We start from the raw sequence: 50979 nt of genomic DNA, 5'->3' as shown, positions 1-50979 counted from the left end.
AATAGATAATCAACAGTATTAAGAAGTCAATTTCACAAACTCATGACACTACATACCTTTTTTGCCAGACATTAAGCCCATTCCGAGAGAGTCCGAGGGAATTAGAACAATTCCACAGTAACATCGCTTTCGTTTATCCAAAACATTTATGGTGCACCGGTGTGGGTAGGTGCATTGACCTAATGACCTATTCGTTCGTAACTGTACATTGTGCTGCATGCTGGACACCAGACACAATGAAGTGGAGCTACGTAGGAGAGTGTAGGCTGGGGTGTGAGGAGGGGTGAACAAATTAGATTTCTTTCCTGCCCTCCAATGGCAATTAGAAACAACTAGCTTGGCTAACTTGGCATGTCTTGCATATATCCACATTATTCAACTCAATTTGCCAGCCTCAACCTATCCCCCTTCCAAACCCTACCGAATTAACCCCTCCCCACTTTGCTTTTAGGTCACTAACTACTGGAATAACTAAACAGTTGGCAACTATCTGTTAAAACAAAGTTGTGCTATCACCTTCCAGCAGCATATACAGTATGACACCTGTTTGCCTTTTGACCTTGTTCATATACTGAATGGAGGACATGTAAGTTATAACTACAAACTCCTTAACCAGGCTGTAAGGATCTAAACACAACTATACTGACTGTCAGGAATCATGCACATCACTCTTTCCTGTGTGTGTGTGTGGGCACACATGGACATTGCAGTACAGAGTTGTATGAAATTTGAAACATGCATTTCGCAAGAGATCTTTGAGCTGGTTTAGACCTGTTCATTAAAAGTGGGCTGGTTTAGACCTGTTCAATAAGCCTGTCAGGAGAAGGTCACAGGCATGCATGCTTTTAGGGTTTCACTGGATTTCTTGGAAAGTTGCGTAACTAAGGAATTCCATATATAAAGCTGATGAGCTGATTCAGTACAGTAGTCATACATGTGTAGAGACGGAAGGTGGATTGCTTCAGGAATGACACACATAATGCATGGAGTATAAATCAATGCTGATTGGACAGACAGACTTTGGAAAATTTAAAAAGTATTTAGGAGACAGATTTGGCAGCCAATCACAAGTACTGTACTATTAACGTTGATGGATTGTTTCTCAGTGGTGTTGCTAGTGTTTGGTTCATATACATACTGTACCGTACGGTAGAGAGATTGTGTGTGTCAAGTTCAGTATTTCATGGACAGGATAATTCAGACCGAGATGAAGATTTTTCTTGATAAATTTGCCAATAGTCACGCACATTTTGCAAGGAAAGGAAATGAAACGGTATTGACTTAAATCGTTACCTTGTTTTGGGATCTGTGGTTCTTCTTTCTTTTATCTGTTTCTCTTGTTTTTTGCTCTTTATTTCCTTTGCACCTATTTTTTTTTCTTTTTCCTTTTCCTTCGTATTTTATATTCTTCTTTTTCTCCTCACTCTGTTTCTTTTTTCCATCATATTTCTTGCCTTTCTCTCTCTACTCTCTTTTCTTCTGTCTTCTGACGTTTATTTCTTTACTAAAATATGGGAATACTATATTACTGCATGATTTAAATAGTGCTCAGTGAGCGCTTAATGCATCTATAGATCTAAGACAAGATATCGTTCTTTACAATAGGCCCTTGTTCATATTTTGCATGTATGTGTCAACTTAAATAAGAGGTACCTGTAGTACTATAAAGTTAGTCACCTTGAAAGTAACCTACTGTACAAGTCTTTTTTGTTGTGTTGGGCTGTACAGTAAGTTAGTAAGGCGGCTTTGAACAAGTCAACATACAATAATTGTCTCAGATAATTGGATATATTTATCAGAGAAAGTTATAAGAACAAGCCATGGCCTGTAAAAATCTACTGTACTGTATATACCATTTTTTGTTGTGTGGACATTTTTTGATCCCAACCATTTCAACATATATACAGTACAGTATATTGTAAAGTATTCTTGATAAATTTGTAACACTTTGAAGTTGATGGCTAGTTTGATGTTCCTGGTGTGATTTGGTTGGATAGGGGACAAAGTTACAATATATAGGTTGCCCAGTCTATTCAGTTATATATACTGTAGTACGTGGCAGTGGTACCATCAGATTTTACATGTAGGAAATTCATTGCCAGCAACAACACCAAAAATCTGAGGGCATTCATAAGATAATTTATATATCTCTTTGCTACTTTTATCAAAAATAATCATGAACTATTATTTGTGGATTTGCATCACTCCTCTCTTACCTATCTCCAGTGCATACAGTATATCCTGTATGCACTCCTTTCTACCTAGCTTAAAACAATTGGTAACATTGTTGCTCTGCAGACCCCCCCCTCCTCTCCCTCCACTGCCCCCACCCAGACCTGTTGGGCCAGTGTCCTCTTCCTTCGGAAGCTTCTAATCCGAAGTTGGGTTGTATACAGTAGTCTATAAAATGAAATCAATTAGATCTTATCCCCTCCCTGCAATAACATCAAATTACTACGAAACCTTCAGTTAGTGATTGTCTACTACTCCGCACGATTGAAGACTGCGATTTGTTTTACAGAAAAAAGTAGCCGTGAGACCTAAAAGTGTGTTTCCTTTTGTCAAATGGTGCTCCACAATTTCTACCGATGTCATCATTGCATCACAATTTTAGAATTATTAATTGTAATTTATTACATTTAAACATCAGTAAGCAGTGAAGTATTAAAAATCACCTTCATAACAATTCCACATTATTCTCAATCCCAGCAGATACTCTGTGTAAAACCCGGCCCCCATTATAGGCTGTAGAAACTAAAAAACCACGGAATTGTTGTGGCTTAAATTCATTCTTAAAATTAAGGGTATTGATTGCATTCTTTTCTAGTTTCTCTGACCATGAGGTATGCATGTATACAAACTTCCTACACCCACCACCATGGGTGTGACAATGATGTGGGCAAGAAGTAGCAGTGTATAGTGTTGTTTGTATTTCTTACTGGATGTTGCTATGTTAACATACTTATCTGTGCATACTTAATTTGTAACAGTGATATGTGGAGCCAAACATGTTAAACAAGAGCAGTGCCTACTGTAAAACTTAACAGATTTTATTGGAGTAATTTCCAGCCATTCGTTAAACTGTACAGTGTTTGAAAAGACAAAAAAATAAGACATTTAGGCATAACTGGCAATAATATTAATTAAATATTTATAATCCTCGAACCGAGGCGTGAAAGATTTTCATAAAAACCACTTCTTCCTGGCAGTGTTTTCTACTTTTTTTGAAGAACTTTAGGAATTAGTATTATAGGGATTATGGATCATTTTCTTGTTTCAGTATCAATAACAGTACAGTACTCACGTAGCAGAAGTTTCACAGTGGTCAACTGAAAATGCTACATTCAAAGGTTTGTGAACAGCTAAATTTTTTCTTGGCTGATGAATGAATTAAAACTTGACAATAAAGGAAACTTCATAAACAATACATTATATATTTGACCTTCTACTGTACTGTAGGTCATATATGTTAACACATGTATGGATCATGAGAGATGCTGGTGACCTTTGACTCTTATGGTTCCTCCTCCCCCCCCTTACTCTCCCCACTCAACCCCCTTGTGTTTTCCAGCTGGTTTATTAACCATCTATTATTCTCTTTCCTCCCGGGCTTCCAACCATGACATGGAGGCATTGTGCACATGTGCATCAGAACATATGTTTCCATCAGTAAGATCTGCACCATGCAATCATTACATAATAATGAAAGGTCAATGCCCAGGCACAATGCTTATACCAATATTGATTATAACGGGATGTATCTTCTCCATGCATCACTGAATCCATCCTCTGTGTCTGTGAGTGAAAGGAACAGTTGTCTGGCTGGCCTCCTCTTGTTCAATAATGTCACCGAATTCCCTTCTGAGAATCTGTAGCTAAGCAGGTAGTGGTGTTTTTGTCTTGTTATCTATATATCTGACATGCTGTAAGTACTACAGTTAGTAGTATATATTGGGTGCGTTTGTATGTAGTCTCTGACAATTGCACAGTGTGTCTGATACATATATTTATATAATAATTTATTTAAATAATTTTTAAAGCGTAAAATCCACAAAATGTGTAACAGTCAACAAAAAATATGACACATGATATGTAGTAAAATTGCAGAATAAAATACAATATAGATGAGTATGGAAAATAAAAAGCATGCACGTTTGACTGTGTTGGAGTACTGCTCATGAATAGAGTTGAAAGCTGATATATATGTAGTCGCCATTTTGGTTTGGCAGCATACTGAGATGACTCTGCCTGAGTTCATCTACCCCGAGATAACACGCAGCTAACAACGCCCTGCAAACCTGTCTTGGCATTCTTCCAGCTTCTCTTAGGAGGAATTTTCCTCTTTTTTTTCACTAGACTGTCTGGAATATTCTGATAAAGACTGTTAATTATATTCCTCTGTGTGCATGCAAAAGGCCTCCTACTGTAACTGCCTGGGATATACTGTATATTCTTGCATGCATGCCAAGATTTCTCGTGCTGCATCAAGAAATGCTCACCCACAGTACAAACAGTGCCAGTACTGTATTGTACAGAACACACTTTAGTATTATAACCTAACTGAAATCTATAGTATGGATATACTATATACTGTAACCAACAGGCTATAAGGCTACTGTACATACAGCCCAGTCGTTCTGACCTCTTGAGAGTTGGATAAGAGAGGAACGTGCCAATGTTGGAAAATGTGAAAACATTCTTGGAATGCAGTCATTTTGGCAACTTTTCAAGATATTGTCTCTTTCATGTGGAATATTTTGTGTAAAAAAACATGGTGGGAATCAATTGCTGGTAAAGTCATATATCTTTATTGCTGTTATTAAAAGGAAAGTCATTCTAGGACTTGATTACGGTATAAGTTTGGCAATCCTCTTGCTTCTAGTGTAAAGATTGAATCAAGTCATCTTTCAACTGTTCTAATAGTTTTACTAAATTACTGTATATCTAATGCATGCATTGCTTGCACTCTAGCTCAGAGATTTAAACAACTACATCTCTTCCTGCATCGTCGTGGTGTCATGCTCTTGCATCACTTCTTTGCTCCGTAGTCTCTCAGCCGTCGTAAAAAATCTACAATACTTGACGTTTCTTTTTTCCGTCAACCACTCACTACAATTTCAGACGCTCTCCTTGTATTTCAACATTATAAGGTTGTGAGACTCGGTGAGTGGGAGGAATGAGAGAAAAGGAAGGGAAAAAAAAAAACTGCTGCTCGGAGCTTTAGACAAACAGCACTGTAGTACGCTGGCTGGCAAATCTCCAGTTCTCGTCATCTTGCCAAATTTATCCTTCTTTCATTTGCTGTCTGCACGCCTGGCTGTGAGCAGCTTCCATTAAAACAGTGGCCGTCGGTAAATCTGCTGTGAAACGTTTGTCGTCGTAGTCGTAGTACAGTGTGAGGGAGCTACTGTACAGTGGTCTAGCTAGGGCAGTATGTTTGAAAGATTTGTTTCTTAATTATCGGGGAAGGATGTTTCTAATTGCAAACCTCATCTGTCAGCTTGAGAGGCATTATAACCCACTAATGACAGCTGTTCATGTACAGCCTAGCGCTCAGCAGGTGAGTAATTATGAAATCGTTAAAAAAATGCCAATTATGCCACCCAGCACGGTGAAAGGTCCCAGATTGTCTTGTGTGCCTGCTTGATATGTGTACAGAATTATACGTACAGTACTGTATGTGCTCACTGCAGTTAAATTGTCGACATTATTAAGTTCTATTAGTTGTAATATTTTAGTAAATAAAAGTTTCTGTTAAAAGCTACATTCAATGTTTTTGCTGTATATGTATGCCAACCTTGGATGTTCACATCACATTCGGTTTTTTTTTATTTACTTATTTTTTTAAATTTTTTTTTTATATCTTTGAAAGGTATTACTTGAACATTGTTCAGTAATCCACCCAGTTGGCCTGAACAACCAAAATCATGCCAGCAGTAAATAGTGGAGTTTTAGGCATTGAAAGCTTTGTAGGGTTTTACTAATGAAAATTATATTAGTTAAAACATTTAAGGCTTTCTTAAATGTAAACACTAAATTTGTGTGTCAGAAAATGTCTGTACTGTGAATGAATCAATAACATGGTTAATTTTTAACTTTGACTAGCTATAATTACGAGTACAGTGTTGTAGTAGGAAAAGTACAAATTATGATGATATAATTAATAGTATGTATTATACACTGATGACTGTTGCCACAATGAGCTAGATGTTGGTAGGGGGGGGGGGGGGGTAGGGAGTATTCAATAACATGTAAACAAATTATACAAGACATGCTGTAAATGGTGCAGTTTTTTTACAAAGGGCAAAATATCCACAAAAAAAATTTTTTTTTTTAATCTTTGAAAGGTATTACTTGAAGATTATATACAGTAATCCACCCATTAAGCCTGAACAACCAAAAATTATTAAAATTTAAATGAAATCACTTCAGTTTTGAGTTTGAGTTTTCTACAGCCAGACGTTCTTGAGACTCTGTGCAGACAATACCATATGACGCCACAGAGTTTAATTATGCGTTCGTGCAAAGTCCCAATCTTTTCTCAGGAATGTATGCTAAGTGTATATGTAGCATTTAATTGGGTTTTTTAAAGAATTGATAGAGAAATTTATAACCAGGGTATCTCCATGAACTTGTGTACATTGGAGAAGTTGCACCTGCATGGGAAACTGTAGAATAATATACAGGCCTCGAGGAATGAAAACACGTTCGGTACGCGGAGGGATTTATTTGTGAATCACGGCATAATTGTGTAGCACGTTTGTGTAGAGATCATGTACATGTAACAGATGCTGTGTTTTACATGTTACTACATATACAGTATATGCATACCCTTCATGTGCAATGGATATACGGTATATATAGCCACCTAGTCACACCTGCGTGATTTCTGTAGAATTAAAAGAAGCCCTGAGGATGGAATAAAAACATGCACAATGGATCTAAATTACATGTGAATTAATGGAATGTATACTGCGCCCATAGTGTACTGCGGTTTTATGATTAGTTTACATGTACTAAAGGACATGAAGTTGTGTGAATAGCAGACTATATGTTGTAACAGTAACAGATGGTATGCCATGTATACCCACAACAGCATGAATAATACAGAAAGATAAATGCTCTGAGGTATGCTAACATTTAGGAGAAATTTGAACTTAGACACATGGAGGTAATATAGTATGATTAAAGTACACTTCCATGATATAACAAGCATAAAATATTTTGTATGGTAGCTATAGTATACAATACAGATGTGGTAGCTATAGTATACAATATAGGTGTGGTAGCTATAGTATACAATACAGGTGTGGTAGCTATAGTATGCAATACAGGTGTGGTAGCTATAGTATACAATACAGGTGTGGTAGCTATATAGAATACAAACAGGTGCTGTAGCTACATAGTATATTATACAGGTGCGGTAGCTATATATAGTATACAATACAGGTGTGGTAGCTACGAAGTACAGGTGTGGTAGCTAGTTTACAATACAGATGTGGTAGCTATATAGTATATTATACAGGTGCGGTAGCTATAGTATACAATACTGGTGTGGTAGAGCTGGTATACAATACAGGTGTGGTAGCTATAGTATACAATATAGGTGTAGCTATATAGTATGCAATACAGGTGTGGTAGCTACATAGTATACAATATAGTTGTGGTAGCTATATAGTATACAATACAGGTGCGGTAGCTACATAGTATACAATGCAGCTGTGGTAGCTATATATAATACAATACAAGTGTGGTAGCTATATAGAATACAAAACAGGTGTTGTACTGTAGCTATATAGTATACAATACAGGTGTTGTAGCTATATAGTATACAATACAGGTGTTGTAGCTATATAGTATACAATACAGGTGTTGTAGCTATATAGTATACAATGCAGCTGTGGTAGCTATATATAATACAATACAAGTGTGGTAGCTATATAGAATACAAAACAGGTGTTGTAGCTATATAGTATACAATACAGGTGTTGTAGCTATATAGTATACAATACAGGTGTTGTAGCTATATAGTATACAATACAGCTGTGGTAGCTATATAGTATACAATACAGCTGTGGTAGCTATATAGTATACAATACAGGTGTGGTAGCTATATAGTATACAATACAGGTGTTGTAGCTATATAGTATACAAAACAGGTGTTGTAGCTATAGTATACCATTGATACAGCTGTTGTAGCTATATAGTTTCAATACAGGTGTGGTAGCTTTAGTATACAATACAGCTGTGGTAGCTATATAGTATACAATACAGGTGTGGTAGCTTTAGTATACAATTCAGGTGTCATAGCTATAGAATATAATACAAGTGTGGTAGCTATATAGAATACAAAACAGGTGTGGTAGCTGTAGTATACAATTGATACAGCTGTGGTAGCTATACAATACAGGAATGGTAGCTATATAGTATTTACTTCGTTCCTCGCTTACCTGTCTCCCCACAACCTTTGCATCTCATTCTACCATGTCTAGTATGCCCTGGTAATCTTTTAACACTGTGCACCCTCAGCGACCGGCTCCTCCGGTCGTTGCCCTTCCTTCTCATTCTACCATCCAAAGTGTTTACTCATGCGTTTTCGTAGTGGATTCAAATCTTACGGAAATTTTATGATATACAATACAGGTGCGGTAGCTACATAAACAGGTGTGGTAGCTATATAGTATACAATATGTGATAGCTACATAGTGTACAATACAGTTCATGTTTCTTGCCAGTAAAGAAAAATCGTGCAGATCCATTTCAATGTGCTAACTCTAAACAACTATTAAAGTTTGTCCCAGTATCCACTAGTTTTTACAGCCTGCAACGTCAATTCTGTAATTCTATAGTCACTGTTGTTAACCTTCACACTACAATATTAAGTTCTTAATTCAAGATCTTCAACGTCATTGAACAGAATCCAGTTTGATTATTCCATGTGAGTAATGTGATATTGCATCTCATGACTTGACAAACATCAAGATTTTGGTCTAGTTTATACATGTATGCACTATGTATCACTTAATTAGCCAAACATCATTTCCGTCTCTCTATCTCATTATTGCGCGATATCCTGTGCTGTGATGCTGAGTTGGCCTAAATCCAGTACATTTTTATATATGTATATCAAATCGTTCCGCAACAAGCGTTACCAAGAAGAAACAGCTCTCAATTTTCATATCTGGGACTTAAAAAGAAATAAACTTGGTCATGCCATTTCTTGGGAAATCCTAAAGCGCTCTAATACACATAAGCGCAGCTCCGACCAGTGTAATCTCTGTATTGAAGAAAAAGTACTTCATGTTAAGAAGCAGAGCTGACAAAAGCTACAACGCAAACAACAAGTGTAATCCTCCAGCTGGGACAAATATGGCCGTGTTATCTGCTTCTTTTTAACTCTCATTCAATGACATTTGGGATAATGTTGCCATATTAAAGTAACTTGTATCTCATATCATACAATTGATATACATTAGTACAGTACTGTGTGTATGCCTGCACTGTGAATTCAGCAGAATTATCACAACACGTGGAACATGAGCTCTGTGACCGACTACGTTCATTGGAAGTCATATCTATTTATATACACGTGTACAATTAAATGTAATGCATTCTACTGTATAAACGGAAGTTGAAGATATGTTTGCAGATCTGTGTGTTCATTCAGGACACCGGTGCGTCGGTGAGCATTCACACCTGAATAAACATGCATGCCGCACTTCTACGTAGGCTTGTCAATTACCGATCATTACGTACGTAGGACACAAACTATAAAGTCTGAACTCCGATCTGTATTGTGCAAGATATCTAGACCGTAGTCAACTTTCACTTTGTATCCTTTCAATGTGATTTTGTTGACTTTGTTGTTAATTTTATAAATAAGTTTCAGTATCCGGTGTCAGCGTTTTGAAACAGTAATGAGGACATGCAGCTGCTTGCAAGGTGTGTGTAGAAAACCGGAAATGCGATTGTGTCAATATAAAACTGACAGAAACAAACATACATACTGTACTGTACATACATACATACTATACATACATACATGCACACATACGTACAGTATACAATTTTAAAGCTCACAAGTGCAATATTATTATCTGGATGAATAATTTGTATAACGATGTCAGAGTTTGCACTTACTTCACTCAATGTCGGATTTGCAATTCCCTACTTCACACAAGCCTGTTATATACAGTACATGTATGTATACATATATATATATATACTGTTCTGTATGACAAGTAGTACTGTACTGTGCGTACACAGTGATCAATATCCTACCTACTGTACAGTGATTACAAATGCTTTTAATAAATTACATACACACCCACGCACATTTCAAGCCAATAGCACATTGGAGCAGCTCTCTCCTGCAGTACATATTCAAGTTGCATACAGTACTGCAGTACTATTAACTCCAAAAGTTGTGCACACGCATCATCTTATGAATGAACAGTACATAGTCCATTGTCAATACTGTGAGTGTCGAGCATATTATAAGCGCTGTGCCATATTATGGATCTGTACAGCTCTACCTCTGCCTAGTGCACTGATGATTAAAATGTGAATTAGTTGTGTATGGCTTCGATTCTATATTTAGAACTGTCATAAGGTACTACTAATGTACATGATGCCTGTTTGAAACGCTCATTGTGTGTGTAGCATGTGTTCTTTACATTACATCAATGGTAAAGACTACATCCATCCATGTGTGTGTGGCAATTCACGGCAAAACATCCTGTTCAGAAATTAAAATGAGTTAAGAATATATACATATTCGTGCCCCGAACGCAACCGTCATTGAGAGCCTGTTCACAAGTTTATTACGGTGATGTCAGTGGGCAACACATGCTAAATCCAATCGCTGTAGCTATTTTTAGATTCGGTCAATAAAGACATTTCTTTTGCACCGTTGATCTGATGCACTTTTGTTCTTGCGCAGGCCTAGTGACGTATTAGGAAACGAGAGTTTATTACTTTAGAGTGTAAGTAGTGATCTTTCGTGGTGGAAATTCACATCCTGTGCGATATATATGTGTATTGTGCTAGCAATGTTTTTGTTTAGTTTTTGTGTCTCTTTCACAATTGACAAATTGTCTTGTGGTTTTCAAACAGGTATATGAAAGTAATCAATAGGATAAATGAAGGGGGTTTTATTTAACGTAAGGAAATAAAATAAGGTTTGGTGAATGAGTTGTAGTATATAAGGTATGTGTCAGGCGTAGTATATTTCACTTCTGAGTAGAGGGAAGTTTCGAACAAGAGTCACTGTTAGGAGTGCTAGCCATAGAGACATGAATGGGATCTGTATGGTGAGAGCACACTGCATGCATGGTCATAATCAGCTGGGTTGCAATATTATTATTTAATTTTTGTTTTATTTTGTTTTATTTTATTTTATTAGAATTTTTATTTTATTTTATTTATTTTAAATTTATTATTTACTTCGCTCCTCGCTTACCTGTCTCCTCACAACCTTAGCACCTCATTCTACCGTGCCTATAAAGTCCTGGTAAAATAATAACACTGTGCGCCCTCTATGACCGAACCCCCCCCTCGGTCACTCCTCACTACTCATTCTACCATTAAAAGTGTCTTCACGTGAATTTCTTGTGGATATATTTCCCTTGGATTTCGTCTTGGTTTTCTTTAGCGATCTTTGGAAGTTTCTTTCCTCGGATTCTTAGGAGTATTGCAGTCCTTTCCAGCCCGATAAGTATCCTTTTTTGTTGAAAGGGAGGGTTTTGGGGACTGTTTTTATTCCTAGTGCGTTTCCGCCCTTAGGTTTTTTGCGGGGGTAGCAGTTCCGCGAACTGCCTAGGTTTCCCGCCATTTTCCCTTCCCCACGCTATAGGCGTGTCGTTGTATTTTCATGTTCATAGCATGTCTACATTGTATTTCTATTCACGATTTCTTCTTCTATATTTCGTTCTCTCATGTTCTTTTTCAGCTTGTGTTGATTTTGTTAGGCCACTTCGTAGCGTTTTTCGTATTCTGCCGTTGCTAGGTTACGCTACGTACCTCTACTCACCGTTATGTACCTCCCGTTATCTCCCGTTCTCATGTTAGTTTGCTTTTTTCCGTAAGCTTAAGAGTTAGTCTTTCCTTAATTCGAGCGTTTTAGTTTGTCTCGTAACCAGCTAAAGCTTTTTAACTACTCGATGTTTCGGCCAGGCAGAACCTGGTTCGAACACGACTTGTGTCCTAAGTGTAGAACCTACACCAGACGGGACCCACGCCTGGTCTGCATAAATTTTTCGCCAGCCCAGTGGCACTAGATAGACCAGCGGCTTACGAGTCTAAGAAGCAAGCTTTAGGGCAGGCTGGACTTGATTCCTTAGGCCATCGGTGCCCCAAAAAAAGATATAGGAGAGACAAGAGAGAGAGAGAGAGGAGGAGGGAGAAGTGGTGAGAGAGGTGGAGGAAAGTGGCCAGGAGAGGGCCGAAGGAGAGGTGGAGAGAGAGAGAGAAAGAGTACCCCTAACGGTCCCGGCGACGTCCGGTTGAGTACGGCCAGAGGGAAGGGCAGGAGCAAGGCTCCTGCCAAGAAAAGACCTCTTGAGAAGAGGCACGGCTCGGCCGGGCTAGAGGCAACGTCTCAGTCCGGGTCGCAGCAAAGAGTACCCCTAACGGTCCCGGCGACGTCCGGTTGATTACGGCCAGAGGGAAGGGCAGGAGCAAGGCTCCCGCCAAGAAAAGACCTCTTGAGAAGAGGCACGGCTCGGCCGGGCTAGAGGCAACGTCTCAGTCCGGGTCGCAGCAAGAGAGACCCATGGAGCGCGGGCTACAAGCCACGGAGAGCTCGGGTCCGAGAGAGAGAGTACGACCGAGGGGTCGCTGAAACGGAGCCGGTCCCATAGCAGGCTCCGGGAGCCCGGGTCCGGCGAGAAAAAAAAAAAAAAAAAAAAAAAAAATCCCACCGGAAAGGACAGAATGTCCGGGTCGAGGAGTACCGGCGTGGTGGTACCCAGCGTGGTACGCACACAGAGACGGGCTCCGGGAGCCTGGGTCCGGCGAGGCCCCGGGTCCGGCGAGACCCCGGGCCCGGCGAGACTCGAAGGGAAGGCAGAACCGAGGTTTCACTCCAGATCCGAGACCGCCCCCGGAGCCGGGAACCAGAGCTATACAATCGACTGCTGGGTCCTCAGAGATTGGCTCCGGAGGGCCCGGGCCCGACGAGAACGGGGGCGCAGGGGCAGAAGCCTGGTCCGCAGATCTCCAAACGGGATCCAAAACTGGTCCCGAAGTCGGGAGCCTACGAGAGTAACAACTACAACAACATTTACAACGAGATTAACAACTGCTAGGCCCCCAGAACGGGGTAGCAGGTGCAGAAGCCCGGCCCGCAGACCCCCTAACCGGAGCCGCGGCCGGTCCTGAGGCCGGGAACCGATGAGATTACCAATGCCGGGCCCCCAGAACGGGGTAGCAGGGGCAAGCGCCCAATCCGAAAAGAGAACCAGCCCCGAGCCAGGTTCCCACGACCTGGTTTGCAGAGCGTCGGGCAACCTGTCCGGCCTAGACGACGAGGTCGACCCCTAGATTTCGGGGTTACAGAGGACGGTTACTCCCGCTTCCCAGAATAGGGTGAGTGTCCCCCCCCCCCCCCCCGGAACTAGCAGCTTGAGCGGCGACGACACGTTCGAATCATTTGCGGGAAAACACCGCTACCACTACACATCCCAAATGTGTGTTTATTTATCGAGTACCAGCAGACACTCAGGGGTCATATTCTCCTCGCTAATTATACTCCTCTCTAATCATAATTCATCGCCATTTGCCTAGGTTAAAATCTTACTTGTGTTTAAAAACACTGTCGTTTAAAACACGGGTGAACCCACTTCCAGAACATGTTAAAATGCGTAAGACTGAGGGGTTTCAAATCGGTTCTCATGACGTACAGTATTCCGTTTACTTTAAAACCTTGGCAAACTGCTAGGAAGAGAACTTTCTCGAGACTTGGCAAAGTGCCAGGAAACATATCGCTCATAGATCCTTGGCAAACTGCCAGAAAAAAAAGGTACAACGTGGCACATTTGTTAAGAGAGGAGGGGGGGCCAAGCAGCCACCTGGCTTGACACGTGTAAGCTCAACTTTTACCGCAACGCGCTATCGACTACGTGAGCGATCCTATGGAATAAGCCTTTCTTCCTATTTCTTTGGTGAATTACCAAGACAAACGCGTTAATAAGTTGAAAAAGGGGTAGGATACAACCCCAGCAAGTTACAAGCGCTAACACGCTCCGAACATACAGCATGCGCTTCATGAGCAATGTTCGATGTTCCGACATCTTAAGCAGAGTTGCATTTCGTAGCACCTGATGGCCTAGTCTTGACTAGCCTAGGCGCTAGGTGGTTTCAATAGGAAGCTGGAAACCTTTACTGCACTACGAAATGGACACATCTCGACAGGAAGAGATTTGAGAAGTAACGGGTACGTTATCATAACATTCAATACGTGTTTATCACGTTAAATGTGGTGTTGATAAAACGTTGACATAAGATGTCTATGAGATATTACGTTATATTAATGTTATATTAATGTCTTAACGGAAATTGTTTTGAAATAATAGCCCCTAAAGGGTTTCGGTAACATATTTCTTACACCTCTAATAACGCTATCATAGCAAAAGACTAAACATTTAGTAACGCCTTTGTGTTTGCTGAGTAACTCCCTGGACTCCGTTAAACAGCCAGGATTTATGAGGTGGAATTTCTACAAACCCACCCTACACATCCCCTGTTGGGAGTTTGTTCCTGGTGAGTAGGGCTGTAGCTTAGTTAGCTCAGTGGTTAAACCTGGTGCCTTCCAATCAAAAGGCCCCCGGTTCAAGTCACCCCAAGATTAATGTATGTTGTCCAGTTACAGAGCTGTTGACAATTCATAGTCATGGACATTAAATATGAATGTACGAGACTGACTTTGGTCAGCTTGCGGCTTTGATAAGCCAATGAGGCTTCTTCACAAGTTCCTACTTGCAGGACGATCTAAATTACATACACAAATACATACATATACTGTAGTTGTAAAAGCCACATAGCAGCTGTAGCATTGATTAAGACTCTGATGAAGCAAACTATCCATTCAGTACTCAATTTTTGGAGAGAACTGTGGTCAAGCGGTGTAGGCAGTGTACTGGTGATCTAAGGCTTGCAGGTTTTAGTCCTGGCCAGATCATTCTGTTGTTTCCTTGGGCAAGGCACTTTATCTCCATTGCGTCTTTCCATCCAGGAGGGATTTCTCTCTGTTTAACAGGTTATTTTTGAGAAGGGTAATATTGCTAGCGCCTCTGGCTTCGTTATCGATAGATAGGCCGGCGCAGTTCAACCCTCAGTATTATTATTAATATTATTTTTCATGGAAAGAACCTCCATGAAACCTCCCTACAGGGTACAGCTTAGGTCTACATCATCAAGGCAGTACTCTTCTTCAGAGGTTTTCTGATTGCAACTGGTTGATAACTAAAGGGGTCATCAGCGGTACTGTGGTACTGCAAGCAGTACTGCGAGTGCTGCTGTATTGCAGGCGCTAACAAGGTCATCATACAGGCCACTGTCCTTGACTTCTTTAGCAGCATATACAGAGAAACCACTTTCCTGCACCACAGTGGCGTCAGCAGGGCAAAGGATCGGCCCCAACACCCTATTTGCAAAGATAACCAGGTTTCATGTACTTCCGCCTCGCTCTCAGGACTGTGGGGTTGGGGCTCTCTGGAGCCCTCCCAAGCCCAAGTACAGGGCACTTTGATCACCATCCCCTCAGACAACACGATGGTGGTGGCATACTGTACAGTAGCTACATCAATAGACAGGGTGGCACCAGGGCAGAGGGACTGTGCCGTCTGGCATGGGAGACCCTCACCACAGCTGCAGAATCTGGCACGGCCCTATGGGTCTCCCATATAGCCAGAAAGGAGAGTGTGAGGGCCGATGCTCTGCCCAGGGGACAACTCGACCCCGACAAGTGAACCCTTCGCAAGGAATATGCGGTAGGTTTTTCCACATGTTCGGCATACCTCTGATAGACCTGCTTACGACAAAGGGCAACAATGGGCTGCCCATCTTTTGTAACAGGCGGTCCCACCTGCAGCCTTCCACATAGCGCCAGGTCCCTGCCTTGAGACGGACCAGAGGTTTAAATTCTCCCCCCCCCTTTGGCAGGATCAGCCAGATACTGAGGAAGATTCGCAGCTCCAAGGGTAAATTCATCCTAGTGGCTCCCTCCGGACCCCGGGTCCCAGGCCGCAGGTCCCACACGCAGGCCCCAGACGGGGACGTCTGGTTTTCCAGACGGCTCCACGCTGGGCATTAGCCCAGACATTGACCAGCTCACCAAAGGCATGGCTAATCGCCGTCCACGAGTCAGACAGTTAGCCCCCTCTGCGGGGCTCTCAGCAGTGCTGCATGCCCTGGCAGGGCCGCTGTACGAATCAACGGGGAACGCTCCCCTGGCTGCTCTTACAAAGAAAACACTCTTCGTCATTGCGGTAGCGTCAGCGTGAAGGAGTTACCTTCAAGCCCTAACAACCAAACAGAACCACATCAGATTCGAGGGCCATGGGGCGAGGACGGTTCCAGACCCGTCCCTTATTGCCAAGAACCGGGCCTTGACTTTCTTGCCCGGGGACATTTTCTTTCCGGAAATCAAAACCCTTTCATCAGTGGCTGAGGACAAGCGATGGTGCCCAGTCAGGGCACTGAAGTGGTACTTGAACAGGACAGAGAAGTTGAGACAAACAACCTCCCTTTTCATCCTGCCACGACCACCTTAAACAGCAGCCGCCAAGGATACCCTATCCCGATGGCTAGTAGAGATGATCCACCCGTTCACGATGGGGGGATACCCGGCCAAGAGATCACAACATCAGTGGGGCCTCGGCTTCCACAGCTCTCTGCCGGTATCCCGATACAGGACATCCTCAAGGTGGCAGCGTGGAAAACACCAACTACGTTCGTCGTCTGTTACTTACCTGACACTCTACACGCCGAGGCAGCTTTTGGTAGCTCGGCGATGCGAGGTCCGGTTGGTACTTGGTCCCACCCCTCGGGCCTCCCACCATCGGGCAGTGCCACTCGGTGCTAAGGTTGTGAGGAGACAGGTAAGCGAGGAGCGAAGTAAATATTCCAAAACTTACTGGTTTGGATATTTACGAGTGACGAGCTTACCTGTCTCCATTCCCGCCTCCCTCCCCCGAGGGGGTGGGACACAGCCGGACGGGGGAGCAGTCGTTCGACTAGGCTCACGACTCCAAGCACAACACCAGATAGACAGAGCCAACAACTACTAAGAGTCACCGGCCAGGTCTATCGGTGAGGGTAACTTTGCACCCTGTGTTTTTCATATGCGTACTCACCTAAGTTGTCTTAGGGTTAGCAAGTGTTGGGCCTTTACAGGATGAGGCTCCTTGTTAGGAAAAAGGGGTAGTTTCGCCTGCAGGGCTCAGGAGAGTGTCCCCCCCCTTACCCGCTGCGGCGGGGAGGATTACACTCTCCCTGCTAGGAAGGCATCAGTGCCTTTTGTTAAGGGCTCACCTTTGAGAAGTTTAGTCGACGGGAGTCCTTGGGGGTGGCCAGAGGATTCTGGCCACCCCTATTTCGGTGACCGTGAGGCCACTTTTAAGGAGTGGTCTCATGAGTAGTGAGGAGTGACCGAGGGGGGGGTTCGGTCATAGAGGGCGCACAGTGTTATTATTTTACCAGGACTTTATAGGCACGGTAGAATGAGGTGCTAAGGTTGTGAGGAGACAGGTAAGCTCGTCACTCGTAAATATCCAAACCAGTAAGTTTTGGAATTTATGTTATTTTTTTTTTTTTTTTTTTTTTTTTTCAGTCAGTGAAATCTAGTTATTTTATTTCCCATTATTATTATGTTTTTTGTACTTTTCAGTCAGTGAGTCAAAGTATCTAGCGCAGTTCAAAACTGTTCAGTACTGGGCTTTATTCTGATCCAGACATTCATGTTACTAATGGTTTCCAGAACTACTAGTGTAACCAGAGATCCATCACTGGGATATTGAAAGCTAATACTTAGTTACTAGTATAGATTCATAGAGCACACATGACATGTTTAGTTATACCCCCCATGACCTAACGTACATCCCTGTTGCACTCCTGATGTACTGTATGTAGCCAAACTGGTACGTTCTGTTTCCGAACTTCTATGGCTTGTGTGTGTGACCTTAACTGGTATTGACCACTACGCGTTGATTCCAATGTTCCAATGTTTGTGATATGACATCATACGTAGATGTGACACAGACTGTTGAGTTGCTTTTAGTAATCACTGAACTGGTTCTAGGTCTACAGTATCTAGAGGATGATATGACAAATTAACGGTATCAAGCTACAAGGTTTCTGACATCTGCTCTTGGAGAGGCCGTATGGTCGTGTCATTTCTTGATATCTTAAGATATAAGCGCTATAAAGATGTTCAAGTCTCGCGATGTTGACATAGTGAACCTTCTCATCTTATGGACAACGATATCACGGTATTATATCTATCAAAGAAACGGTCTCTAACTGTTAACTATATGTACAGTAGCTTCTTATGGACAACTTTACCATTGTAAATTGTATCTGTCAATGTAGCGATCTCTTACTGTTAACTATGTAGCTTCTTATGGACAACTTTACCATTGTAAATTGTATCTGTCAATATAGCGATCTCTTACTGTTAACTATGTAGCTTCTTATGGACAACTTTACCATTGTAAATTGTATCTGTCAATATAGCGATCTCTTACTGTTAACTATGTAGCTTCTTATGGACAACTTTACCATTGTAAATTGTATCTGTCAATGTAGCGATCTCTTACTGTTAACTATGTAGCTTCTTATGGACAACTTTACCATTGTAAATTGTATCTGTCAATGTAGCGATCTCTTACTGTTAACTATGTAGCTTCTTATGGACAACTTTACCATTGTAAATTGTATCTGTCAATGTAGCGATCTCTTACAGTTAACATGTAGCTTCTTATGGACAACTTTACCATTGTAAATTGTATCTGTCAATATAGCGATCTCTTACAGTTAACATGTAGCTTCTTATGGACAACTTTACCATTGTAAATTGTATCTGTCAATGTAGCGATCTCTTACTGTTAACTATGTAGCTTCTTATGGACAACTTTAACATTGTAAATTGTATCTGTCAATGTAGCGATCTCTTACTGTTAACTATGTAGCTTCTTATGGACAGCTTTACTGTTGTAAATTGTATCTGTCAAAGAAGCGATCTCTTACAGTTAACTATGTAGCTTCTTATGGACAACTTTACCATTGTATTGTATCTGTCAATGAAGCTATGGTACTGTTACTTAAGTCTGTAGCTGTAACAATTTTGAGATATTAGCCTTAACCTACAGCAGTGTAATCATCATCACCATTAATGGATACTTATACAGATATTTCTCGAGATGGGGACTTGCAGCCTGGATGGGAGAGGGTGGCAATGGAGGGGGTGAGTGATGTGGGAGAAGGTGCATGGGCCAGAGGAAGGGGTGGGGTATTGAGTAGGAGGAGGATTTTGAAGTCAACATTCTTTGTCGTGACCTTCCGTTTTGAAACTTTATTTTTGTGTTGTTTTTTTTTTGCAGATGAATGAAGGTCTAACCACCAGGGATTATATGGAAGACTATTGCATCTATAGAATCCGCAAGGAGGTACCACTACCAAATTATGACCACGTAAGAGACGATCCAGTGAATGCCGTAGCAGCTAGAATACGAGAAATAGGTGATCTATTTGACAAGTTTTGTAGTTACAAGTATTTCAGCACTTTAGAACAGTACGACTTGAGCATAATCTTTCGACCTCCAATTGTGATGAGTCCCCAACAAAAAAAGTTTCTTTTGTTCTTTCAGGCTGAGTTTCATGTTATTATTGTTTTAGAAAACTGTCTCGATATTTATGTATTATTTTTATTTATACATCAATCGCAACCAAGGATGAAGTTATGCATATACTCAGTTTTGGAAAATTTGTGCATTTTTACTTTTTGGACCTCAAAAGCCTTGCTTGATAACTGAAGAATAACTGGTCTATGCAGATAGTAAAGTATAGATCATGTAGTCCAAAAAATTGATTGATAAGCTGCTTAATAGATAAAGTCAGGTTGTTGATAGGTAGCATGCACAGGTGGTAAGTACAGTAGTAATTGTAATCATGATAGTTTTTGTGACCCAGTTCAACAGCCAGTGGTAGTCTGCAACCTGTAGAGACCAAAGACTGTTTTTTGCTAGTGATTACTGAAAACTTGTCAAGGAATTAAGGGCTTCTTCTTCTACACTCAGCTGTTGTTTTTATTTGATTTATTAATTGCACGCATGCTTTATTTTGTTTTGATCCAACAAACCGTCCTATCATCAGAAATTCAACTTGAGCTGATCATTATTTGCAAACGCGTATTAAATAACCTCAAGGAAAAACAGATCCAATTATGGCTGAGAAGAAAATCAAACTGCAGAACCACAGAATTTTTTTGTTAAATACAGGTCCAGATAATAATTTAATGCAGTTCTTCTAAGTCACCCAACCCAGCTCCCGTACCAAACATACTTTCAAAAACTTCAGTTTTTTCCTTCCTATCTCATGTGGCACTGCAGGTACCCAAATAGAGACTAAGAACCCTGACTTTTTCGCACGAGTGTGTGACCAGCTGAATGTTAATGCTACTACTGCCTACGCCCAGTTCAAGGACCTTGCCGATGAATTATTCAGAGACCAACAAAATGGCCATCAAGGTAAGAAATATATGTTTACAGACAAAAAAAAAATTGAGATGGACTTTGTTACTTTCAAATGTCAAGAAGGATCTTGGTCAGATGCTGAGAGAGACGAATATACTTCCTTCTCCACATCACTGCGGTGCAATTTTCAGCAGGAAGTTGTTTCAAAACCATTTGAAGAAAATAATATAACCCGATGAATGGAAGATGTTGCTCAAAAGCTTGAGTTCCCTATTGTGATCTTGTTGATTAATCCGTGCAATGTGATACCGTCGTTCGGGACGATTGCTTCGATGGTAATTGGCTCTGTATTCACAATTTCATGAGGATGTAACTTTTTAGTAGTAATAATAATTTCCTATGTGAAAAGTTTGATTTATACATTATGCAGTACTGCAAACGTAAGAGGAGTCATTTTACTGTTTGACAAGCAACTACAACTTGACTCATTCTAAGATCCTGTCGAGAACATTTTCCGAGGTCTGCAGGGTATATATGGATTAAATTGCTTTCACGACGAACCAGAGTAATGTGGAGATGGCTGTTAAAAATATATCTTTAGTGAGGTTTGCCTGTGGTATGGAAATTTATATAGCCCGGATAGAGGGAGCTCTCTAAGAAAACATCATTCATGTTCCGTTGCAAAAATTGTCTACGATCTAGCTATCTGTCATGGCTTGCAGTAAAATGTTTGATTTACTTCACTCCTCAGTTACCCTGTAAACGTCCATCACAATTTGGAAGTTCAAGTGGCCAATTAGCTGGTTTAGTTCATGATATGAATATGGGAAAACACTTTCTCCAGTCAGCAGTTATGCAAGTGGACAGTTAAAAACTGGTGGTTGACCTTTGAAAACAACATCTGTTCTGTTGGTGGAAAACCAAAAAGATCAAAGCTGTTGCAAATTTTGCAGTGGAATTGACCACATTGTTGGAAGTGGTCATGGAGAGGGGAGTTTCCAAGTGATGGGGAGATACGTATAGTAACATGGAGTGAAAGGTGACCAAATGATCATATATGGGATTGTTTATGTTGGTACCAGTTGTCTCGGCAATCCATGTCGTTCAGTTTTTGCCGTGGCATACAATACCCATAAACGTTGGTTTGGAACTTTGTGCCTCAAGTGATTTGAATCTTTGTGAATGAAATTTCTTTCTGTGTGCATTCCAGGAATTTACATTGCTCCTCGCTTACCTGTCTCCTCACAACCTTAGCACCCATTCTACACCCATTCTACCGCGCATATTATGTCCATGGTTTAACCCTTTAACACTGTGCCCCTCCATGACCAGCCCCCCGGTCATTGCCCCTCCTTCTCATTCTACCATTTTAAATGCCTACACGCGTTTTTCGATCAGAATTTTTCTTTCGGATGTAGTCCTTACGATTCCAGCAATCAATGAGTTCATTGAAAGGAAGAAATAAGTCTCCATACTCCTATATTTCTTGTGTTATTCCTTTGTAGGTGTGTCATGGGGACGAATCGCTGCACTCATCGCCTTTAGTGGTAGGCTGGCACTCCACTGTGCAACACATGATATGGAGAACATGGTACCTAGTGTCATAGGGTGGACGGAGAGGTACCTGGATGGTAACCTTAATATCTGGATGCAGGAACATGATCAGTGGGTAAGTACAGCGTCGTCAGTAGGTTAGAGGATGTATACTGTTAAATGAGAGCTAGAGTAGATGAGGGGGGCATCAAGGGATGTTGGAGATGGCTTCACCCACAATATGATACGGAACTTTGTGTCTTGAGGTGATTAGCAGTCCAAAATACTTTTGCGGTGAACATCAATGACCACGATGCAATTCATGTCTTAGAATTGCATAACCTTTCGTAACACTATAAAGAGCAAACTGCTTCAGCCCAGAGAAACCTTGGCTGTTAAAATGGTGATAAATTTTTCAAAGTAGTTTCTCAATCAGTTTTCTACTGTTCAACTGTTATGACTGTTGACTGAGAGAAGCTCAGATTGGGGAACATATGTCATTGGAGTCATTATGCTTGCTTATAGGGGTTACGGTGGGGTGCAGATCTATGCAAAATCAGTCGCCAAATTAATTTTCGAAGTGCTTAAATGGGATTGCACAAGCGTTTCATTGCATTCTTCAGTCCTCATCAGTAGTTTTGTTTCTTCAGTTTGTTTACTTAGAGGATGCTCTGGTGTTTCAATAAATTGCAAAGATATTTTTGTCAGTTCGTGGAGCTCAGAAACTGCAGTCCAAGGGTTCTCTTACATATTCTACCAGCCATATATATTCTATATAGCCAGTACACATAGTTCTTTTCTTTCTTTCTCTGTGAAAAGTATTCTTTCAAAATATTATAAATAGAATCCTGGTTGTAAACAAGCTTAAAAATAAACCAAATGCCTTTTGCTGTATGCTTCTTGGTTGGTTTCGTTTCTCCATTATTTCATACATTCTTTGTGGTTTTTTGGTGTTGGTTTTTTTGTTGTTGCTATATTCTTGTTTTGTTATGTTTTTTGTGTTTATATAGTTACTCTAATACACTGTAACTTGAAGGAAGAAAATAACCCTTCAGTAACAAAATCCATCTGTTCCCCAAGCACAGACAGCTTGGTAATCCTTTACATTGAATTTTTCATAGGGGGCCTATACACTTTTAAAAGTTTTTTCATATAAAACCTGTGTTAACAGAGTTAAAATTATCCTTTGTGCACAACCAGACTGTACCACCTAGTTAGTTTGTAATCAATATATAGTGAGAAACATTTGTTTCTGGAAGATGAACACCTTATCCAACCATCTCGCTGGACAAAATATTGACCATCTTATACAGTATGTTGGGCTACTGGACAGAAATTTCCTGCTACCTAGCATTGTAGAGCTTAATATGACATGAACTTACAGCCACAGACAATCAGTCACAAGAGCCACCACATCAGCAACCTGTTGGTTACTACTTGTAAAGAATTAACAAGATTTGGATGAACGACAGAAACAGGTCTTGGTATCTTATCGCGAGTGAAGTGTCCCCCCCCCCCTCCACTTAATGTGGAACAGTTCTGCCTGTTCCTATGTACTATAGTCAAGCAACATAATATAAAGATATGCCCAGGGGAGAGGGGGTTTGGAAGTAGCCATCTTCGGTCTTTTAGTGGCCTGTAAAGATCTACAATGATGAATTATCTGTGTTGTTGTTGTTTTCTTTGCCTTTTGTTTTCGGTTATGAAAGTTTCAGTAAGTGTGTACAGTATATGAGCTCTTTCAGGGGCATGTGTTGTGTCCTTGATTGAACTGCAAGGTACTGAGTATTATTACCTAAAGTCAAATTGCAATTCTCTCAATACTACCAAAGCTTCCATTTAAGTCATTTTGTATTTCCTCAATTCTTTAGGTTTGTAAGAATTGCAATTTTAGTTTAGGCAATACTCAGTATGTTTAGTAGCATGGTGTATCTGATTAATGTGCATATATTTAATTATATACTTAAATATACTTAGGTTTGTAAGTATGGAGGAAATGCCGAATCACTTAATAGGTAGCTTTGGTAGTATTGATAGAATTGCAATTTTAGTTTAGATAATTTCCTCAATATGTTTAATAGCAGAGTGAAGTCAATTTCATTATGCTCAGTAGGTTTGTGAGTATTATTAAGGAAACTGCATATCAGTTATTTACTAATTTTGATACTATACTGTAGGTAGTATTGAGGACATTGTCAAGCAAGTGCAGAGAAAAATGTATTTTACTCTGGCATGTTTTGTGTTTAGCCTTCACCTCAGTTACTGAATGTTTAAGATAATCTTTCCAGATTTACAAGTTTCAGGTCTTGTTTCCAATGGTCATCAGAATTATATTGGAAATGTGAATCACAGAGCAATACTCAGTTAATAATAGAGGTTGTGTTTATGTAAGCAATAAATAAGACTCAATTTGACTTTACTTGGAACTAACTGTACCAGCATTTACAGGGTATTGCACTTCAAAGAAATAGTTCTTGACATTTATACACAATTGGCTTCATCCACTCCATTACAGTATTTCATACAGTAAACTACTTAACAATTCTAGTCATCTTGACACCCTATTGCCCGATGCACAGATTTGGAGAAAGAGCACATGTTTTTAGTCATTTACTGCTATTTTTCGAAACATTGCAACAAAATCATTTCATTAACAAACGTGTGGCGCTTGTATATCTGAATTTCAAAGCAAAGCAACAAATTTGGTGCAAAAAGTTGAAACTATTTTAAAGATTTTTTAATTAACTTATTAGAAAATGCGAAAATTTTCAGCCGCTTTTTGTTTTGTTCTGTTTGTATGTTTTTTCTTTAATATTAAAACATTCTGTTTTGTATATATTTGGTTCGGATATATATTTTGTGTGTCGATGAATATCCAAGTTAAAAAAGAGTTGTTTGGGTGTCAAACGCTGTACCTCTCCTTTCCTCTACACCAGGACGGGTTCATGGACTTTTTTGACAAGGATAAAGCGAGGGAACGGGTGCAGGACACGGTATCATCATTAGTTACCTCTGTCTGTAAATACGCTGCCTTCGGCGCTGGTTTGGCAGCCATTGCATGTTTGTTAAGGAGGTAGAACTGACTGCACCGTCATCTAACAACAGCTTTGCCAGAGTTGCAGAAGACCCCACCCATCTTCGATCAACTGTCTTGCCAATTATGGACTAAGAGCATTCTAAGTTTAAAGTTTCGTGGTGAAGATGACAACATTTTCAGGCGACCCATGCACACTGTACTAGCTGATGGACATGATGAAACCCTTTGTGTGATCGTGAAAGTAAGATTGCAGGAATCGCAGGAAAGTTTGCTGAAACCCTCTCAACTTCTTTGATGATATCCAGATACATTCCTACAGTGAGAATATAAATACAGTAAATGGCTACAAAATGAGATTTGACTGCTAAAGAACCTTCCTTGTACCAAAAGTTTCAAAGTGAAAACTGTGTCACTTTCGATCAATTCTCTGCCATGTATGCCGAAACGCACAAACAAACATTGACGGTAGCAGATGGAAACCTTCAGAATGGTGACGAAAGTGTGAGCAGCTTTAGATATTTTGCAGCATTCCATGTTCTTTCTTTCACATTGATGTAAAAGAGGGATAAGGGAATAATAATCTGTAACCGCTATATAGTATTAGGGGAAAAGTTCAAGTGTATTATTCAAAAGCAAGCAGTAAGATCCTTTTCTTAATTGGTATTAAGGTGTGTTCAGCTTTCGTGGCTGCTTAAAGTTTGCATTCAAAGTAGACATTTGCCTACAGTAAGTTAAAGTTGTGGTAAACCATCCATATTTATTTAATGGCCATTCACAATATCACAACAATTGAGGTTAAGAGTGTATAAGCATCATTTTACATTGGTTAAAGCAAATAACAATGTTCAATGCACTGTTTTATAGGTCTGGTGCAATGGATGTGTAGTGGACAGGCTCAGCGAAGAATGAGTACTGCACAGTTTACGGAAAGATATGTTTATGTAGAATGTACTGAATGCATGACAACTTTCTGATGTGGTGCCCGATGTGAGTCTTAAGAATTCTTACTCTGTTACCTGCATCTTATTTCACCATTCATGAGCTGATGTCAATGTAAGATAGAAACACTGCATAAATTAACTCAAAGTTTGTATTTAATGTCAAGTGAATGTTGATTTTTTTTAATAACACCCATAGGAGCAGTTTATTTCATGTATTTTTGTTTGAATGATGTTACAATGTAAACGGCATTTAATCAACGTTTGGCCATAGTCTTGTTCTCTATGATACAGTAGGTTGCTGTCTAACCATAGACTTACTATAGAAAATGAAGACAGTTTATTCTGTATAATTATTGATAGCTACAAGCACTAGCGTTGACAGGTGGAGGTACTCCTATATCATCTTCAGTGATACAAGCAACTATTCTGGTTGTTAAGGAGTCAGTCCTTGTTTTCCTTGGAAACAAGGAACAGAAAATCATTTTACTAGAAAGAGATGTTGGTATTTTATTTTATTTTTTGTCTTCTTTCTTTTTGTTTCTGGAGGTTGCATATTTTATACCTGTCCATGATATACTTTGTTTTAAGAGCATTCCAAGAATGATATAAACCAGAAAGTACCGTAGATCATTTCACCAGAATAACATGTCAGGTAAATATTCTTGTAAGTCTTTGTTTCTCATGAAATTTTTAGCAAAACACAGGATAAACACGAGCTGTGAAAAGTTTGTTCAAGATAAAAACCAAATTAAAGCATGGTTTGAGGAGAGTTTATTTGTGGTGAATATATGGCCAGGTAGAAGTCATTTAAATATTAAATATTAAAAAAGCATCATTTAATTTGTGATCATAGTTGTGTTTAGTTTACAAATTTTACAGTTGGGGTGAAGTAGAGTATATCTGAGATGTGTAACCAGCTACATTTAAGCATACAAAATCCAGATGTGGAGCAAAACTTGGATGAAGCAGTGGTGTGTTGTTAAAACTAGCAATATTTTAGTGTTAAAAACGTTGTAGAACTCTCTAGGTCAATGCACATTGGCAAATTGTGAAGTTTCTGTTGGACATAATTACCTCAAGGGCTGGAAGATGCAGTGTTAGTGTGCTGGAAGAAAACTTTGCAAAGGTGTGAAGATTCTTTGCAAGTTTAGCTTTTAATTTCCAATATCCCTAGAAACTTTTTGGATGTTTTTGTTTTGTTTAAGATGGCATTTGTTATATTGCCTAGGAGTACGAAAGTCAGCATATATGATGACTAGTGTTAATTTGCAATCTGAAAAGATTGTCAGTTTAAAGAGTATTGGAGAATTCATAGGGAAAATTGTCAATAACAGAGTCAGTTTAGTGGAAAGTGAAGATGGACAAGAATTTGTTCTTGTGGGGCAGTTATGTGGTTGTAGAATTGGAGTTTCCGAAAGGTATATGACAAAAGAGTGGTGAAAAAGACATTTTTGAAGGAATTGTTTTTACAGCGATCAGTTTTGTAGCATCATTGATTGTTTGGTCTTTTTTCGCATTATTGTCTTTATAGAGTTAACTTTTTTAAGGAGGTTGTATAATTCTTGCAAGGAAATCTTGCTTTGCTATATTTTTTTTCCATATTCTTTATTAAAAGTTCTGCTAAATGTCATTTTAGGTGATGATGTTTGTCTTCACCTGGGAAACTTGGTATAACGGTAGAATCATCATCATTATTGAGGTAGTCATTATAGAAGAATTGAATATTTAAGTAATAAAGAGAACATTTACATGTTACAGGTAAAACAGATTGAGAGTAGTCTAATTGCATGAGGAGAAGCTCATGTCAATAGTTAAATATGGAATAGTGGAGTTTATAACTGACTGTAAGACCTGATAAAACAGTAGAATCAAACATCAAAAGAGAGGTGGACCTAGTACAAGGATACAATCAAATGACAACATAGTTGTGGACCTGATACAAGAACAGAATCAACTGATACAAGAGATGTGTACCTAGAACAAGGGTAGAATCAATTGACACCATAATTGTGGACCTGATACAAGAATAGGATCAACTGATACAAGAGAGCTGGACCTAGTACAAGGGTTGAATCAAATTACATCATACTGTAGTTGTGGACCTGATACAAGAACAGAATCAACTGATACAAGAGATGTGGACCTAGAACAAGGGTAGAATCAATTGACACCATAATTGTGGACCTGATACAAGAACAGGATCAACTGATACAAGAGAGCTGGACCTAGTACAAGGGTAGAACCAAATTACATCATACTGTAGTTGTGGACCTGATACAAGAACAGGATCAACTGATACAAGAGATGTGGACCGAGAACAAGGGTAGAGTCAATTGACACCATACTGTAGTTGTGGACCTGATACAAGAACAGAATCAACTGATACAAGAGAGGTGGACCTATTACAAGGGTAGAATCAAATGACAACATACTGTAGTTGTGGACCTGATACAAGAATAGAATCAACTGATACAAGAGATGTGGACCTATTACAAGGGTAGAATCAACTGACATTTATTGTAGTTGTGGACCTTGTACAAGAATAGAATCAACTGATACAAGAGAGCTGGACCTAGTACAAGGGTAGAATCAAATTACATCATACTGTAGTTGTGGACCTGATACAAGAACAGAATCAACTGATACAAGAGAGGTGGACCTTTTACAAGGATAGAATCAAATGACAACATACTGTAGTTGTGGACCTGGTACAAGAGTAGAATCAACTGATACAAGAGAGGTGGACCTAGTACAAGGGTAGAATCAAATGACAACATACTGTAGTTGTGGACCTGATACAAGAGTAGAATCAACTGATACAAGAGAGGTGGACCTAGTACAAGGGTAAAATCAAGTGACAACATACTGTAGTTGTGGACCTGATACAAGAATAGAATCAACTGATACAAGAGAGGTGGACCTAGTACAAGGGTAGAATCAAATGACAACATACTGTAGTTGTGGACCTGGTACAAGAGTAGAATCAACTGATACAAGAGAGCTGGACCTAGTACAAGGGTAGAATCAAATTAAATCATACTGTAGTTGTGGACCTGATACAAGAACAGAATCAACTGATACAAGAGAGGTGGACCTATTACAAGGGTAGAATCAACTGACATTTATTGTAGTTGTGGACCTGGTACAAGAATAGAATCAACTGATACAAGAGAGCTGGACCTAGTACAAGGGTAGAATCAAATTACATCATACTGTAGTTGTGGACCTGATACAAGAACAGAATCAACTGATACAAGAGAGGTGGACCTACTACAAGGGTAGAATCAAGTGACAACATACTGTAGTTGTGGACCTGGTACAAGAATAGAATCAACTGATACAAGAGATGTGGACCTATTACAAGGGTAGAATCAAATGACAACATACTGTAGTTGTGGACCTGATACAAGAATAGAATCAACTGATACAAGAGAGGTGGACCTAGTACAAGGGTAGAACCATTGACACCATAGTTTGGACCTGATACAAGAGTGAAATCAACTGATACAAGAGAGGTGCACCTATTACAAGGGTAAAATCAAATGACAACATACTGTAGTTGTGGACCTGGTACAAGAAAAGAATCAACTTTTACAAGAGATGTGGACCTAGTACAAGGGTAGAATCAAATGACACAATAGTTGTAGACCTCATACAAGAAGAGAATCAACTGATACAAGAGCTCTAGGTGGACCTACTGTAGTACAAGGATACAATCAAATGACACCATAGTTGTGGACCTGATACAAGAGTAGAATCAACTGATTCAAGATATGTGGACCTAGTGCAAGGGTAGAATCAAATGACACAGGAACTGAGGACTATATCTATACAAGTGAATCAATTGACTATGTAGTTCTGAACCTGCTACAAAATAGAATGGCACATTCTTTGTTAAACTTCACCCAGAACGGTACTCTAAGCCCAATACAGGCTATATAGCATTCATTCTTCCTAACCATTTGTGTATGCTGGTCCAAATATTATTGTGTGTGTTTGTTGTTTTCATTTATTTGTTTCTACTTATTGCAATTACTGTGTACTAAGTGATGTTCAGCTTGAATACCAAGTCTGTTGGTCAGTGAAAACTGAAGAAAGAGGTATATTCAGACAATATTCAGAGGACAATCTTAAGTTCAACCTGTTTTGAGGGTACTATGAGAGCATTATGATCATTGATACTTTAAGATACAGCTGATAGGCTGAGATATTGCAATGCTTAAAACACATGAACAGCACTTGGAAGACTTGATTTGTCATGAAGTGGAAAGGAAAGTAAATATTGAAGAGAAGATATATTACTTGTGCAGCTTAATGTAAAGCTGTTTGGACAGAAACTGGGTATGCTTCGGCATTGAAATATGCATGAAGGTATGAATGATTGTATTATAACCAGCATACAGTAATAACATTTTATTCTGTGCAGAAGAATAGAGTTGAGTTGAATTGAGTTGCTCGCACATTTATTTTAAGTCAAAGCAGTATTTAACCTGGAGAACATTAAGATAGTACATTTATAGGCTAAAGTAGACTTTGGAGGTTGAGGTAGAGGTTGAGGGAGAGGTTGAAGGAGGTTGAGGTAGACTTTGGAGGATGAGGAGGAACTCAAAGTAGCTCAGGTGAGCTTATAAGGATGAGCCCTCCCTTACTACATAAGTGGGAGATAGAAAAAAAGACTGCAGTATCAATGGGAAAAGAAATACAAAACAACACAGGTAGCTGATAGTACGGCTTGTGTAAAGCTGTCATGGACTGATTTGGAAATATATCAACAAATCACCATGTACCTGTACCAAACAAGTGTACCCTCAGCTATGCAAAGGAGAGGTAGCTGATAGTACTGCTTGTTTAAAGCTGTCATAGACTGATGTGGAAATATTTCAAAGAATCACCATGTACCGAGGTGTACCGTCAGCTATCCAGAATGAAGCGCAGATCTGTTACCAGTACATAGAATTCATATCAAACACGCTAGATAAGAAGGTGTGAACCGGTCTTTCTCTGTAGTGAGCATTTACGCAATTATACAGTTCAGAACCTAACATCACTTAGAGAAAGCATTCAACTTTGCGAATTGGATGTTAAATGCAGGATTGAGGGTGCAGGCAAAGAAATTATAGGCAGAGAAAGTAAGAAGAAAGAAAACTACTTAAGGCTATCAATTTACTATTAACAGACTCCCAGCTATATACTTCCCCCAATTATTCTCATCAAATTGAGGTCTGTTACATTGTAAGATAACAAGATTTGTCAGAGAGGTCAAAGGGTCATTCCAAATGGGGATAAAATGGTTATTAAAGTTTGAACATGGGTGGTCATTTAACATTTTAGCCCTATTTGTGGCCAAAACTGATTCTCTTGATATTGATTGATAGAGAAGACCAATGATACTGAGATTTAATAGTCATTGAGTATACAGTGGAGCCAGTATTGCTAACAAAACTAGCAGTGTGATTCTACCACAAATAAGCAAAAACACATTTTTGAAAGTTTTGATTTCCTTTCGCAAAGTGATTGTTTGGAATTGTAGTGAGGCTATCAGGTGTTGTATGCAGATTATTCAATTATGCACTCCCAAATTGATGAGGGTGTCATTATTGACTGCCATCCTAAGTACGCATAATATGGTTTAAAACTCATCCTCGTTTTCACTTCCCTCCAAATGTGGCCTAGAAATGTAGTAAAAACTGTGCAAAACATCACATAAACAAGTTTCAAATCTTAAGAACATTTTTCCCTACCATACAAGATTTTTCATTGAAATTTCAGTTCAGTTTTACCAATAGTTTCTGTCATGTGGGCATACCGCATGTCCTTTTTTCCCCCTTTTTCTGACAACATATGTCGCAGGCTTTATGCCAGTGGTAGGTAATGAAACTGAAACACACCCCATCCAGGGAAGTCCAAATTAGAATTGCTGGTTCCAAGGCTTGCATTTCTGTAAATTTAACTGTCTGGTTCATAGGGAAGGACTAGTATAAGGCCTAATACTCAATTATCTTTAGTTGCTGGTAGTGAAAAAGAATATGAATTATAACAAAAGTGACTTTATACTGTCATCCAAACTTGTAACATACCATATGTCAGTTTAATTTGGATCTTTCTGGAGTGACTTAATACAGTAGGTGGTGTGTTAAAATGGGAAGCCACTATTAAAACCAGGGTTCTTCTAAAGTTGAATGTTAGCAGCTGTTGAGGTTTGAGAAATTCATGTTGAAAATGTTATTAAACTATATTGAGAATGTAAAGAAATGTGACATCATCCAAGATGATATTACAATTGAACTCAACATTGCACCTGGTATCATGATACTAAACTAGGTACTTTATGATACTTGGTATTAATTATGATAACCTTGCATGATACATTGTACTTTGAATGTACATGGTATGATATACTGTACAGTAGTTGAATTGGCTGCATTGCAACATACTACATTGAATAAGTCAAGGTATTTAAATTTTACATGGTGCCATATAGCTGTGCTGGACTTGTCTTGTGCTGGTACCTTTAAATACTAAGATGAACTAAGCACATCACCACACATTGCTACATATTGGCTGTTTCTTAATAACAGTACAGTATATATATCATAATACTGAATGAGGTTGGTGATATGATCTGTACGTATGTATAGCTTAAACTGGGTTAGAATTACAGGACATATGAGTCATCTCATTACTGATGGTCTGTAACATAGTTAATTAATTTGTTTACAAATTCTCTTGACCATTGTGTTAATTGGTGTGTTAAGTGCTCAGTGCAAGAGAAACAACATTACTCCTTGCCTGATCAACTGATCTTTCATGAAGTATTTTCACTATGAACACAGTTGCAAATATACCAGGTACTGTAGTTTGAGACAATTTCCTAGTGCTTATGCTAATACCACTCTATACTGTACTCACATGTCAGGCTTCCAAACAATCATACTGTCAGTATGAACAGTCCCTAGGTAACCTTTTATCTGACAGACACCAGATATTCATATGTACAGTAAGTGCTCCTAGCGTCATTACAAATTCTTTAAAGCATGAAATGAACTTAAAGTTTATAAAAAATAATCCCAACTGGGTGCATTGTACAAGTTGCATCCATCTACTTTAATGGTCTAAAAAAACCGACTGTTTATTCAGCACCAGATACAATGTTCTTTTTTTTTTTTTTAAACTTTTAAATAAAAATAATTCTGGTGATAAGGACCCCTCCAATCTTTTTCTTGCATTATACAGTATCTGTTCGTTTCTCCAACTGATGACTTCGAAACCGTCTTTTCACTAAAATGATTTATTGACTTGCCATTCGGTGATGTTTGATTGTTTAGCCTTGTTTTATAAGTTTGTTTTGTTAAGTACCACTTGCTTTCATTCCATTCCGCCAAAAAAATGACAAAAAGTGAGCTTTTAAGACTGAGATGTTTTTATCACTTTTCGTTAAATATCTCTTTACATAAATGGATGTACAGTATGCAACGCTTTGTGGTCACCTCACAGTTGCATCTAACATAGAAAGATTAGACCAGCTTTTTTTGTATTTACAATGGTATGGGATATTGAAATGTTCTTTTGCTTAGATTAGTTGAAAACTTGGAATGCTGTACATAAAAACAAATCTGCTCGCATCTATCGAAAGTTTGTACTCAGAAACTTTGCTGTATTTCTATTTGGTTTCATGTCATATACTGTTCCTGTTTTTGGTTTAAATGGCAGTTTCTAATTAAAATTTGGGACAAATGTGCAATAATTTATGAAGGAAGGATATCTTTGTGTTTCTCTGTGGTATTAAAACTTATTTGGGAAATGTCAAAAGCGCCTTTCTGCGAGGGAGGCTTGTACTTACTTTACTGTAAATAGTTATGTTAGGATATTTTAGCTGACCGGAATAAGAAGTAGTTTTTGGTCGGCAGTGAGCAAAAGAGAGATAGATAGATAGAGAGAGGAGGTATTTTACATATACTGCAGTGTAGTATATTGTATCATTAAATGTGTAAAAGTTCCTGATGTTCTTCAATAAATTGTAGTCAAAGAGCTCTGTAAAGGGCTCCAAAGAGGAGATTGAATAGTAATTATTAACTTGGTTGGTACAGTAGGTAAACGTTGGCCCCTCCAAATAGCATAGAGTAATGCAATAGAGGTGATATGTACAACAGTGCTAAAAGGTTACCTGCTTAGATCATTTCATAGCTGATAAGGAGGGCACTTGTGTTAAAATTGAGAGTTTGGCTGGTAATGCAAAGTTTTAAAACGTGGTTAATTTCCATGGGAGATTGAGTTATGCAAGGCTAGTAGGACATGGCTGATGGTTATATGTTAACCATATAACAAAGTACAAAGCAGTTTAGAACACTGCATTGGTACAGGTCACATACATGTGACAAAAAAGAAAATATTATGTTACTAATCTCAATATGATCATCATCAGCTTTTGTAAACTCTCGACAAAAACTGTAGCTACATCTCAAGTTGAAAATCCTGTCCAAGTTCAATACGGTAGAAGTCTTTTCGAGGGGGACAAAAAGAGCCAGCATCCTGAACAATTATGTTCAGGATGCTGGGCCACATAAGTGGATGTATTTTAGCTTAAATAGTTTTACCGCTTGCATTTTTGGAAAAGATTGAAGAGTACAGGTTTAAATTAAGTAATAATTTCAACCATCGCTTCCTATCTATAAAATCGAACCATTTAGTAGACTTTAGAACATCGTTGAATTAAACATGTTTGAAAGACATGAAAGCATGTTAAAATGTATAGTAAGGTTTAGTAGTTCTTTAACGGAGGTGGCAGCTCCCCCATAAAATGTTGAGCATTTCCAAATATTGAGGAGAGTCGAATTAGATGATTAAATGCTTCAAGAGATAAGTCAAAACTTTTGATAGTTATCGATCTGTGTACAGTAATCTGGCCAAGGGTAGGGTGTGGACAAGGGAAGGAGATGGGGATTTGGTTGAGGGGAAGGGTGTGGAGAGGCGGTGGTAAGGAAACAGGGAGAAAATCATCAACATAGTTTTCTCCCTGCTGTAATATTGTTGTGGTTATGTCACATGAATTAAAGAATGAACTGACTAATTAAGAGTTTGTCACCAAAGTAGGTACAAACAATTCTTTTCTTCAAAGTTTCATATTCCATAACAGTTTACAACTGGTTGGGAGACATTGATCACAGGGGGGAGTCCAGATAGTACAAAGAGTTTTTCTGTTTTAAAAGGTTTCACATCAATTTTTGTAAAATTATTATTAAGGCATATTTGTCTGATCTCATCTGTACATAATAAGAAATTATTTTTAAATGTTACACAGCTACGTCAATGCAGACAGAAGTCTCTTACAGCTAATGTGATTGTCTTTTTAAGTAAAAATAAACAAGAAGTGGCTATCTTGTGTTTGTTTATATTAATTAGCGTGTGCTCATCATAATTAATATCCATTAACAGTGAACATTACATAATTAACCATCTATTTATAATGTAACTGAATGTTAACTTACTAACAATAATCTAAGCTATCACGATGAATATACATGACCAAACAAAAAGCTGGTGTTTTGCAAATGCTTATTAATATACACTGTAGAAAAACTTTTCTTATTATTAAAAATTGCATTATATGGTATTCAAAATTCCAGATTTCATTCATGCACTTATAAGTTGAAATAAACGGATGCTGAAATTTCTAAATGAAAAAGAAAAAAAGACAGATGTTTAGGTTGTAGTCATACCGTATGTGGTAGTGTTACATATTAGAAAGGGAAAGCAAATTAAAGAAAGTAAGAAATGGTTTGTTTGATTTTCCATTTGTCTTGTAAAGAAATGAATGGATATATAAATAAAATATTGTTTGAAGCAAGTTCTTTCTAACAGCCTCTGTGTTTAAGTTTTGTTTTTCTTGTATGTCTAAACCCTGTCAAGTTTTTCAATGACATTTGTTTAGTCCATGTTAAAAGCTTGATTTGTCAACTTTATGTAGTCAACACAGAACAAGCAAAACAACAAAGCTTGATAATATGTCATCAAACACAGTTTTAAATGGTCAGCCATTAATATCACACAGCCATGATTACCTTTGACACCATCAGAAGGATCCTGTCGGGCTATGCTGACTGCTTTGGTTTTTATATCAATTTCATAGTTTATATTTTCGTTATTCAAAAGACTATCGATAGAATTACATACTGTACACTCTATCTTGCTCCATTTAAAAACAAGCTGCACTTGAAAGGAGGTTTAAATTACTCAAGTTTACACACAACAAATATGATTCCAGCTTCCACTTACCTGGAAAATTACCTTCTATCTAGACTAAGGATATCGTAGTCTCCCACTTAGGAACATGATGTATTTTGATCTGCTGAAATAAACTACGGTATAACGATAACTTTATAAACTGTAACTACTGTAAGTGATGAGCGACCAGTGTTGACTCATTTCATTTGTTAGTTTGATGTTATGAGTGAGTATAAATCTGCTCTTCTGATGTTAGTCTATTCACTGCATCTTATGAAGATGCATAAACCTGGATAGAATAAGTCCATAATGCAGTATCAAATACAAAACAAAGTAGACATTTGTGAATTCATATTCAAATGGTCTATCGAAAAGTGTCCCTTACTATTCTCTCCTTTGTTGAAAGTGCGGACAAAGGTAATGTTGAAACTCTGAAAAAAAAAACATCTCAAAGCCCATGTCAACTTTCAAGATATGAATACATTTCAAATGGAGGTGATAAACAAACACATAAATCAACGATCATTTGAGTTGTGACAGGTGATTATCTTTTATCATCAGTGGGAATAAATAACAAAGGGGTTCCTTGTTGCTTTTTTTTCTTTTCTTTGCCATGACTAGTTGAAATTCACATGTTTGAACTAAGGTTTGAATTCTCTTATAAACTGATATGGTATTTTACAATTAATATCAACAGAAAATACTCAATTGATGCTGCAATGATTGTGATATTAAGCAACCACCCTTAATGTAGCTTAGATTTTCTTGCTGGTACACTTTTGATTAGTAATCTGCCTGGTATCTTAATAATTGAAACAATTTCATTTGTAATATCTGTCTCCAACCTGTTGAAAAACAACAATATCCGCAGAATGAAGCGAAGTTTATAATTGTTTTGTTTTTCTATCGTTGGAGCTGACATAACAAAAGTGTTGATAAAAAAATCATAAGATAACTTTTTATCTCCCATCAATAATTCAGAATATGTTGAGCCTACAGGTGTGATACCATTTAATCCCAAGAAAGATATCCGATACAGAAATAAGAATTTCTGTCAGACGAGAGATATTATATCTGCTGTATCTTCTTTGCACAACAAGTCTAGCTCTATTAAAAGCTTTGGTATGAATTTACAAATCCCGATTGATATTCAACTTAAATAGTTAAATTGAAAATCCATGCAATCGTATAAAGTGGCTGGTGCAAGAGAGATTAACCTCCAGCATAATTTCTTAAACGTTACAATCCAATTTTGATGTTAGTAATATCTGGGCGTTAGGTTCAGCATGTCAAAACAAGTGACATAAATTGCATGTGTATTCAAGGATCATCTGTTAAAATTTGTGAGATGATGTTCATTTGTGTTATTCTCCCTAACTGGTTCTCTTTCTTTCCATATGTGTGATCTATATGAGATGAACTTTCCTGTTAATGTAGGAATTATTTACCTGTTTTTGCTTAGTGCCTTGCCTAATGTACTTGCCTGTACCCTATTGTAGATGCACCACATTTGTTGTACTGCAAGAAATTTCTAAACCTTGAAAAGTTGTTGTGCAAACTTAAAACTGCTGAATGTTTCCATTGTAACACATTGAAATGTGAAATGCTAGCATACAGTAACTATCATATGAAACTGTTAACGTTATAGACAATCTCATTTTGGATGTCTACGTATACACACATACAGTGTAGCAACATGGTGCAGTTGTGAAATGGTGACCTGATAACAGGGCATCTAGGACCCTGGGAGATAATATATCAGTTACCATATGTCATTGTCATAATGGCTGTAATTTATACCTTTATACCTTTCCAATGTGCCAGATTCTTCTAGATAAAGCCATATAACATCTCGAAGAGCTTTGGCTATGTTTTGCAGCCCAACAAACAGTCAACAACTGCGAGTATAATCTGAATAAAATGGACCAACTGAAAACCTTTAGCATCTAAATTTAGCTTGGGATCAAAATACACTTGGCTGTATATAGGTTACCACGAACCCTAAACTCATTAGAGTACTTAACATCATCAGATCAAGCATCTTCATCTAAACCCAGACTTCAGCATTAACATAAATTCATGGTTCTAAGAAAGAAACAACACGAGTCAGGTCGCCGAAATCTTGTTTACTAGAAATAGAACCGAAGAAAAAAATGATGCAACAAGTTGTGACTTGTCAGGAAGTATCCGTTAACATGTTTGTTTCCTACGTCATTCAATGTTTCCCAAGTTCTTCATCTGTTGCATCCAAAGTGAAATTCTTCTTTCAAGCGTCTTCCTCAGCATGTTTTCCACTTGATTTCTCTCCGAAAGTTCATGTTTTGCCGATGCTGTTGTTTGTGCTCGATGCATCTTTCTCATGCAGTTTACTTGCAATCAATTTTTTTTGTTATTGTTTTGGTTTCAAATCATCCCTGAATAATTTGGCTCAAGAAGAAATTTCAGAATGCCCGGTTATGAGAGAAACTACTCCGACCAGTAAACAATGAATAACATATTAAAAAGATATAAACTGTTGTCTTCTGCAGAAGATGCTGTTTCTAAATCATGGCCTTCTGCCAATTATCCACCCTTGAAGACACACACACATCAAAGAAACATTTCATGCAAGAAAACTTTGTGTGTGTGGTTGGGTGTTGTTGATTTCAACCCACAGACTTTATTACTGAATAAAGAGATAGTTAATCTCAGCTATTAATAATGCTGAAGGTTTATATTATTATATAATTTATCGATGATGCTTTATGTATTTAGCCTCCCTTGGTGCCAGCCAAGGCTGTTTATGCATTGTGGTTTAATAATGTAGCTCCAGTATTTTGTTGTTGATGGTATCAAACCACAGTATTGGTAGCAGCTAACCATAAGTTGTTCTATACTGTACTGTGTGTAATTCTTGTGTCACTTCCATCTTAAATGTTGTCCTTGATCAATGTAGCCTAAAATTCTCCTGAAGATATTTCACAAGGGGCATGCACATGGCTCTCAAGCTGTTTTCTCTGAGAAATTTGTAAGAGACTACATTTCTGATATCACAGATTAGTTGGTATCTCAGTTAAGATAATATTTCTCTTTCTTTTTGTAGTAAATTCACAAATTAGTGCACAAATGTTCATGGCCAATAATTTTACAAAATTGCACTATAAATTTACCCTCACAAAACAGTTGCTACTCTGTGCTGCTGTATCTTATAATGTCTTAATGCAATGATATGACTCCATTTATCCCAAAGCATATTCTTGAGAAAACGTGTAGAGCCTGAAAAACTGTTAAACATTCATCGCCACTTACCGTTAATATATCTACAACTCTCATTGTGTTCTGTGTTTTGTACATATGTTCATAAGTAACACAGTCATTTGTGTGTATGTTAATCCATGGAGTTAAAACAGACTGTTTTACCGCCATGGTTAATCAAAAGCATGCCAATAGCTTAGGTAAGACCACATTATCATCGGTGTTAAGTTAGCCAATTGTATTTGATGGGTATATTTTGGAAATTACTCTTAAAAACAGAACCTCAACAAATTTTGTCCATACAAGACCACAATTTCACTCAATCAAGTCCATACAGACGGTAATCAGTTGTGTACGAAGCAATCACTGATGCTATGTAACAAAAAGCAAGTTCGTTCTGAATCCAAATAAACAACACAAAGCTTGTGATTTCTTAATTTCAGGATGATATAAAAATTGAAAATGGAATCACGAAGAAGTGGAAAATATCATCCACAAAGGAATAGTAGTTTGAATATATACAGTATGTACTCAGTATCCTGCTATTAATTAAGTCTTATCAATTATTATCATTATTATTATGATGATATTTTTGTTTGTTTTTTGGGCCTCTGTGTGTAACACTGCGCCTCCTGCATGTCATATCCTGCAGTTTTATGTCTTTTACGTTGAGCTTTTCCTCGCTTCAGTTTCTGCTTTCTCTCTCCCTCTCTCCCAATTCAAGACTGGATTCGTGCAATTCTTTGACCTTCATTCTTCGGATGACCGGGCGCAAGAGGCTTTGGAAGGCTTCATGAAGAAAGCATTCACATATGCAGCTGTAGGGGTCGCCGTTGTGGGCTTTGCTTCCATGATGATGAAAAAGTGAATAGGTCATGCGACCAGTCAGGTGATTAAAAACATTGCATGCTCACGACTGTAGTCAGTAGACCTTGTAGCACCTTGATACCATATTAAGAAAATATGCTTTACTGGTCAGCCCAAACTGGGAACGGTTAGCCTCTCCAGAGGTACTTTTGACCCATTCCAGAGAAGGGAAGAGGCACTTTTGACCCATCCCAGAGAAGGGAAGGTGCTAAATGAAGACAGAAGCAGAAACAGTGATGGTACATTCCAGATGAGACTCAAGTCCATTCTACTAAAAAAGAAGAAAAGAAAAAACCCCTGGATACAAAAGGTTTGGCTTGATACCGAAACAAAAGAGAAAAGGAGCACTGGTTGAAGATGGTGGGAAGGACCTGCTTCTGAGTGAACCTCTCCATACTATTCCAGACAGAAAAAAAATATCTGAAGGGAAGTGATAGATGCATTGGCGATCTTACATGTCTATTACATGTCCACTAAGGGCACAAAGTTTGTCACATATTTTCCACTTATATATTTTAAATGGATATTCCAATGGCAGGCATTGCTAAACTTTTAAAGTGAAAGTTATCCACACTTTAAGTTGAAAAGCCCCATCGCAGTATTCTTTACCCTGGCTTGAAATATGCCTCATCTCAATATCTTACCCTGGAATTATGGTTGATTGAGAGTTAACCCTCAGTTTAAATTTTCTTTATAGTTAAAGGTTCATCAAAGTGCAAGTTTTGTCGGAATGTTTTGTTTCTTCTCTGAATAAATTATTAATGAGTATCGCATCCACTCCTTTGCCAGATGCAGTCACAAAATACGCAAAAGTTGAAAACTTGACAAGTGTGCGTCTTTGCCACACAATATGCTATGAAGATTGTGGTTTTAGACTCGACTAATGCCTACAATTCCCTGCAACCTCTGATGAAGCAATCAGATTCAGCCAATAGAATATCCCTTTAAAAATTTCAAGAATGTGCCAGCAAAACTGCAAACAGATTAGACCAAGTATTCAAATGCACATTTGAATACAATAGACATCACCCTGTCCATTTTAATAAAACAGGACTCTTACAATTTTGTCCTTCTCACTGAGTATTGAAACACTCTTTTGCAGTGCTCATTCTTACCTGCTTCACACTTGAACTTTTGACATCCTTAATTTAGTTGAGAAATGATGATAATAATATAAAGAATATTAAAATATTCTATGTCAATTAAAAAGGTTAAGAGCTCTTTAAGAAGTTTTGTAAGAAAAATATGTTTGATTCCAACAAGTCGTGTCTGCAACCGTTTGTATACCTTCTTAATTTGATGAGTTGATTTCCAAGGGATGGGAGGAGCCAGTGTTTTATTGCAGAACATAAATATGCAAACAAGGCACTTTTAAAGGTCACCAGTACTTTGAGAAGTTCATTCTTCTGGGCTAAATATTTCCAGACATTTGAGAAAAGGTCTCAATGAGGAAACAGAATGATGAGGGTGACAGCTAAATGTTTGCTACAGCCGGAGGAGCACGAGTGACCATAGTTTTGATTTCCTAGCACGTATGAGGCCAAATTACTGATGACCTTCACGATTGCATAAAATAACTTTCGAAACACGATAGTTGGTTTGTAATGTTGGGATCTGAGCCAAAGAAACTCTTAGTATATCACTCGCCGTACTTTCATTACTAATTCTCTAAAGAACCAGAAAAATGAATGACAGTACGTACTTACGTACGTCAAAGTAGGCCAATAAATTAAACAGTTTTAACCGTAAGGAATGAATAGAAAGATAAGGCAAGAAGTTGACAATCGAAACACATCACGTACGAAAGAATAGTTACCTACTTTAATTTACACAAAGGGTTAGTCATTTGGCAGCTAGGTTAGAACAGAAATAGACTAAGCATAGGTTCATGTTCTCACACAGTATGTGTTCTTTCCAGAATGCAATAGACAGATTCTGTAGCACATGTGCACTACTACCTAAACATATGATTGCAGTATTGTAGTAGAATGAACAGAATAACGGTGACTGATTCTTTCTTTGTAACCCTGTTTTAGGTTACAGCAAGACCAATGAAATCATAGCCAGCATATTTCTGTAGTAGTTTGAAAAGGTTTAAAAATAACAACACTGTTATGCTTGTGCTGCATCAATAAGGAGTCAAATGTTGTATTGTTGATGATTTAAGCGGGGGGGGGGGGACTTTCATTGTCATGTAACCGACAGTTGCAATACATCTCAATTATCATTCTATAATTTAGGAGAGTGAAAACAAGGTATCATTTAAAAATGTTGAACTATAGTATGAATAAGTTCCTGGTTTGAAGTGTAAAAAGTGAAAAGAAGTATTTTATTTTATGGCAATTATTTGACTCGTTAAAATTTCTTTCAAAGTCGTCTCGTAGTTCCATTATAAAGCCCTGTTTTATATCTCGAACGGTTCATTTCAGTAATGCTTGGCTGAATCATACTTCAAGGAATCAAGGAAAGATGATTTTGTACATGTTTGTTCAGTTCATGAATATTTTAACTTTTTTGTAGGAAGTGAAATCTATGTTTACAATATGTCGCAGAGACTAATGCTGCCAATCAATGCATGTAAAAGTAACATTCGTTCAGAAGTGAATTTTTAGATTTTAAGGAAAACATGGCTTAATGCGGCGGTTAAATGAGCTAACTTTAAGCCTACTCATGAAATGTTTACAAATTATTGGAGTCAATGAACATAGTTTGAAACAAAACTTGGTATCATCAAAGCCTCCTGCATGGCACTACCTCAAAGAGGTTTCATCTTCAAACATATTATGGAAATATGAAAAAAAGTTATCTCTGTTTTAACAAAATGTCAAACACATCGTCCACTCTGTAGTGTGTAATGTATCACACTATACAAACACTTGGGCATTTTCATGTTCTTACAACCAAACATACAAAACATTAATTAGCCAACAGGATCAAGTGTCATTTTACTTAGCACCTTTCAGATTTTGCCTTTATTTCCACAAAATGTTAGCTTAGCTGAAAACAAAAAAAAGTGCCATGTAGAACGAGGAGGTTTTTATTCTCTAATCTCCAAGGTCTGTAAACATCTGCAAAACAAGTCAAAAATTTAGTTTTGGTGATTTCCTATATGAAAGAAAAAAAATTGTGGCCCCCTCTGGTACCATAATGTTTGTTGCACAGCTCAATGAAATATTGTTATTTAATATGCTTGTTTTGTTTTGTCCAAATTTTTACCTGGAAATTACATAGATAATGAGATAAGTAGACCAATATGAAAACTATTTGTACTGAGGGTGCGAGGGGTAAGGTATTTGAAAGAATATGAAATGCCATTAATAACACAAATGTGGCAAGGGAACCATATTTACAAGAAACTTGTGACCGAATCTAATAACTGTCAAAATCTAGTAACTGGTGAGAATTAAAAACTATCCAGAACAATCCGCCTTGGAGCCATGCATGAATCGATTTTTGGTAACAGCAGAATAAGTTGCTTTGTAGCTTTCAGTACTCCAAGATATTAAAACTTACCAGTTTTCTAAATATGTCAGTATTTATTTATTTTGTATAGAAAATATATATTGTACATAAGAAGATGGAGTTATAGAGAAACTTCTCTTCTTTTCAATTTACTTTCCTGTTTTTTTTTCTCTGCATATTCTTTTTGTTTTGTTTTGTTATGTTTTGCTTGTTTGTTTTTGTTATGTTTTCCTTTTCAAACAGACATATGACATCCACAAAGTGTTGACTAGGCAACAATATATTGGGTTGCATTGAATTGAGTATTAAAGCTTTGGGAACGCTTCACTATATTAACTATGTTCTTCAATGACAAATCAATCATTTGACATGAAGTTGTACGTCAGTTAACAGTTTTGAAAAAAGCATTCTGTAGTAGAGTGAGAACCCTACTATCTTCTTTTGGAATATGTTAATGACACCATTATGAATAACCAGGGGTCAAGTTGTGAAACCCTTGTAAACATGTAAACCCTCACTAGCCATTACGTCAGATTCATGAAGCAAACTGCTCATGTTACATCATCGAAACCACAATGCATTTTTGCATTCTGGTTACAAACTCTAGCGTTGACGAAGATCTTTGATCTCATTTCTGAAAAGTAGGAATAAAATTTGCAAAAGTTTTTAGTTCTGTCATATCTGTAGAATGTTGTTATCGCCAAATGAAGATGCAGTTTGCCGTACAACTTTCCAATGTTGGAAAATTTCCATCTCGCAAGCTGACAGCGGTACTTGAATTGTCCAGATATTGAAGTGAGTGTACCTTAGATGCAAAGGACAGCTATAGAGTCACATGACATTACATCATAACCACTGTCTCAACCTGTTACCAGCTAATATACCTGCAGAATTTTATGTGGATTTTTGTCGGCAAAAGTTAACACGATCTGTAAGGATACTTAACTGGCTCATAAAACCATAGAAAACCTTGTTCAAGGAATCTACTTTTACTTTTGGGCTTTTTTCCTTCAAAGTTAATTATTTAAATTAGTGAGATTTTTGTTGAATTAATGTGAATAGTGTTTTCAATGTTGTTGTGGTAAAGGGATAGGGTGTGAATGATAGCAAGTATGTCGTTTGCTAATTTATATCCCGCCGTTTTGCTTCATTCAAAATGTTAAAAAAAAAAAAAAAAAACTTTGTAACCAGCATCTACTGAGGATAAATAAAAGAATTTTCCACACTATTCAGAACAGCTAAGAGGGCTTCATGGTTCACGTGACCAGCACTAGGACGAGCACATGCGCAAATGCATTGATAAAAATGTCTTGATATAAGTTAATTCTGTCCAACTATTTAAGAAAACATTGTGCTTCCATTTATTTGCCAAGTGGATTCAAATAACTTCACTTTTATATTTGCCCAAATGTGTGATGTTGATTCTTATTTCTTAAGATGGGATCAATGTCTCGAAGGACAGGTGAGAAGTAAACCACATCGACTGCAACAAAGTGTTCCTTTGTTGTTACTTGGTACTTAGGGGAAACGTGATGTAGTCAACATTACTTATAATTTACAAGGTTTTTTAAAAAAAATTAACAACAATCGGTTATCCAATTCAATTCCTTGAATTTTCAAACCATTAAGTTTTTGGTAGGTAGAGTTATCGCCTAATTCCCTTTTGGTTCGATTCAGCTTACAGATGGAGAATAATGAGTATCGTCATGGTTGAGTTTCCGTATCTATCAAACAATATACTGACAATACAAGCTGCATTTTCTTTTGGGGGTGATAAAAAGCGGGTGTAACCTCACTCGAGCATTGAAGGGAAAACGAGTACTTATTCAAGTTTAAAAAAAAAACACATTTAAAACAACCTCTTCATTCTTCCAAACGTTCATCAGGAAGAAATTAAGCATAAGTTTCATAAGTTTTGAATTGAAAGCAAGATATTAAATTGGTGGGATGTTCAGTTTAATTTACTGGAATAAACCCCTAAATTTAGAAGCTGCCAATGCTTTGTAACTGTATCGAATTCTTAGTTAGATTAAAGAGAATTCAATTATGTGTGAATATTAAGTAGCATTAAAGTCAATGTCTAACCCGACCAAAATCACAGCTTTACAAGTGTTCAAGACCTGCGAAGCTTACACGTGCTGACATAGGTCTCTTTTTATTTCTTTTCTTTCTTTTTTCTTTTTTTTATTTGAGCCGATTCTTCCAGCGAGCAAATTAGTTTAGAAATAGTTGTAAATAATAAGTGAGTTGAAGGAAAGGTTCATGTTGGGAACTCTTGAAGAGAACTGTTTTGAATTTGGAAATACAGTTTAGTTTCTTGAAAGCTTCAGGCAATGTTTGTAGCATGAACTGTCTTATAGCAGGGATTGTTACGAGCACTGATGTTGCCGAGAAATTGCGAGAAGAAAAAAAGGATTTTCTGTTCCCTGCTTTAAGAAATATTGTTGGGATGTTGTTCTAATTGTTTCAGTCATTTTGGTATTATTCTCGCAGTATATATAGCCTACCATTCATGTATATACAAACTCAAACAGTAACAAGACAACCCAACAGTAATATCTTGCTTCTGCTTGGCACTTTTTGTCAACTTATTTTTAAACTTTGTCAATAAGTAAGGTTTAAGTATATGCGCAAACGCTTATATGTGTGCATCTGTCATATATTCCATATGTTGCCTACAATTATAATAATGATAAGGTTCTGGCCAAATGTTTTCGGAAAGTCTGTAAGGACATTAGGCTAAAATCTGGCATGTACAGTTAATAGTGCTGTACGTTACTTTTGCAGCACAATTTCGACAAGCGGTGCAAAGATTTTGCTTTTAGATTGTCCATAGTTTCATCAGTTAAGTGAAAATTTCATTCTTGGTCATTTTTAAGGAATTTGATAGATTTCAAGCGACACTCGTTGCCCTGAAGACAACAATTTCTCTTAGATTTGTAAAAACAAAACTAATTGTTTTAGGCTTGCCATTGCAAAAGAAATTGACAACGTTTCATTAGGAGTTATTGCACTAAGTTGCAAAATACACTTATGTATCATCAAGTAAGTACCTGCATGTTTGTTAAGCCAGCAGTTGTCTCTTCTGTGAATACGAGAGTACTTTGACTCCACTTTAGATGAGCAAATGCAGTATGTCTTTACAAAATCTCTTCTTTAGAATATGAAAAAAATTAAGGGAAAGACGCTAGTGTTGTACACAAATGCAATGTCAGATAACTAACTAGGTTGTGTGTTTTGTTGGTTAATGATGTCTCCCTCTTTTAGGAGTAACAGTCTCCTGTGAAAAAAAAGTAATTTGATGTGAAAGTCATCATCTTTGTACATAAACACAGTGTAAATTCCCAAATAACTCTGAATTCGTCGCTTCAACAGTGGCGTCTGCTTGGGAGAATAATTGTCTCCTTGATAATCTGGAAGGTATTTTATGTGAGAGATATGGTTGTTGTACACACACACAATACTAAGTACACGTGTTTGTATTGGTTCAACAGTTGTGTGTACGTTCAACAGTAACAGTATCCCACACAATGTGACAGTTATTTCATGTAAAAGACATTGTTGTGCACAAAAGACAATGCCAAACAACTCTTTGCGTTTGTTGGTTCAACAGTTGTGTGTAATTTCAAGATATTCAAAATCAAACATTTCTGCATGAATTGCTGTATTAATTTACCTCTGATTTTACTCCATAAAGCGATCTTCGTTAAGTTAAAGAGTCAATATATCTTGAAAGGCTGTAGTTGCTCTCATGTTTACTTATAGAAGGCATTAAATATGATATTTATTGACATTCAAATGATATACATCAATAAATACTTCTTACTCTACCGATTCTATATTACTACAAATATCGTGGAATTTGTGCGTACTTGAAATTGTTCACAGTTCATATTATGACCCTGGGAAAAAGAAAAATGGCGGGGAAAAGAAGTTTGAGTGGCAGTTTAAATTGGGCAACCATTAATGGTTTGTTGATACATATCTTGTGCAGTGTTATTTGATTAAAAATGTGATGGGGAAAGTGCTTGGTAAATAGATGAAACATTTTAGAAGAGGGATGCATGTGTTAGATAATAATGGACAATCTCAGAAATACAAGTTTATATGGTAGTTCAGATTTAAGATCTTTGTTTTGCTGATGGAACTTTAAAAGTTTTCCTACTGCTGGTGCGATATAGGCGATCATATCAACGCTATAGATAGTTTGAAATAACTATTGCTATTATTCGGTTTTCTTTCTTTCTTTCATGTTTTTTTTTTTTTCTTTTTGTATAGTGACATCGGATTTTACTTTTACATGTAAAATAGATATTTATATATTAAATGTATGAGAAAGAGCTATATTGTATACAGTTTTGTCTAGCAAATCATTCACATGTAGGATTATGTGTATAGCCATATGGTGTACGAATGAACTATTACTATATACTTGAGTGAAACATCTCTATTATATCATAGTTCGCATTGAAATCGACGCCATTTTAGAGGGGAAAGAGAGAGGGAAACCTCTAACATGAATTACAGTTCGAAATATGTGGTTGGTTTAACTGTTTTTGAACAGCTTTCTGTGTATATTTTATTAGTTCAAAATGTTTGGTATGTTATGAAGCATCTCTTTTTTCTGCTGTTTTTTTTTTCACCTTTTTGTCTTTTTTTATTGTTACATACTGCCCAGTGTGCTCGTTGAAATAAATGAGCGGATTACTACAGTTTCGATTGCTTGCCTTTTTAACCGATTTCGTCTTTTCAGAGACTGGGTTTGCAGACTGGGATTTCCGCTCGAGAAACCACATATTCTCAAATATCGTGAGGTCTATCTCCTTTTCGTTTTCTCACAATGTTTGGAATGAGCTGGCAAAGTGAAGTAGGAACTGATTAGTTTCATTTCAGTTGGAGTGAAAACTAAAATGCATGGTGACAGCATCCATATAGTGGTGACAGAATCTCTGTGTTTTAGTCATGTTAGCTGTATTAATCAGATGTCACCACAGTTTGCATGCATTGTTCATTTTTTTTATGTTCATACCGAAATAACTATCCTGAAAATACATAAATATATTGAAAGATATAACGCGATATATATCTACTGTCTTTATTTCATTTGTCTCAAAGATTCTTTCCTTTCTCATTTACAATGCCACATCTTCAGAGAAGTTGATATGCTTATTCGTACATTATATACCGCATCCTATCCATATCCTTACGTACAAATCCATTGCCCTCAAGCTTCCTACATCATCAGTTTACCCAGACTCCCGATGAAACGCTCGTTACTCTAATTAGAGCTCCAACAGTTCACCGTCCACCATTTCAGACTCCACTCAACCGCAAAATACGTCATCCAATATTTTGTCCTTTCCCAAATGTTAACGATAATTAAAAACTTCCGCTTCCTATAGACGTGTTTTATCATTAAACCTTTTCATGATCTTACCAATTTTTTTTCTCCTTCTTAGTATTATTATTTATTCTTTGGCAGAATATTACTTCAGCCCCGTTGATTTCAACCTTCGGTGCAGTGGTGTAATCTCATTTACTCGTTCCTCGGCCTGAACTCCAAAAGCGTTAAATAGCTTTCTATTATTAAAGCATGCCTGACAACTAGCAAGGGACTGCTGCACGCTAGATTTGGTAGAGCGTTCGTTTCCGGTTTGTACACATGTAGGGTAGGCCTACTCTATTAAATTAGTAGAGGTGAGTGGAAGTTAGCTACATGTAAAACGAATGCTAGTTGTAACGGTGTTTTGGCAGCAGGGAGAAAGAATATTGAACTTTAATTGGCATAACGTTAGACCTTCGGAAAAATATCAGTTATGAAATGCGTTATGATATTAAAAGGGAAGTTATAATGCTGAACTTTTCGTCTCGTGTTTCCCGTATGGAATAAAATTAAGTACACCAACTTGGGAAAGACGACTGGTTCAAATAAAAAAAATAAAACAAAATTACTTTGTACGAAAAGCTAAAAGCCGTCATCATCTATGGCAAAATGGCAACACTAAGAAAGATATTTTTTCGGTCGCTTCATCTTGTAACATTTACTGAAATATGTAGCTGCATGTCTTATGTTGTGCAGACAATTTTTAGAATTACTAAACGTTTCGGCTTTATCTCCTTCAACATTTTGCTAATCTTTTTATTGTTTTAATCTAATTTATGTATTGGCCCAGTTTTTATATGATCAAAACCATGCCAAAAAGTCGCCTATGGAATGCCAATACCATGAAATCCCAAATAGCACATTGTTTTTTTTTCTCTCTTTTACCTTTTTTTGTCTTTTTGAAAGTTAACAGACCCACAACTCCCATGAATACAATTGAAAATATCTCAAACTTTTACACAAACAGAAGCAACACAACAAACATCGAATGCAACATTCCATTCAATTGTTAATTACCAGGAGAGGAACAATTTCAATGAATCGACAGTTTCTATAATTACTGACATGAAGAAAATTCTAGAAAATAAGTTATTTAAGCCAAAGGGAACTCGAAGAGAGTATAATTGCGAACGCTATGAAAAGATACACTTAATAGGTATTGCTTGATTAATGAGACGAACATCTTTTATCGCCATAACTCTCACAGAACCAATAAAAGAACGATTTCATTATAATCTTAGAAGTCGTCGCACAATAATAACATTTTGTTTTCGATACCCCTCGCCCACCTGAAGTTACTAGTTTCCTACAGACGACACATTCCTTGCCGCCATTTTGACTAGACCGCAAAATGGCGGCAAAAAACAAGACATATGAATGGCAAGCCCCATCAAACCTATGTTAACTCGTATTGAATGCCTCTCCTATAGAAAATACAATAAACCTGAAGAAATACCCAAGACCATAGAAAATAAAATAAAACATGGAGAAATAATGCAAATGAAGAATGTAATAGAAATCGAGGGGGGAAACGAAAACATTGGGTAGGCGGTCGGATGTGGGAGTGAATGTAGGGTGTAAATAAACGTGCGTTGTTACGTTTGGTGTGTT

General features: G+C 37.7%; 1 protein-coding gene and 1 long non-coding RNA gene across 4 annotated transcripts; one reads left to right on the top strand and one right to left on the bottom strand.

The window, feature by feature from the left end:
• The first annotated feature begins 19572 nt into the window (after positions 1-19572).
• Positions 19573-43382, top strand: LOC139969547 (bcl-2-like protein 1). 2 transcript variants are annotated; one of them, XM_071974637.1, is made up of 4 exons: positions 19573-19737; positions 20607-20744; positions 22196-22359; positions 40381-43382. In XM_071974637.1, exons 1-4 carry the CDS (start codon positions 19599-19601, stop codon positions 40522-40524), a joined length of 585 nt encoding a protein of 194 aa, XP_071830738.1. In that variant the 5' UTR covers positions 19573-19598; the 3' UTR covers positions 40525-43382. The 2 variants fall into 2 exon arrangements, with proteins under 2 accessions (XP_071830738.1, XP_071830748.1); XM_071974647.1 differs by lacking the exon at positions 40381-43382 and adding an exon at positions 25160-31185.
• On the bottom strand, positions 26705-40367 carry LOC139969555 (uncharacterized). 2 transcript variants are annotated; one of them, XR_011793763.1, is made up of 2 exons: positions 28733-40367; positions 26705-28687 (listed from the first exon to the last, which is right to left on the bottom strand). It is a non-coding gene; the product is annotated as an uncharacterized lncRNA (long non-coding RNA). The 2 variants fall into 2 exon arrangements; XR_011793767.1 differs by having other exon boundaries at positions 28774-40367.
• Positions 43383-50979: the final 7597 nt, after the last annotated feature.

The sequence above is a fragment of the Apostichopus japonicus genome, chromosome 1 (assembly GCF_037975245.1).
Source record: "Apostichopus japonicus isolate 1M-3 chromosome 1, ASM3797524v1, whole genome shotgun sequence".
Classification (NCBI taxonomy): Eukaryota; Metazoa; Echinodermata; class Holothuroidea; order Aspidochirotida; family Stichopodidae; genus Apostichopus; species Apostichopus japonicus.
This window is presented reverse-complemented; position numbering and strand designations above follow the sequence as displayed.

Bases quoted from the DNA above. Each gene is read 5' to 3' on its own strand.
- LOC139969547 (XM_071974637.1), top strand. From the start codon at position 19,599: ATGAATGAAGGTCTAACCACCAGGGATTATATGGAAGACTATTGCATC. The intron at 19,738-20,606 runs GTGATCTATTTG...GTGGCACTGCAG, and splicing joins AGCTAGAATACGAGAAATAG to GTACCCAAATAGAGACTAAG. The intron at 20,745-22,195 runs GTAAGAAATATA...ATTCCTTTGTAG, and splicing joins CCAACAAAATGGCCATCAAG to GTGTGTCATGGGGACGAATC.